Here is a 72,089-nt window from a genome sequence, read left to right on the forward strand (position 1 = left end):
ACCTCCCGCACCCTCGTTGACAATGGCGCATCGTCGACAGTGATGTACAGGCAGTTCTTCGACAAGCTCGATGATGAAGACAAGGAGCGCCTGGAGACGGTCTACGCTTCGATGGAAGGGTTTGACGGCAGCATGAACACTCCCTTGGGCATCCTATCTTTCCCCGTCACTCTCACCGATGGGAATTATTCACGCACGGAGGATGTGGATTTTGTTGTGATGAAAAAACCACATCATACGTATGACATCCTATTCGGGAGAGACGGGATGGCAAGATTCAACGCCGTGGTATCCTCAGTCCACGGCATGATGGGATGGCCAACAGCTGAAGGCGTAGCGATGATCACGGGCATTCCCCAGGTATGCATCGCATCTGTCTCCTCTAAACCCAAACCGAAGATGGCCAAACAAACCATCACTGAACCTGAACAGTGGGCATTCAATGGGAAATATCCCGATCAGGCCGTTACCATTGGCCCGACAATTGTTGATCCAACACGCACCTTACTCAAGCGCTTACTGCAGCGAAACGCAGACATCTTCGCGTGGACACCAGCCGACATGACTGGTGTACCCCGAGGAAAGGCAGAGCATAAGCTCAAATGCGATCCGGCCGTTACGCCGATCGTACAAAAGCGCAGAGTAATGGGGCCCGAGCAAACCAACGCGTGTAGAACCCAAGTCAAGGAACTCCTTGATGCGGGCATCGTGCGCGTTAGCAAATATCAAACATGGGTTGCAAATCCCGTAATGGTACCGAAGAATAACAAACAATGGCGCATGTGCATAGATTTCAAAGATTTGAATAAAGCATGCCCCAAAGATTGTTATCCGTTGCCAGAAATTGATCTTAAGGTGGACTCGGTGGCACCATTTCGCCTTAAATGCTTCTTGGATGCGTATAAGGGGTACCATCAAATCCACATGGCTGTGGATGACCAGGACAAAACCGCCTTTCGGACGCCCGATGGCACATTTTGTTATAAAATGATGCCGTTCGGACTTAAGAACGTGGGGTCCACGTACCAACGACTAATGGACAAAGAGTTTCACGCCCAAATTGGGAGAAACTTGGAAGTCTATATGGATGATTTGGTCATCAAAAGCCCCGAGCCAGAGACGATGTTGAAAGACATTGAGGAAACTTTCAACACGCTCAGAAAGATAAACATGAAGCTCAACCCGAGCAAGTGTTCATTTGGGGTGGAAGAAGGGAAGTTCTTAGGGGTCATTATTACTAAAGATGGCTTCAGAGCGAACCCTGAAAAGGTCGAAGCCATTGTCAAAATGGAATCACCTACCACCATAAAACAGGCTCAAACACTTAATGGACGACTAGTCGCGCTTAACCGCTTTTTGGCAAACCATGCGGATAGGTCGTTCCCTTTTGTGTCAACGCTAAGAAATTGTTTAAAGAAAACGCACTTCCGCTGGACACCAGAAGCGGAAGCAGCTTTTCAGGAGATTCGATCACGACTGATCGAACTCCCAACACTCACAGCACCACAAGCGGGAGAGGAGTTAATCCTATACCTCTCCGCAACCGATAGAGCAACCGGGGCAGTCCTGCTTGTAGAACGAAAAGGCATCCAGATGCCAATCTATTATGTTAGCCGCGTGCTGGCAGACGCGGAAACCCGATACTCTACCCTGGAAAAGCTGGTCTTGGCACTTATACACGCGTCACGCAGGTTGAGACGGTATTTCCAGGGTCACCCAATCACTATTCTCACCAACTTCAAACTCTCAAATGTTCTAGGCAAACCCGAGTTATCGGGACGTCTAGCCAAATGGGCAATTGAATTGGGAGAATATGCGATTCAATACAAGCCGAGACCAGCCATTAAAGGTCAGGTCCTGGCTGATTTTATTGCAGAAGTCCCCGCCTCACGGGAGAAAGAGTGCCAGGAGGAGGTTCAACCCTCCCCAGCACACGAAATCGATGAAGTCTGGCGACTCTATACTGATGGAGCAGCTAGTAACGAGGGTTCGGGCGCAGGGTTAAAATTAACAAATCCAGCAGGCCAGGAATATACTTATGCTATTCGGCTGGATTTTCCAAGTACGAATAACGAAGCTGAATATGAAGCATTCCTGGCCGGATTGAGGATTGCGCGAAAGATGGGTGTAAAAAATTTGGAAGCCCACGTTGATTCCATGCTAGTAGCAAACCAAATAAACGGGACGTACACGGCTGTGAACGACACAATGGCCCTGTACCTTGCCCAAGCCAAAGCCATCATGCGCGATTTTAATGATTGTAAAGTGATACACGTCAAGCGCAGCGAAAACAAATCTGCGGATGCGTTAAGCAAGCTTGCATCACTGGCCTTCACCCACTTGGGAAAGGACATCCGCGTGGAACTCCTCGAAACACCATCAGTCCCGCACAAGGAAATTTGTGTCATCCAAACCGGTACAGAAACATGGATGACCCCAATAATAAAATACCTTGAAGCAGGAACGTTACCAGAGTCGAAGTCACAGGCAAGAAAACTACGCTGTAAAGCATTAAATTATCAGCTGGTCAATGACACCCTTTACAGACGTAACTTTCTTGGCCCATTGTTAAGATGCGTGGACAACCAAGATGCTGACTACCTCCTAAGGGAGGTTCACGAAGGCATCTGTGGAGTACACGCAGGCCCCCGCGCTGTGGTAGCCAAGCTAAACAACGCGGGATACTTCTGGCCGGGGATGCATATGGACGCGTTGGCATACATCAGAAAATGCAGATCTTGCCAGCTTTACGCACCCAACACGCATCGCCCGAAAAATGAACTTGTTCCTGTCACTTCCTCGTGGCCATTTCAGAAGTGGGCCATCGACGTGACAGGCCCATTTCCAACAGCAGCTGGGAATGTTCAGTTCCTAGTGGTAGCCATTGACTACTTCACCAAATGGATAGAAGCGAAACCTTTAGCCCAAACAACCGCAAAGCATATCAAAAAATTTATTTGGGAATTTATTATTTGTCGTTTTGGACTTCCACAGAATTTGGTAAGCGACAATGGCACCAACTTTGCTGACAAGAAGCTACAGCAGTGGCTGAAAGAACTTCAAATCACCCACACCTTTACCTCAGTGGCACACCCGCAAGGTAACGGTGAGGTGGAAAGAGCAAATAAGAGCATCGTCGAAGGCATAAAGAAAAGACTCTTGGAACATAGATCCGGTTGGGTGGACGAGCTTCCACACGTCCTTTGGGCAAACAGAACGCTGAAGAAGACCAGTACGGGAGAAACCCCGTTCAGTCTCACTTGTGGCACTGAAGCCATGATCCCAGTCGAAATCGGTTTACCCTCACCAAGGGTCTTAATCCAACCAGAAGACAATGATGCGGAAAGACGGTTAGACCTTATGCTAACCGAAGAGCGCAGAGACTTAGCCGCCGTGCGTGAAGAAAACTACAAACGACAAATGCAAAAATACTACAACACGCGGGTAAAACTCTGCAACTTCAACGAAGGAGACTACATACTGCGTAACAACGAGGCTTCGAACCAACAACGCCCAGGAAAGTTGGCCCCGATTTGGGAAGGGCCATACATTATCAAAGAAGTTCTGGGAAAGGGCGCGTACCGGCTCGAAAGGCTCGATGGCACTCCCATCCCTAGAACATGGAATGGAGCTCAATTACGCAAATGTTATATGTAGATCAATTCCAACTTGTAAAGAAAAGGCCTAGAGCCACTTCTAATGGAAATGATTCTCCTTTCATGATGTATTGATAGCTTGTAACCTATGAACTTCCCTTACGGGAACAAGTAGTTGCGTGTGGAAGGCGGCAATACCCGCATAAACACAACGCCAAAATGTTAAAAAAGTTTCTAAGGAAAACCTACACGCAGGTCAGATGTAGGTAAAGTTTAGCCATCCTTGTAAGTGCAAGTGACGGTCTTACCCGCACAATCACGAACAAGGAAGCCAAACTTAACTTACCGTCTACCACGTTAAAAGGTTAACTTATGAACACTTAAAAAAAGGACAAGAAAAACCTACACGCAGGTCAGATATAGGTCTAAAGTTAAAGCCATCCTAGTAAGTGCAAGTGACGGTTACACCCGCACAATCACGAAGGAGGGAGCGAAAACTTTAGTCCATTATCAACCACGTTCAAAGGTTTAACTTAATGCCTTAGAAATTTTGAAAAACCTACACGCAGGTCAGATAAAGGGTAAAGATTAGCCATCCTACCAAGTGCAAGTGACGGTTTTACCCGCACAATCACGAAGGAGGAGGCGAAACTTTAACCCATCATCAACCACGTTCAAAGGTTCTTATTCTAAGCACTTGGGAAATTGCTAATTTAAACTAAGTATGCAAGTCATAAGTTTATAAAGCAAAGAACCCAAGGAAATAACAATCTTATACGCAAAGAGATTAATATTTCACAATCAATTACAAGAAGGGCTGAGTAACTACCCGCCTAAAAGAAATCTATACAAGGCTAAGTCTATCCTAGCAGTGTGAAGAGATCAGGCTTCAGGGCCACCTCCGCTTGGACCAGCACCGTCAGAACGCGGCTGCCCAAGGAAAGCCTTAAGGACGCTTAGCCCATCATCAGCAGCAGCAGCTTCATTCACCTTCTCCACCACTGGATGCGGGAAGGCAGCATACTGACTCACAGCTTGGTCATAAGCAGCTTCAGTATTAACATTGAATAAAGGGAAGTTGGAGGGCGGAAAGCCTCTCTCAGCAAACCCTAGACCAAGCAGGAAGCCAGTCTTCTGCCCATCCTCATGAGAAGCGTTGAGGGCTGCGCTCATTGCATCGTCGTAAGAGGTCTCTGAAAGGACCCGACGCACAACCTACAAAAGAAAATTACAAGTTAGAACATTTTCTAATTACGAGCAGAAAGCGTAAAGAAAAAGATAAAGATACCTCAGGCAACGCTTCTTGAAGCAGCCATTGGAGGGTAGCTTGACTTTCTTTGTAAGCACGTTCAGCTCCGCTTTTATCAAGGTTGGCAAGTTGAACTTCCTTGGCGGCAGCTTCTTCGACGCTTTTGAGTTTCCTTTCAGTACGGTCAAGCATCCCCCTCTGGTCAAGGATCTCCTGCAGCTTCTTGGCATCTTCCATTGCCAAGGCGTCATGAGCATGCTGAAGAGCCTTTAATTTGCATTTAAGCTGCTCATTTTCTTCGCGTAGTGGCTCAGCAACAGCTTCAGCCTTGGCAGCCCTCTCAGTTGAGTTTCGCGCAGTCTCCTTGGCCAGCCGAAGCTGTTCATTCACAGCTTGGGCAGCCTTGGAGCGGGCCTCGAGTCGCGCCTGGACTTCAACCTCGAGGGCCTTGAAGGCCTTCTCCTTCTCGGCTGCGGCAGCGGCCAACTGCCGGTTCTCCTCCCGAAGAGCCCGCGCTTCAGATACATCTTTGGCGCGAGCCGCTTTTAACTTGTCGTTTTCACGACAAAGCAGCTCGACGCGGGGCTGCGTTCGGGCCTGGAGAACCCGAAGCTCATTGGTTAGCCTACCCTCTTGGTAGCTAGCCATGGCTTCCCCCAACGCACCATGAGGAGCAGCGTGGCGAGCCCAGTCCACACACTCCACAGGGGTGCGAAGGGTTGTTCCTCGGCGTATGTTCCATCTTGGAACATACACTTCATTGGAATCCGACACTGCAAAAGAAACAAAGGCAGTTAGGAAGAGATGACAAAAATATACAAAGCAAGAAGAACCCTACGTACCTGTAGGGTCAATAACAGGCCGATAGCCGCCAAACCCATCACCTGAACCTAAAGGAAATCCATCCAACAGGTCAGGCAGACGGGAAGGTGGCGTAGATCGGCGGGAAGCCCAGCGCGTACCTGATGGTCCGGCCGTCGGTGCCGGTGGCGCAGGTATAGTGGCAGCCGCCGTGGCAGCCATGGTTGGCGCCGTCTCCTCAGCAACAGTAACCGCCGGCTCCGTGAAAGATGCTGTAAAAATTGCACTCACGGCCGGCGGAGACACCTTCTCAGCTGGAACAGCCTCAGGAAGGCTGGAACCAGCGGAAGCAAGCGTAGACGCCTGGGTCGACGCCTCGGGAAGGCTGACCGAGCCTACCGTCATTGGCGGGGGAATACTTACTCCAACTCCACCCTGGAATGCGTCAACATCCACACCTGCACAAGCAAAAGTGTTAGAAAATTTATTTGAAACAACAAAGCTAGACAAGAATTATGGGGGTACTTACGGGGTTTCTTGAGCTTGAACGCACGGACGAGCGGGGGCGAACCCGATGGAGCCGGCCTCTTGACACCGGTAACCGTCGTCGTCGCTGCCTCCCCGGAGGTAACACCTGCAGCCTCCGGAGCGGTGGTCTCCTCACCACCGGGCTTCCCCGCCACTTCTGCATTATCTGACTCCGAGTCAGATAGGACTACAGGGTCGGCCGTAGAGGCCACCTCCTTGCCTTTCCCGACGGCAGCCTTTTTCTTCCGCACCAGTGGAGGACCTTCTGCGGATTCCTCAGAAGAAGAAATGTCATGAACTCCAGCAGCAGGCACAGCATTGAGAGGTTCAGGGTAGAAGATAGGCTTACCTGGCCGTCGGTGGCTCAGGATCTCTTGGCCTGGCGGGTAAACCTCCACGAACCGACCCGCAGTCTGCTCTAGGATGGGCAACTCGTTCTCGTCCAGAGCACGAGTACCCATCCGCGCAGGACCATCTTCCTCCCGCGGATTCAGGAGCGACTGAAGATCGTTACCCTCTGAAATCAACAAGAAAGTTAGAAAAAATCGTAATCAGCAAAAAAGAAACAAGACATACCATAAGGGGTAGAGTTCGAACCATATTCAAGGACGATCGGAACCTTATCAGCATTCGCCGCCTTCCACACCCGGCTCATCCCCAGCATCACCATCGCCGACTCCGGAAAACGGAAAACCGGGGACTGGACCCGGGATATCTTCGAAAACCATTACGCCTCCTCGTAGTTGAGGGCGGGAAGGTTCGGAAGCGCCTGGCCATTCTTAAACTTCATGGCGATGGGGACGGCTGCGAGCGGATATGAAGAAGAACTCTCTTCTCCATGAGCGAAGACTCCGCTCGGTGGTACAAATCTTTAAACCCTTGATACGGGTTGTAAGAGTGTACCACCCCTGGATGCACCTCCAAGTGTAGAAGGTCATCAGACGGTCAACAAAGGGCTCAAGGCCCAATATCCGGCACACCCACTCGAAGTGCCGGACCTTGGCAATGGCCATGGGGTGCACCTCTGTCAGGTGCACACCGTGCCTCTCCAGGACACGGTACACAAACTTTGTCAACGGAAACCTAAGGTTTCCGTAGACAAAGAATGCAGCATAAACCCCGATCTTGCCACTAGGGGCATCGTACACAGTATGGTGGGGTTCAGGAAACTCAGGCTCGAGAGACTCGAGCATGAACTTCCTGACGATATACTGGTACAGATCGACAGGAAGAGAACACTGGCACTCGCCAGCAGTCTTCTGATCATCAGTATCATGAGAAGACATGGTGGAAAGAAGAAAGTGATTTCGGGAAAATGCTTGCCTGAAAAGGGGAGTATTTGCCGGAAATCACTAAGAAGAAGAAGAAAGGTGAAAGTGTGAATTACAAATAACTCTCTCCCCCTTTATATAGTAATCGCAATTAATGCGGTGAATTTAATGCGGAGGAGAGAGAAATCAAAGGTGCAATGAAACTATGACACGTGGCAAAAAGCAGGCTGGCAACAGCTGTTGAAAGGACGTGTGCCAGTAATTTCGCGGCCACGCGCCCGAAAAATCACGCCCACGCGCCTGAAAAAGCGACTGGAATGACCATGTTCTGTCACGTCACCATAACTTCCTGCACGTCCTGACACAGTCAGAAGAAACTGTCGCACGACGTTTCAGAGGTTTGGACTGTTCTTATCTTTTCACCAACTCTTCGAATTTCAAAATTCAAAATTCGAAAATATTAAAAAGTAAGCGGGAAAATACCCCTTACCCCTTGGCAAACAAGTAACCGTAAGACGGCTGCGGGTACAGTGTTAAGGCAAAACCCTTCACATACCTAGCACCCGCAGGGAATTGAAGCCAAGAAAACCTTGGTAAACAAGTAACCGTAAGACGGCTGCGGGTACAGTGTTAAGGCAGAACCCTTCACATACCTAGCACCCGCAGGGAATTGAAGCCAAGTACCTCGGCAACCAAGTAACTATAAGACGGGTGCGGGTACAGTGTAAAGGCAAAACCCTTCACATACCAAGCACCCGCAGGGAATTGACGCCAGGAATACCTTGGAAGTAAAGTAACCGTAAGACGAGCGCAGGTACAGTGTTAAGGCAAAACCCTTCACATACCTAGCGCTCCGCTGGGAATTGAAACCAAGAAGGATCTTCTGGGCAATGCTTGCGGAAACGGAAATAACATCCCCGCATAGCGGGAACGTCGAGAACTACGTTGTTTGAAGCTCCAAGATGGAATTGGTGGTCTTAACATAATTGATCACTATGTTCAAAACTACCAAAACCTCATGGAAAATACATACAACTGGGACTCAATGCTCCTGACTTGCGAGGAGGTTACAGACCTACCCGCATCATACCCAGAGACCAAGCAGGAAACTCGGGCATTTCTGCAAGTGACAAGGACTTCCCATGGAAAACCTTACAAAACCCTTTTCAAAACCCTTTGCTTAAGTCCAAAAGTTCACCTCACTTTATTAAACACGCATGAGAAGAACATTGGACTGGGGGGACTTGAAGAGGTAGGTCCCAGCAGAGACCAGTTGGTCCCGCAAGACTCACCTTGAACATGGACGTCTGCGCAAAGGCCATCTGCTCCCGCAGGACCCACCATGCTCATAGAATCTTACGCGCAGTACGCAAGCTGTACACGCAGGGAAAGCCTCCCAATGGTGAAGTACCCCGCCTGTTCCCGCAGCTGCGGATACAAGCCATCAGGGAAGGCTACCCGCAGACAGCAGGGCTACACGCACAAGACACTAGCTACTTCAGCAGTCACGTGAAGGCATGAGCAAGGCGGGAACAATCCCGCCCAAAAGAGCCAGTCTGATTCTGAAAGATCTTCTGTACCATACCTGCCAAGGTATGGATAGGACAGACGATCTGACCAGAACAGCCCATGAGCCAATCACAGGGTGACAGCTCACCGACAACAGTGCGAGGAGGGGCACCCTCTAGTACTGTTTGTCACTATTAGCCGCTGCCTACTCACCAACCCTCATTGTGGAGCAGGCGCAGCCTACAGTTGGTGGAATAGTATTACTGTTGGCCGTAACCTATTCACCAACCAGCATGGCCTGCGTACAATCCACAGTCAGTGGGACGTGCATAGTCTACAGTTGGTGGAATAGTGCAGCCGACTTTATTACTATTGGCTGTAACCTACCCACCAACCAGTATGGCCTGTGCGTAATCCACTGTTGGTTGAACAGGAATACTATTCAGCCGGCGGTACCTTCTAGAAAACCTACCTTCGGCTATAAATACTCCAATATCTTGGAATGGTAAGATGAATCTACTATCTCGTATAACTTACTTGATAATTGCTCTAATAGTATTCATATACTTTTATATTCAAAGAGCAATATAGACTGATTCTCACGCCGGAGGGTGGTCACAAGGAGGAACCCCCCCCTTCTCAGTGACGAGCTTACGGTGTCTGTTTTGCAGGTTCCCTAAAGTACAACTTACTCTGCTGGACCTAACCTTCGTGGGAAACATTACCTAGCCCCCAGATTATCCATAATCTGCCCGGGGTCACTTAGTGTTTCTTCAATAATGTATGCAAATAGTAAATAAACAAGTAATTATAAAGATACAATTAAAATTTTCTTTTTATCATGTTTTATGGTATGCAACATTTTTCCACATTTTAAAATATATATTACCATCAACTAAAAGCAAAGAAAATTATTCAGGGTTTATGTCTTTATGGTATGCTTTAACAATGCAATTTGTAAATACTTTCACTGTCTCATTTTAAATGTCATGAGATCTAAAACACAAAAATTAATAAATGTTTAATCATTTTATTTTATGAGCTGTAAAATGACAATAATGTCATTTAAGTTATTATGGCTAAAAACCATAATAATATCTAGTATATGTAATAGTAAGAGCACAATTGAAAATTGAATTTATATGTACAGAAATGACATTTAAATTGGGACAACCAAAAATAAAAAAATAGACATTTAAAATGGGACGAAAGGAGTAAAAGATCATCTGACATGTTATAATTACCATAATTGTTTATTAAATAATGCATAGTACTAATTTAAATAAACAAAATATGGTTATAACTTATATGAAAGGAAATAAACTGAGAATGTTATTATTTGTCAAATTTATGAGGAAACAATGGATGCATGTACGAATGTACGATAATGGCGTGTTGAGTCTATTGACATTCAGCAGTAAAACTTACGTCTTTGATAATCAAGCTCAGTCATGGACGCAATCCGACGTGTCTCCTGAATTTGGGTATTGGTGGCAACTGGACCCACAAAACACGTTGCTCAGGTACATTTATTGACAAAATGCCATCCAAACCCGTGATTACAGATAGCGCTGATGATCTAGCCTGTCACAAAATGTAAGGGACACTAACCCACTGCTTGAAAGCCCCTTTGTAGTAAATTTTTTATCTCGCACATGACATTTTGTCACGAACAAAACTCAAACTAATGGCCTCCCTTAAAGAAGGTTACCGGGGAATAAAATGTGGATCGTTATCAGCAAATTCGTTAGTCAAGATCGGTAGCGACCAAACGATGGTTGTTGGCATTAATAAATACCAATACTCTTTTTTTATTACTCCCTCCTGTCCTATTTTAAATGTCAATTTTTCCATTTTTGGTTGTCCCAATTTAAATATTATTTCTATACATATAAATTCAATTTTCAATTGTGCTCTTACTATTACATATAAAGTAATGGATTTTTTAGCCAATGAATAAAATGGTTTTTAGCCTTAATAACTTAAAGAACATTATTGTCATTTTACAGCTCATAAAATAAAATAATCAAACATATCTTAATTTGTGTGTTTTGGGTCCCATGACATTTAAAATGGGACTGAGGGAGTAATACAAAATGGATCATTTCATTTCGCCTACCAAACACTATATGATCCTTACCCAAACTCTCACCTTATAAGACTTAATTTGTTTTTTTAACATATTTCGGAACTAACCCAATAACTGAGTGAGTCTTTCTAAGACGAGATGTTAACCATGCATCCATACTGATTTTTATGTTCCAAGTCTGACTCACCCAAAAACACCATAAAAAACAGTGATTTTGTATCATTCAAATCTTGGCTAATTGATCAAAGTGGGTAGTTACAGTAGACACATTAATAGGAAAACTCATCACCGTAGGAAAACCTATTGAGTCATGTTTCAAACTCAAGATTATAAGATCTCAAGCACTAATTGTTACAATATGATAAGCGCATTTTCCCCAAGACCGTTCTTTGTGAGCGTCAAAGAGGAGGGCAAATGGGTGGCAAGGGTTGAGGCGGTGTGGCTAGGGCGACATATGTTATTTGTGGTGGGGCCCTTTCAAATTTCCCCCTCTCTCTCACACACACACATATTGGGATGATAAAGGGACTTAAACTACAATAGAATGTTATAAAGAATAACTTCGAAGCTCCGTTCCTACGTGACGACTACAATAACATGGGGATCTACGAAGCCCCTCCAAAAAAAATAAAATCTAGAGTTAAGTGCCATTTTCGTACATGTGGTTTTATCAACTACGCAACTCCAGTACATTTTTTGAATTTTTCGCAACTGGCTACTTCATGTTTCAAAAACTGGTCATTTTAGTACTTCTTCGTAACCCCGTCTATTTTACACCGTTAAGTCAGGGGTAAACTGATAATTTCTTTTTTTATTTATTTTCCTTTTTTTCTTTAATCCCCTAACCCCTTTGTATCTTCATACAATAAATCTAAACATCACCAGTCACCACCACCCCTCCCCACATCCCTAAACCGGCCGTCAATGAACGGATTTAGATCCACCGAAACTCCACCCAAATCAATGGCTTTGGAACGAAAGCATATGCACCTTCATCAACATTATAAAGCCCTAATTTCGTTGAATTTGAGTTACCATGATGAAGAACTGCAGTTGGGTTTTTCCAAATATGTATAGAGGAGCAATAGGAAGAGAATGGGAGGGATGTCGTGGTGGCCGAGATTGGTTGTGTCGGATTTGAGATGGGAGGGGTGTGGTGGTGTCGGGCCTGCCGGCGGTTGTCGCGGTGGCATAGTTTTGTGGTGGCGGCGGTTGTGGTGGTTATTGCAGCGTGGGGCAGTGGTGGTTAACTGGTGGTAGTTCACCGGAGGTGATAGAGGGTGGTTCACCGGAGGAGATACAAAGGAGATGGATCTTGGGGTGTTGATGTATAGGTGTATAGAGAGAGAAAGAGAATACAGAAAGATAGAAGAAAGATAAATTGATTAAAAGAAAATAAAAAAATAAGAAAAATAACGAAGTTACCAGTTTACTCTTCACTAAACGGACAAATTAAACGAGGTTACGAAAAAGTACTAAAATAGCCGGTTTTTGAAACATGGAGTAGCCAGTTGCAAAAAATTCAAAGAAAATACTAAAATTGCGTAATTGATAAAACCACATGTAATGAAATGACATTTAACTCAAAAATCTAAATAAAAGAAAAGGCTTTGGTGAGGGGTTTGTTTTGGGGTGGGTTGTAGCGTTGTACCATAGTCTATCAATGAATCATTATACCTCACTTCTTTCAACTTATATTATGTCCCCACCTCTCCCATCTCTCTCTCGTCTATACACACACGCATCGCATATATACATATCCATCTCTCCCGTTCCAAGAAACCTTTAAAAACCCAACTCAAACTACTATTTAAATTCACAAGTGCATGTAAAAACAAAACATAACCACACATGCATTCATGAATATAACAACTTGCACCAACTATCTTATTATCCGGGGTGGTTGTGGTGAATGGGTTGCATCATCTCTCATCTTGCTAACAAGTTCGCATTCTTCCCACCATCTCCACCAACCTACCAGATCACCACACGTCGCCGTGCCTCTTGATGACGGACTTGATGTGTTATTGCTAGACACTAAAAGTGGTAACAAGATTGTAGCTTTTTATTTAAAGAACCCTTATGCAAGGCTCATCTTGTTGTATCCTCATGGCAATGCTGCTGACTTGTGTCAACTGTTTGACTTGTTTGTGCAACTCAAAGCTAATCTTAGAGTTAATATTATGGGGTTAGTTTTCTTGTTCTTCAAATTTATGATTTTATAGCAGTTTTTTTAGTGAGTTTTAATTTTTATGTGCATTTTCTTCTCTGGTTTTTTAATCTTTAGGGGAAACTCTATAAATAACATTAAGAATTAAAGTTTATTTTTCAGTCTTAGGGCAAATTATGAAATATAATATTATTATTCTCTCTTTAAATTAAAAAAAAAAGTTTTAGTTAACATGAACTTGCACATGTGTAAGTTGTCACCTACACATTAGGTATACAATAATAAAAAAAAGAAGCTAAAACCATATAAATATATTAGTTTAATAGTGTTTATGTGAACCAATGAACCATTAATAATTTTTTTTAATGATTTAGATTTTCTTTTAAACATTCATAACAGGGGAAAGGGCATTCATGGGTATAACCCATACACCGGTCAATAATGTACCGTCACCTCATTTCTACACTTAATTACCCACAAACCACAAAGTTAATGACAACACTTACCTGGCCACAAGTACTCTATAACTTTATTAATTCATTTTAATTCTTGAATGGTTAACAATAAATCAATTTTGTGTGACAAACCTTTGCCATGAAATGAAACCATGCACCTTACACACATGGTGTGAGATGGTGTTGCCATGTGGTTTGAAACCCATACACCCTACCCATATGGGTGCCCTAACTTAGTATGTTGGTAATCTTAATCTTCATGAATTTTCTTCGAATGCTATTATCTTATGGAGAAGTAGATAAGGTGAATCGAATAAAGATAAAGATTAGATAATATATTAAATGATTAATTTTATTGTTAGAAGAATAATTATTAAAGTTAGAAATAAAGTATAATGTTTATTATGCGTTCAAGTTTTATTAAGAATTAGAGTTGGAGTAGAAAACGAGTTTAGATTAGTATAAATATGGATATGAATTTGATCTTAATAATATTAAAAGAGTCTTGTCCCGAAGTTGGGTCAAAAAACCCTATTTTATTGTTCTTTTGTGTGCTCGATCCAACTAAGTCCAACATTTTTTTTGTGTATGTTGTGCAAATTCTTAATTGTTACCTGTGTTTTTGTGTGTATGTTTAAGCACTAAAAAGTATATATTTTGAATGATCTTGATTTTGTATATATTTTTCTTTGGACTTGCATCGATACGGATGCATTAAATAGTTGTAAGCGTGAATTGTCCTTCTCGCGTGAGAGTTGGTGAATTGCACACACTTCCCCCTTTTCTGCCAAAGTTATTACCTTTCTTTTCTCTCTAGGTTACGTGCACCTTTTTGTGTTAAAAAGTTACAAGATTTAAAGGTTTTTTGTTGCCATAGTCTAAAAATTGTTGTCACAATATTTACTTAGCATTTTCTATGTTTAATTCTTTGTGAACATAATCATGTATCCATAGAAAATTATTGATTTTATTGTCATATTTCAAACTTTATGTGTCCATTATGTTTAATGTTAGTGGCCTATTTTCTTTTTTTCATTTTCAAGTTTTGTTGCTTGTTTAAATAGTGTATTCCCATGATTAAAAGAAAAACAATTGACATTATAATAATATATATGATGATGGTGCCAGTAACCGACATTTGCCATAAATTTCCATGGCTTTGGTATTTTAAACAAGTTAATATCTACTTATTTATCTACCTATACTAATAAAAGAAAATAATTATAAACACATGACATGTGAAGGTTAATTATTACTATCAAATTCCCGTCAAAATCACGTCTATTCTATTGGTGTAAAAAATCTTGGTTCTAATATAGTATTGATTATAAATTCAGCATATTGTATTAATTGGTCAATATAAATGTATTGAATTATTAATGCCATAAATTATATTCTAAACATACTTAAAAAAATATTAATATAATAATTACGTGTCATAAATATATTTTCTTTAAAATTAATATGTATCTATATAAAAGGGTTTATGTTTAAAGTGTACATTAACATTTAATTTTTTGAAACATCTTCATATTGAAGAAAACTATAATATTTTTTTAAAAATTTTTTTACAAGTATTTGGTGTTAAAAATCATAGACAAATTTTCAAATTTTTATATTTATTATAAGACTATTATAATAGTTGAACAATAGTGTGTATATAAGAACAACATGAAAACTGTTTAAAAAAGAAAATCTGGTGTCTTTTTTATCTATGGCCGGGTACGAAATATATAACATTTTTGTGAAAGACTCTAGCTACATCTTTCACATTGAAAGACCTCATTGTTTGATTCCAGTGACATTGATTCATTATTGTATATCGATGGTAGAACAACCAATTCTAGATTTATAACTCAAATATATTTGATGCTATGAATTGACTATATTTGTAATATATTTTTTTACAAAATAAAAAGAGATTTAATTATCTTTATTATATTTGTATGAAATTATTCATTGTAATTTATGCATTAATTTATCTCGTGTAATACACGAGTTTCTAAAGCTAGTTTTCTAATAAAGTAAAATAACTTGGACACATGTTACTAGGAGATTCATTCTTAGACAAAATTTTCCGCTCAAACTATTTTCTATTTTTAATAAAAACATATTTATGTTAGTGTAATCAAAACATATCAATCCATATTTAATCAAATAACTAATTACCTAAATCATAAAGATAAAAAATATGCGGGTATTAATGTCAATATAATAAAAATACTTGTATATTTAATGAAATCATATTTATCCATTTTTATTAAATCAAATTTATAAACACTTTTTAGTGTAGGAGATGAATATGGTAAATTAATGAATGATTTTTATAGGTCTAAGAATACAAAAACAAGAACTTAAGATTGAATAACAATTTTATTCTCACGTATTCATTCAACCTAACATATTCATTCAACCTATATGGATCGAAGGAGTTCTTATCCATCTTTTTCAAATCTGTAATCCAAAAGCGTGTTTTAGTCATGCTAATTTTATATACGATGTTCTCTTTTTTATGTCATTTATAATGATACATCGTATTATCTTTTGTTAAAATTCGTTATTCCATTAAAAAAAATATAATTGCAACTTATAAAATCACCATGTGCATTTTTTTCGTGATTACGAAAAAATTGTGTGAGAATACACCACGTATTCGTATGAATAATTCATTAAAAAATATAATTTAAACTCATAAAACTATTTAATTTGATAAAATTTAGTTTTTAATTGAAATAATTTAATTTCTGTATTTCTTTTAAGTTTCTCATGCATAACACAAGTTTTAAAACTAGTATTTTTAATATACATATTTGAGATTTTTATTTTGTAAAATAAAAGTGAAGTTTAATAAGGGTAGAAACAAAAGTAAAGTTAAAAAGGGAAATCTCTTAAACTTGCTTTTTTCAAGTTTTCACTTTTATTTATTTTTGCCTATAAAGTCATTAGTTTTACTGACCACTGGCTAGTTACCCGAATAAAGGAGCAAAAAACCACGAATTTGCTTATGTATTTTGATATAAACAGTCGTCTTTCCGTAGGGTGCTATCCTGCCAAATGGGCAATGTGGCCATAAAATTTCCAAACATTCTTTTTTATCCTTCAATTTTTATTTATTTCTTTTTACATGTTATAACTTTGGTACCAGAAAAAAGATTAAAGGTTTGAGCTTTTATCAAATATCTTAAAATTTTGCATTATATGTTCAATAATTAGGTAATGTTTGGACATTTATATAAGGCTATGTGTTATGTGTCAATCTTAATAATTTATCATGTCAGTGTCACTTTAGTTTTCTCCGCATCACTCAACTCATGTTAAATCACATTTTCATTTATTTATATTATTAAAATACAAAGAACAGATACATGTTTATACCTACACATCATATTAAGTGAGAGAGAGAGACTCAAATGAGCCGCATGACCATGCTCATTTTTACAATTAACAAATAATCAGTTTGGTTGTTTGGATAAACTAATTATGATTCTGCTTTTGTCATTGCTCTAGAGTCTAGACAAAGTAATATGATTTGTTTTTAATTATTTATATTGGCTTTTGAAACAGATTAGACAGGTGACACTAAGAAAATATATTATTGAGATACTTGTCTTAAACTGCATTCAAAACTGTCTTTATTTGCTTGCAACATTTTCTTGTAATGTAGATTTTACTTTATTCTCTAGTCTTTTCATAAACAGTAGTAATGCACTCCCTAAAAATTTGGCTTTTTTAAAAGTTTTAGGCTAATTTTGATTATTGCTAATTAATTATGTTTCAACTTGATAATCAAAAGTTAGCTAGTGACGGTCAATTTGTGAGTGTGAGAGTTAAATATGGCTTCTCCTTTTGCCCATTCAAAGGTGTCATACAATGATTGATGTTTGTATATGTTTTGTTTTTTTTAAACAGATATTATTACTCCAGATACGGGGCGTCTACCAGCAAGGTATTAAAATTGGAATTTTGCTTTCGGGTTTCAATTAATTTAAGAACGAGTGGAATAAAACAAATCATTCGATTTTTCAATGCCAAAAACTTTTAAATAAAAGAATATGATTGAAATGCAATGTTATCTTTCACAAAATTCAATTTTTTTATATATATGAACAAGATATTTACATAACCTACATATGTATAAGGGGGTGTTTGTTTTTTCTTCAAACATCTTCAAGGGAGCTTATGTCTGCAGGCGCGCAGACGTCACCCTTGAAGACTGTTTGTTTTTTTTTTTTTTAAACAGATCTGAACACATCTTATTTCCTCTTCAAAAATAAGACATGATCTCATTCTTATAACATCTTCACAAAACCCTACTCCCTCATATACGCACACAACATCAGACGGCGCTCCTCCTCCTCCTCCTCCGATCATTTTTCCGGTGACCTCCCTCTTCTCCTCCGACCAGGTACCTCCCTCTTCTCCTCCGACCAGCCCCTCCCATGGTGTTGATTGAAAAACAAAACCCTAAACTGAGAGATAATCAGGGCTATGTATATGTATAGTGTGGTTTTGTGGCGCACAATTGAAAAACCCTAAACACACATGCAACACCATCAAAATCAAACAAGGGGGGGTCGGGTTTAGGTTCAAATACGAAACTAGCATCTGTTGATTCATATTTGTTTGTTGGATTTTTATTTATTCGATTGCTTTTGTTCAGGCAAGTTTGTTATGTTGTTTTTTGAGCTATTTTGTGCTGTTTATTAGAGCAGTTTTGCTGCATGTTTTGTGCAGTTTTTTGAGCTGTTTTGTGTTGTTTATTAGAGCAGTTTGTCTTGTATGTTATGTGTGATTTAATTCTAGATGGAACTAATGATGGTCGACAACAATGGACGGATGAGGCTGTTAAATGCTTATTAGAAACATGTCTTGAAGAAATAGGGAGGATAGGTAGAAATGGACAAAGCTTGTGCAGGGAGTCTTGGGTTATAGTAGGGAAGAAACTCAAGGAACAATTTCACATGGATTTGACTTAAAAGCAAATTAGAAATGCTTTTGATACTATGAAATCAAAATATGTAGGATGGTGCTATTTGAGAAACAAGACTGGAAATCTATACAACCCAGAAACAAATATGTTCACTTTAACGCCTCAGGAATGGGAAGATTTTAAGAAGGTGTGCATTTGTTTAGGTTTCCAGTATTATGTCATATGTTAAAGTGAAAAGTATTTATTATAGTTCCTATTAATTTGGCGCAGGGTCACCCGAGGGCAATGTCATTAAAAACGCGCCCGTTGCCTCATCTTGACCTTCACATAGCTGTGTTTGAAGGGCTTAGTGCTACAGGTGGTAATCAATGGACATCTACTCAAACATCTGGAGTTTCATCATCCCCACATGTCCAAACACTTCAGATACAAGATGGTAGCTTTCATAATCTAGAAAATGATGATGGAGACTCTCATGAACAAAGTTTTCAAAATGGTGATGAAGTTCCTACCAATAATAAGGCTCAAACATCTAATGATAATGAAGCTAGGCCCAACAAAAAGGCTAAAACCTCTAAGACCACCATTACCCTAGATGATTTGGCTAAAGATATGCAACAAGCACTCAAGCATATGGTGAAAAGCATGGAAGGACCATCAATTGACGAATGTTATGAGAAGTTGAAATTAGTTGGCTTAGAGCCTATAGATCCCTTGTTTTTGGCAGCATTTAACATTTTTGGTCAATCTTTACAAATGAGACAGGCATGGATGACATTGCCATCAGACCCTGAGGTGTTGAAAGGGTGGATTAAGATGACCGGGACGACATTAAGGATGTTCAAGTAGGGAGGGATGTCGGTATTTGTTTTTTTGGTGTGATTCATGTTATGTGATTCGTATTATGTGAACCGTTATTTGCTTTGTATTTTGAACAATTATGTAAGTTGACACCGTTATGTGTATTGTATTGGTAGTTTGGCAGTAGTTTGGCAAACTGAAGCTGTTTTTTATATGTTTGGTGCAGTTTTTGGGCTGTTTTAGAGCTGTTTTGCTGCTGTTTGTGTGTAGTTTTTGAGCTGTTTTTTACAGCAAATTGCTGCAGGTTTTGAGCAGTTTTTTGTGCAGTTTTTTGACAGTTATTTTGGCTTGTTTTCGACAGGTTTATCATGGATTATAATCAAAAGTTATTTCTCCTCATTGTGATGTTCTTATATCTTCGATACTTTTGGCCGAGAAATCCCAAAAGAAAAAGAGATAACACTTCGGTTATGTCCGGACACCATTTTACTTTAGAGTTGTTGCAAGGGAATGATAGACAATGCATTGAACTCCTACGTATGTCACGTGATTCATTTGTTCGACTTTGCACACATTTTAGAGTAAAAGGTTGGTTAAAAGATAGCAAACACATCTCCCTTGAAGAAAAAATGGCTATGTTTTTGATGATGATTGGTCACAATCAACGTTTTTCGGTTATTAAGCGTAGATTTCAACACTCGAAACAAACAATTCATAAGTATTTTCATGAAGTATTGGCAACAATGATGGAGTTTGCTAAAGAGGTTATAGTACCAACATCTTTTAATCCTAATCCAGATATTCCAGGGCGTAATAAGAGATTACGACGAGTTTTTAAGGTACATTATACAAGTTCTATTGTGATTTCTTTCCATGTATATTATTAACAATTAAATTATATATAGGGAGCGATTGGTGCACTTGATGGAACTTTGATACATGCTATTGTCCCTGTTCAGAAACAACATTTGTATAGAGGAAGAGGAAAAGGCGAGTGTTATCAAAATGTTTTGGCCATATGTGACTTCAACATGGTATTTACTTTTCTCGTGGCCGGATGGGAAGGAGTAGCACATGATTCTAGAATATTGTCTGAATCTTTAACAAATGCTAATGCACCATTTCCATTTCCTCCTCCGGGTATATATTTACGATCTCAACTTTATTATTTATATTACATACATAGTTTTAAGATGATGCGTGTATTGTCTATTTTAGATAAATATTATCTATGTGATGCTGCGTATGCACACATTCGTGGATTTATGGCACCATATCGAAATGTGAGGTATTGGCTTGGAGATTTTCGCCGAAATCGTGCATTGACCGACAAAGAAAAATTCAACCACGCACATGCAAAACTTAGAAATGTTATTGAACGTTCTTATGGGGTATTAAAGGCACGTTTTCCAATATTAAAAAAAATGGCCCCATTCTCATTGCTTACACAACGAAATGTTACGATTGCATGTTTTGCGCTTCACAATTTTATACGGAAAGAGGGCTTAAGTGATGAACTTTTTGATGAATATGATCACCCAAATGTACGCCTTCAAGATGGAGATGAACATGCACAAGATGGTGGTGAAGAAGAAGTAGATCGACATGGAAGTGCAGCGGACCGTGAATTCATGAGTCAACTTCGAGATCAGATAGTACAAGAATTAATGCAAAATAATGTACTTTGAGTTTATTTCACTATTTGTGTTTTTAAACTTGGTTTTATTATTATATTTTCTATGTAACTTGAATAAATGACTTCTATCTTGTGAGATAAGTTTGACAGTTACATATTTTCAGTTTATGCAGACAGTATCAGCTTATAAAAACAAACAGTCTTATATTTTCAGCTTGCAGATCTTCAGACCACATCTTCAGTTGCAGACATGAAAACAGATGAAATCAGCTTGCAGACAGTTTATGTCTGCAAAAACAAACAGCACCTAAGTCATGTATAGATCTACATATGTGCAGATAAACGATTAAAAATTATAAAAACACTTAAACAAATTAGTTTGATAGTTTTTTATGCCCATGACGTACACATTTTTTTCATTCGGTTCTCGCAATAATTTAGTAATTTTAATGAAGTTCACCTACACACACACTTTATATATTATTTATAAAATATATGTAATTAAAACTCCAGACAAATCTCAATCGGTCTCGGATATGAGAGATGTTGGGAGCTCATAAAGAATTTCCGACCTTAGACATCATCAACACGCTTGACACATTTACAATTAAGATTGCTTGGGTAAAAGTGTCGGGGTAATCCAAGGATGGGTGACCTAGAGGTCTCCACCTTGGTAGCCAAAAACAAACTGGCAAAACGGACTATATTAATGGTTAGTATATAACTATATATGAAGGCCCAAAAGTTGCACATCATATCTATATGAGCTTTGTATGGTTGAATGATCTAGTAGTGTACGTAGCTAGTTGAAAACAAAACATATGTTTACTCATTTTATTAAACTATTTTCTGCATAAAAGTTGAAAATAGCTTGCATTGTTTTTGTTTTATAGCCAAGTGAGAGTAATACATATGCAGACATAGAGGCAGTATACGAGTGTCTTCAAACAGACTATGGAGTAAGCCAGGAAGACTTAATATTGTATGGACAGTCTGTCGGAAGTGGGCCCACGCTGCAATTGGCGGCTAAGCTGCCGAGGTTAAGAGGAGTGGTTCTTCATAGCGCCATTCTTTCTGGCCTTCGTGTCGTTTGTCATGTCAAGTGCACACTTTGCTTTGATATATACAAGGTGAGAGATTACTCAACCCCTTTACTTTTGTTAGCATTTTAGTTTGCAAAAAGCGGATTTAGTGTTGAAATGTTGGTAGCATACGTTTTCAAGTCACTTTTAATAATGGCATATATATTTGTTGGTGGAATATTTTGCAGAATGTTAACAAGATTCGGAAGGTGAAATGTCCCACGCTTGTAATACATGTAAGCTTGTTTCCTATATATCAATAAATCTTGAAAAATGTCGTTCTAGTATGGGCGACTGAGTGGTAAAGTCTTTTGCCTTTTGTGGGAAAAACAAGGGTTCGAATCCTGACACGGGATAAATTATTTATTGGTGTAGTTTAAAAGTAGAGAATAAATGGGTCCGTGAGTCGACATTCTTAAAAAAAAAAGAATATTCTAAAAAAAAGAATATTGGGAAGTATACTTATTAGGCTATTCACTAAGGAGGGGCTTTACCTCCATGTCATCGCCACGTAATAAATGAGACATCGAAGCCCGTCTCTACGTCTCTATAATGTTCCGCTGTGGTTTAAAGCCCCTTTAACGCCTCGTTATATATATACATATATATATGTATGTGTGTGTATGAGAGAGAGAGAGAGACATGGCCCCACCACTACTTTCCCTTAGGCGCCGGTCTTCATGACCCCCCCCCCCCCTAGACGCCCCCTTTCTTAGCGCCCACGACGGTGTTCTAGCCCAAAGGCGCCCCCTTGGACGCCCATAGCAACCTGTCTTAGTAGAGCTTTTGTTGTTACATTGATTCCTATAGCGATATTTTATCTTATATGGATTACTATGCTTTACATGTAAAGAAAAAGGTTATGTAGCCGGGTCTCGATGGAAACAATCTCTTTATCCCTTGGGACACACGTACTTAGGGGTGTTGAGTCGGATTTGGGCTTAGACCGAACCAAAAACCGAAATTTAGTTTTTAAATTTGAAAAGCGTTTCAGTTTGGTTTCGTTTTTTAGGGGTTTACATTTGGTCTAAAACCTTATAAGCCGAAAAAACAATTGGACCAAAATAATTAATTTGGGCGTCACTATTTTTCTTAATTAATGACTAATTGATTATTATACATTTCGGCTAAAATATTTGGTTACACTTATTAAATTTCTATTAGTTACTTAGTATTCAAAATTATAATTGAAGTCCATAATTTAGGTTTAGTTCGTTTTTTTCGGCATTAATTACATGCAAAAATGAAACCAAACCGAAAACTTGATTTATTCGAAAACATAAAACCACGCCGTTGATTTTTGTTTGGGTTACGTTATTCTTGGCTTGGTTTTTCTGTTATGGATTGTTTTTTTCAGTTTTTCCAAGACATTACCAATAGCTATAATATGAGTGGAGTTTACTAGATACGCCTGCTTGTTTGTTTTAAAGCAAAGCAGAGTGGTTTCTTGCTTGATTTGTTATCTCACATTGTTTCTCGATGAAAACAAATGACAGGGAACCGAAGACGACGTAGTGAACTGTCGACATGGTAACGAACTATGGAAAATGGCTAAGGACCCATACGAACCATTGTGGATCAAAGGAGGTGGCCACTGCAACCTAGAACTATACCCTGAGTACATCCGCCACCTTTCTCGGTTCATCCATGAAATGGAAACCATCACCACAAAGACCCGACTCTCAAAGATCAAGCCCACTCTACGCTTACCAATGAAATCAACCCGCAACACTCACTCTTGTTGTATAAAACCCAAGCTGCCCGAGTGTTTACAATGTGCAGGACCTCGCTGCCCGAAATGCTCAAGCTGTTTCAAAGCAAACTGTTGTATACTTAACTGGAAATGCTCAGAAGTGAAGTTACCAAAATGCCTTGCTTGTTTGAGATTTGGATGCTTCAAGTGTTCATGCAACTGTTTAAAGTGTTCATGTTGGTGATATAGAGGACATTGGATAAAATGTAGCTTAAGTGTTTGTATAGATTTGTTGTCTCTTCAAAAACTTGGGGGTCATCTTGATATTTAATTTCGAGGAAAAATGTTGTTTCGGTTTTTTGGTCTTGGTTATTTGTTTATGGTTCCGTTTTTAATTTTACATTTGAGCTTAAAATGTGTGGGTCTGAAAAAATAAACCAAAGCAGTAATATAATCTTTAATTACTTTATAATTTTATTAACTAAAAGCTACACATTTTTTTTTGTCATTTCAAGTGTTAACTTAAAATGAAAACTTCAGATTATTAAATAAAAATAATAATATTAAAAAGTACAAATAAGAAAATCACATAAAAATGTTGATGAAATAAGTAAAATGACTGTTTAGAGTTTCACACAGAATGGGATCAGGCCTCGAGTTTGTATTGGGTGCATGGATGGGCTTGACGCTTTGGCCTAAGATCACGTGTAGTCAAAACGTCTCACTTTTTGGCATTTTGCGCCATGTGACATCCCCGTCATCAATAGAGAGTTTTGTAAAAAGTGGCGCAGTGGGCAAAACGTCACAACTCTCCTACAATAATTACATATATTCCCCCTCTCTCCCCTCCCCACACACAATTTCCATAAACAAAACGCCTCACCATTGGGTATTTTGCGTCATGAGACATCCCCGTCATCAATGGAGAGTTTTGTTAAAAGTGACGCAGTGGGCAAAATGTCACAACTCTCCTACAATAATTACATATATTCCCCCTCTCTCCCCTCCCCTCCCCACACACAATTTCCATAAAAATTCGAGTCGAACCTGCATTGTGTTTTACATGAAACGCTCCCTCAAAAATGGCAAGCCAAAACACTGTGGGTGGGTGGGGGGAGGGGGTGCCTCCGGCGTTTTGGATTGAAAACACCACAACGTTAAATGAGCACGCATGGTCTTATGCAGCTAGCTGTACTTGTGTCTTGTGGACCGTGTTGAATCAATTATTTTTTTTGGGAGTTTGTTTAGTATATATATATATAACTAGGTTAGATCCCGTGTAGTACATGCGTTGAATAAATTAAAACCCATGTTTCAAATGATAAGAGCTATTAAGTTAAAGAGCGTCTATACACAATAAATTAGCTGTTGAGAGTAGAGGTGCACAAACTGGTTTAAAATTCAAAACCGATTTGGGTTGAAACCGGTTCGGTTTGTTCAACAAAAGTAAAAACCGGTTTAAGATCGGTTTCGGTTCGGGTTGAAACCGGTTTCTTGACTAGGCTACAATCGGTTTCGGTTCGGTTTTTGCCGGTTTCTGTTCGGTTAACCGGTTTTGGTGGAGAAAATTACAAACCGGTTCCGAACCTACGGTTTCAAACGGTTCCAAACCGATTCGGTTTCAGTTCGATTTTCGAGTCGGTTCGGTTAACCGGTTTATTTGCCCGCCTCTAGTTGAGAGTGCACAAATTTGGAAACACAAATAATGACTATCCGTGATACAAAAACTCGAATACAAATCCTTACATTTGCTATTACAAATTGCAATGTCATTAATGCAATTAGGACATACCAGGGAAACATGTATCAATACCTCATTGAGTGGAACCATGAAGTTACCAAACCGGTTAATTCCTTTCCTATCACCAACTGCACTCGGCAAAGCCTAGTGAGTAGTGACCACATGGGCAAGCAAAAGAATACCATATAGAATGTGTTGGCATGTTGCTAATAGTTTACGTGGTTTCTATAATGTGTTGTATTTTCGTGGTTTTTATAACATGTTGTATAACTAAAAAAAAGTTGATTGGTCAATAGTAGTTTTCATGGTTTTTAATTAAAGGTAGTTTTCAAATGATTGGGTGTTACAATATGATATGGTTTTGTCTATATTTCGATAAATTCTTTTAACAACTAAGTTGCATATATTAAAATGTGTTGTATTTGACATGCCTCAATTTATTATCATACTAACAAAATTATTTCTAATAGGAAAAAAAAAGTACTAACAAAATTAAATGATCACATGGACGGGTTGTCCTGCAATATCAAAACTAGGTTGTAATCAAACCAAATGTTTAGCAAACAATTTATGAACTATTCAGTGGGAAGTTTGTTTATGTTTGCTTATTATTAAACGAATGAATAGAACGAGATTTTATGTTCTTTTAGTTAAATAAATGAATACAATTAAACAAGCTTCTCTATCTTTAATTCATGTTCGTGTGAACGCTTGGTACGTAGTTCGTTTAGTAATGTTGTAATCTAGGAACCACATAATAGAAACACAATACAGTATTACATACCCAATTAAAAGAAATACATGTCTCAATTCTCATTTAACTTCTCACATTGCAAGTATCAATTAAACTAGTTCAAAAATAGACATGAATAAATACCAGCCTAACACACGCTACCATCTACCAGTCTACCATCAAGTCTTGCGGCCTGCGGTTACCACACAAACAACCAAACACCTACCCAGCCACCAAAAGTTTGAAACCAACCTATTAAGGATAAAGAATCATTCAACATTCAATATAATTCAAATTGAAAATTCGATTGACAACCATCACCATAAATTCAACTAGCTTTGTTGAGATGCGTCTAAGATCAATCAATATGTATAATCAAAATATTATATAGTATTGTATATTTTTAATTCTAACTTAGTTAAAGTTTGGAATGGCTAATATGTCTAGTAGAGTAGTAGTAGATGAGCTTGGAATGACTAATGGGCTTAGACGTTGGGCTTAAAGAGCTTATGTGGCTGACCCGTTCTATATCCATATCTTCAAAAAATAAACTATATGATATATGTTTAGAGTTGTTGCACTTTGAATGATTGCCTTCTCGTTCGAATAATCTTCTCGCTCGTCTTGCTTGGCTTTGATCTTCATATGCTTTCTCCCATCTCTTGGATTAGTATCTTTGTTTGCTTAGTGTTTCATCTTTGTTTAGTTTTGTTGAAACCTTCTGCCGATTATTTTCTTTTAGTCTATATTGTTCTTGTCTGTATTGATCATGACGTTATTTGATTAATACATCGGTGAATGGCTACTGTCCCCAAAAATGGCTAAAAGGACATAGTTTAATAAATCTAATCTAATAGTACAATAAAATATTAAAAACCACCACTTTTATTGCAAACCAAGTTTTGTCTATTTAGTATTTAATGCTCTCTTAATCTTTCATACAATTGACATCAATGAACCACCACCATCATTCGAATAATCACATCAGTTTTTTATTTTTATTTTTAAACGAGATAATAATAATAATAATAATAATAATAATATTCAAATAAGAATGAAAAAAATCCAATTACAATAAAGAGCCAAATAAATTCCACATGCATTAGTTAAAGTTTAAAAGTTAAAATTAATGAAGGATTAAGATTGTACGTTTGCTTGGTTCTCGTACCGAAAGCAAACTATTCGACGATTTGATTGATGATTATTATAGAGGAGAGCGACGCTGAGTTACTATCTAGTAATGGTTTTATTTGCTAAAATTCCACATGAAAATTAATATCCATGGATCTATAGGCTTTCCGTTATTAATTAAAAAGTATTTTTTTAGAAAGATAATTTGGATCACTGACGAACCACTGGCTCACACGATCATCTCTATTTTTTGAGTACGGAACCGTGGAGTGCTAGGCTGTCACACCCCTAAAGGAAAGCTCATACATTAGTCCTTCATTTGAAACAAATATAAATACAAAAGATATAATACGAAAGTAACTTAATATATGAATTGCAATCGAAATAAAGAAAACGCGAAGAAGTGGTAGAAACTCGAAATAAAGAAAACGCGAAGAAGTGGTAGAAACTGATTTGCTGAGATTACACGTGTCTCTCAACAATCAATATAGCTATCCTTCTTACACAACAATCACTATAAAGAAAACGCGAAGAAGTGGTAGAAACTTGAAATAAAGACCCGTAGACAATGTATCAAGAAAGCCTTAATGAAATGACAATGATAGGTATTGAGAACGATATATTAGATGGCACCGGTTGTGAAGAATTGATCAACAACTTTGCCTCAAAAAATGCTAGAAGAGCCCCTCAATTCATTTAGGGTGTGTTTGGCATCGCTTATTTAAGTGAAAAGGGTCTTTTTGTTAAAAGTACTTATTAACTTGCTATTTTTTTAAAATAAGTTTTTGAAAAAATGTTTGGATTAACTTATGTGTTGAGGAAAACGAAAATGACTAAAAATGACACTCTTTTTTAAAAGAATTGTTATGGGTTTTGAGAGTTAGAGGGGTGTAATAAGTACATCAAACTCATTAAGTTAATAAGTTAGAGATTCCTAACTTTTCAAAACCCCTTTATTTTGCCTTCTCCATAAGTTAAAACCCATAAGACCTTATGGTTTGCCAACACTTTATTCACCATATTAAATTCTTAAAAAGTTTATAAGTTATAAGTTGATGAAAATAAGGAATCCAAACACCCCCCTTAACTTTGTTTTGTATATTGTTTTAACTTTTTTTTTATTAGGTTATCGATCGCTACAATAACTTTGTAGTTGTTTGTCGTCGATCTTTGATTGTTTATCGTCGATCTTTGATAAAAAAAATATATATACATAAGGACCTTTGTGTTAGTACTCGTTTGGGCAAATGGAACAATCTCGGAAACAACCCTGTATATACTAAACATTAATAATAATATAAACAGGTGAAGAAAATGAATATTATGTAAATTTAAACTATAATATTTGTGTAGGATACTTTTAATTATTTTGTGTATGTTGGTATAGCTATTAATGAACAAACATATGTTCATAATGAACGGACACAAACAAGAAAATTCGTTCGTTAAAGTGTTCATATTTGTTCCCTTTGAACGAACGAATACAAAGTCGCGTTCATATTCATTTACAATCGTATGACACATTTTTACGGTATTAATAATGGTCACATGTACTTCTAAATACAAAGGCCATACACATTCAATTGCATTATCCAAAATTCTAGGGAAATGAACCAAGATTAGAAATGAATAAATAAAGATTTGCAGAAATTCAGTACATAATTTATATAAACCCATTTCAAGCAGATGAAAATTATGCAATTACCTTAAAATTTATGGCACCTTGATGCGTATATTTCAAAACAGACTATGAGTATGCATGCATAAAGGAAGCCTATAATCTTTGGTTTATCAACTATAAATACAAAACCATTATTAAAAGGAAAATTGGATTTTATAAATCTCACATTTTTATGTTGGCTGATAATAATCCATTTTCTTAAAATTGTTACCACTGGTCCTACAAATCACACTATTTGTTTTTATTGGACCACCGCTAAAAAAAATTTAACTTTGTTAACTTTTTTCCGAATTTCAAACTGATGTTTTAGGCATTTTGATCGGAAGGAGGATACGAGACGATTGATGTAAACTTACCTCAAAATGTGCTCCAAACGACGAAACGGTGCTTCAATTTGGGTGTCTAAACTTCCAATAAACAAAAATCAAGCCGTTTGGAGCATCGATTCGAGATAAATTTTACATCAGCCGTATCCTTCTTTTGATGTAAACCCAAAAACATTAGTTTGAAATTCAGAAAAAATTTAACGGAGTTAACTTGTTTTCAACGGGGTCTAGTTAAAATAAATAGTGTGACAGGTGGGACCGGTGACAACAATCTTTTGAGGTAGGATTATTATCGGCAAACCTCAAAAAAGTGGGATTAATAAAATACAATTTTCCTTATTATAAATACTTTACATGTATCAACCATACATACAAATACTTCACAAGAATCAAGTGTTTTGATTGTGTGCATCTTTTTACCTACAGAAAGATGTGGAGATTGAAAATAGCAGAAGGTGGCAATAATCCATACCTGTTTAGCACAAACAACTTTGTTGGAAGACAAATATGGGAGTTCGATCCAAATTATGGAAGCTCAGAAGAACGTGCCGAGGTGGAACAAGCGTGTGATCATTTCTGGAAACATAAAGATGTAGTTAAGCCTTGCAGTGATGTTCTTTGGCGGATGCAGGTCCGGCTTCATTTCATACAAGTCACTATTTATTGGTAATGGTTATAAATATACCAAGTATGATATGTTATATGCTATATATTAATATGCAGTTTTTAAGAGAGAAACAATTTGAACAAACAATACCGCAAGTGAACATTGGCGAAGCTTGGGCTTAGTCACGGGGGTGACCGAAGTCACGGACTCAAAAATTTTCGGGTCGACAATTCGTTCGTGTCGGTGATTCGAGTCGGATCAAACAATATGGCATCTATATATCTTATTTTTCTTCATTTATTCAAACGATTATTATTACAATAAAAAAACAAAATAATTTATTAACCAACAAAGACCTAAAATATTAATTATAATGCGAGAGAATGGTGAGTAGGGATAAACAAATTCGGTATTGGTACCGGTACCGGTACCGAAATCGATACCGATTTGGTACCGAATGGTACCAAAGTTTTGAGTTTCGGTTTCGGTATTTCCCAAATTTTACTTTCAATACCGGTAACGAACCAAATATATTGGTATCGATACAGGTACCAAAAATTTGTAATTTTCGGGATAAGGATTTCGGTACCTGTACCGTTGCGTTACCTATCTCATCCCAAAGGGTGAGTACCTAGAAGAAGAATTGCAAAGACCAATATATATAAAAACCAATCTTTTATTATTCAACTACTATTTTGTAACTTTTTTTTATAAATACTGCGAGATTTTATAAAAAAATCAGAAGATGGGGTATTATATTTAAAAATAATAATCAGTGGTGACCGATAGCATTTTGGAAAAGTACATCGGGGGTGACCGCGCTTAATACCTATAAGAAAAATCACGAAATTTAATCTACTAACGGAGAAAACGGCAGTGGCTGGGGCCACCCCGGGTCCCCAAAGAGCTACGCCCCTGCAAGTGAATATAGAGGAAAGTGAAGAAATATCATACGAAAAGGCTACAACCACATTGAAGAGATCGGTTAACTTCTTTGCAGCCTTACAGTATTTTATGCAGCCTTTGGTAAGCTTTCATGGCTCATTAGACTATTAGAGGTCCAACTCACAAGATTGATTTCTTCAATCATTGCTGAGAGCTTAGGTGATTATTGCCACCAACGGTTCACCATTTTCATCCACCATATTTTCGCACGCTCACGCTTACGCTTCTTGAATTTGTTCGCACGATGACCATTCTCATTACAATTGTAACAAACACCTTGGAAGTGTGAAGATTGAGGTTTCTTTTTCACAACCTCCTTCTTCGGTCTAAGGTTCACCTTTCCCTTTCCCTTATCCATTTTACCCTTACCCTTATGCCCCCCCCCCCCTTAGAAGATTGTCCAAGTTCAACCATGTTGGCCTTAGCCTTTGGCTCCACACGAGCTGATTTTTTAGCCGTTTTATTGTCTTCCTCAATTCAAAGACGAACAATTAATTCATCAGTAGTCATCTCCTTTCGTTTGTGCTTAAGATAATTCTTAAACTCAACCCAACTAGGAGGCAACTTTTCAATTATGGCTGCAACTTGGAACGTTTCACTAAGTGTCATACCCTCGGCATGAATTTCATGAAGTATAACTTGTAGTTCTTGGACTTGGGTGATCACAGTCTTGGAGTCAACCATTTTAAAGTCCAAAAAACGGGCCACAACAAATTTCTTTATTCCTGCATCTTCGGTTTTATACTTCTTGTCTAAAGACTCCCATAGTTCTTTGGCAGTCTTTATCCCACAATAGACGTTATACAATGGATCCGCCAAACCATTGAGCACGTAATTGCGACATAAAAATTCAGAATGTATCCAAGCGTCCAAAGCACTCACACTTTGGGCATCATCTTGGGCAGTGGGTATGGGGGCTGTTTTCTCCAAGAACTGTGCTAAGTTCAAGGTTGTCAAGTAGAAAAACATTTTCTGCTGCCACCTCTTAAAGTGGACACCCGTGAACTTTTCGGGTTTTTCAGCATGGTTAGCCATTGTGGTCGCTCCCACATTGGCTGGGGTCAAACGGAAAGCAGGGGTAGCATTAGAAGTGTTTGGGGTTGGTCCTGTCATTCTTAAACACAGAAAACAGACCAAGTTAGTAACTTAGAAAAAAAATCAGAAAATTCTGAAATTTGCGAGATAAATTTATCCCGTGCGAGATAGCTTTATCTCGTGCGAGATAGCCAAAAACAGCCCAAAAAAGGAGCCTTTTCTGATTTCAGAATGCTTAAACCAAGAACGAATCTGTCTAAGTCCAACTTTGAAGATCCAATTCTTGATTCTGAGACCAAAACAGAAAAGAAAAAACTGTTTTTAAAACATATACTATTTTGAAACAAAACTGGTTTGGATCAAAATAGAATAGTTTCTGAAAATTTAAACAAAGTTTTCATGATAAGCTATCTCGTGCTAGATAGCCAAAAACAGCCCAAAAAGGAGCCTTTTCTGATTTCAGAATGCTAAACCAAGAACGAATCTGTCTAAGTCCAACTTTAAGATCCAATTCTTGATTCTGAGACCAAAACAGAAAAGAAAAAACTGTTTTTAAAACATATACTATTTTGAAACAAAACTAGTTTGGATCAAAATAGAATACTTTCTGAAAATTTAAACAAAGTTTTTACGATAACGGTTTTAAAAATATTGTTTTAAGATTGTAGGAACTGAATTCGTGAATTGAGTAAATAAACAGAAAATTAACAAACAGTTTTATTACTCATACAATACAATACAAGAATCTGAAATACAATACATAATCAAAGAAATAAACCAAATACGATACAAAAAAAAATATAAACGATTTGGCTGAGGATCGTGTTGAACACGGGGCCCTTAAAACAATATTTCGAGTCTCCCAAGAGAACTCGTTGTTTCCCAGGGTACAACAGCCGGAGCAGTAGTACTGCCGGAGTTAACCGTAAACCTGAAAAAGGTTCGAATAAAAGAAACCAGAAATGTAGAAGAAGAAGAAGTTGGAAAAACCTTGCAACAATGCTTGTGGTGTGTGTTGCAACTTAGTTTACCTCTCTATTTATAAAGGAAAAACAAGGCACAAGTTCTCCATCCCACCGATGTGGGATACACCACTATAGTATTTTCTTTCAAATACACATAATCACACATCGATATCTCATTCATCAATGTCTATTAGTGTGCATTTGTTGTGTCATAACAACCTACTAATACACACGTAACAAATTTTCCAACAAAACATAATTTGCTTAAATTTAAATATTTATTTTGTTACAAATTGCAGGTGATGTGCGTGTATATCACGGGACACCTTAATAGTGTTTTCCCAAAAGAATATCAAAAGGAAATTCTACGGTATATGTATTGTCATCAGGTACATAGTATTATTATTAAAATACGTTTTTAAAGATTTAAACTGGCGTTTGTGAAGCCGTTAACAAACGGTTGTGTGAAATGAACAGAATGAAGATGGAGGGTGGGGATTTCACATAGAGGGTCATAGCACAATGTTCTGCACCGCGCTCAGTTACATTTGTATGCGTTTATTAGGAGAAGGTGCCGTGCCGAGAATAGTGCATGCGCCAAAGCCCGAAAATGGATTCTTGATCATGGAAGTGTTACATGCATTCCATCATGGGGCAAAACATGGCTTTCTGTAAGACATTTTTGTAATCTTATTCGTTAACTATTTATAAAATTAAAACAATTAGCATCGACAGGTATTTAGGGGTGTAATCTTAAACGAGTAGAGTTGTTCGTGAGCTACTCGAGACTGGTTAGTCAAAAGCTCAAATTTGAGCCAAGCATGAATGAGCTCGAGCCCCATTTCAAGGCGTCACACCTGTACTGGAGCTCATTTAGTAGAACGCACTAGCTTAGCCAATGAACCTAAAATTTATAAATTTTTTATTTAATATATCAGATATGTATTTATGTAATAATTATTATTATCTATAAAACTATGATAAAAATAACTAAAGCATATATATTATGGTATTTAAAAAATTATAGTTATATAAAAATAACTATATATGAATATAAATTAAAATACATAATAAATGAGCTGAGCTCAAGTTCACTGGCCTAGAATCAAACAAAAGAAAAATCGCAGATTTGATCAAAACTTGATTGACCCTTTTTATTAACTTGAACAACCCGAAGAATTGACTATTGCCCCAACTATAAAACATCTACCCATTGATTCTCTTAGTTGAACTCTAATCCTAAACTATAGAGGTGCACAAAAAACCCGTACTCGGAATCAGACCCGAAAAAAATACCCGGAACCGGTTTTTTTATACCCGGGTATTCTATACCCGAAACCGGAACCGACCCTACCAGTAGGGTATGAATAGGGTATGCTTTTTGAGCTCAATACCCGTACCCGGAACCGTACCCGATTTATACCCGTAAATACCCGGAACCGGTCATACCCTATACCCATACCCGGTTATACCCGATATTTGATACCAATTTTCTAAAACCCGAAATAATACATGAGTTTTTATAGTATGTTTTTATGTTTACTTCATAGCTTTTATGTTTAAGTTTTTTTTAAATGTATATTATTAAGTAAATATTTTGTGCTTGAGTGGATTTATGGTTTTTGTAATATATTTAATTATTTTTATAAATTACAAAGCAATTTTAAATTTTAAACAAATTTAAAATGAACAAAAAAATTACAAATTCAAAATTGCGTATTAATACCTGGTCGTACCCGGACACATACCCCGTTCCAATACCCGGTAATACCCTAACCCGATCATACCACCCGGGTGCATAGGGTTGAGTTTTTCTCCTCAATACCCTACCCGAACCCTACCCGATTTCTCTCAATACCCGATTTTTTAATACCTGATCATACCTAAAACCGGTTCCATATCCGAACTCGGGTATTAGAAAAAAACCGATTTATGCACCTCTACTAAACTAAACAGCCCATAATTATCTTGACCCATTTAAATAAAGATAAACCAAATAAATAAATTCTAACTATATAACCCTAAGTGAATAATTAAATAAACTATTTAAAAGACAAAAATGCCCCTAAACTCTTCAACTAATAGTTAGTTCCACAGCCCCTTGCACACCAAGTCTTGAATATTCTTTTCACATGTGAACTAAACATTAAGTGTGGAAAAACTTTTCGCGAGTCAGGCTCAAGCTCTAGACATAGGGCTCGAAACAAGCCCAACTTAGGCGAGCTCGAGATCGGCTCGGCTAGTTTGCACCCCTATACGGGATTAACAAACCACCAACTCGTTTGGGCCAAACCCATTTTACCACCAGTAAGGCATTTGTACTTCACTTATTTGCTACTTTTTATAAACCAAACATGGTTCTTTTTCTAGATACTTGGTTTATGTGAATGGGCTGGAAGCAACCCAATGCCCCCTGAGTTTTGGATCCTTCCTTCTTTCTTACCAATGCATCCAGGTTACTTCTATAGTACCAAATGTGTATTAATATAACATATAGTATTATTATCTATTATCTATATAGACTAATAGTGAAATGTCGGTGCCAAAAGTTTTTTTTTAGAATATTATATTAGTTTGGTTATGATATTTATTCAAATAATTTTGTTTGTTAACAAACTAGGGTTGGTGGCCTGATGGCTTTTGCTTTCCATTGTTGGTCTTTGGCTAAGAGTACGCTGCAGGTTCGAGACCTATAGTACGTAGCAACTAGCAACTTTTTTTCCTCATTTACTTTTGTCATTTGATTTATTGTGTATTTGTTTGTTTATGTATTTATTTATTATTCTATTTGTTTTAAATATTTTAATTTAGAAAAACTTATTATTTGGATTTATTTCCGAAACCATAATAAATAAATCCGATATCGGCCGAATTCACATTGACTCACCATCTCAATGCCCAGATTTTAACGATCAAGTAAACATCATTTTAAATATGTTAATTGTATCATAAGCTACATCGTAACCAAGTTCGTGTCATTTGATCATAAGTTGTACGTGTGCCGATACAATTTTAACGATTTTTTTTTCTAGATTTACTGTCGGTGTGGTAACAAACTTAACTGATACAATTTTGAACGATTTTAAATGATTTGTTTTAAATATTTTAACTTGGAAGAACTTATTATTTGGATTTATTTCCAAAACCATAATAAATAAATCTGATATCGGCCGAATTCACATCGACTCACCATCTCAGTGCCCGTTTTTAACGATCAAGTAAACATCATTTTAAATCATCTCAGTGCCCGTTTTTAACGATCAAGTAAACATCATTTTAAATATGTTAATTGTATCATAAGCTACATCATAACCAAGTTCATGTCATTTGATCGTAAGTTTTACGTGTGCCGATACAATTTTGAAAGATTTTTTTTTTCTGATTTATTTTCGGTGTCGTAACAAACTTAACTGATACCAACCGAATTCGAGTTTTTGCGCCGCCGCAACGCAGCGCGTTGTTTACCTAGTTATTATTATTATGCACTGTTTTTTTTTAATTTAAATCTTCATTTAAATGCAGCAAAAATGTGGTGCTATTGTCGGATGGTATACATGCCAATGTCTTACCTATATGGTAAACGATTTGTCGGTCCCATTACTCCATTGATTTTGGAACTTAGAGAAGAACTTTATGCACAGCCCTATGATGAAATCAACTGGAGAAGCATGAAGACAATAAGATTCAAGTCTAAACCTTTATTGTAGTGATTGATAAGTTGTTGTTGTGATTACTTGATTACAAATAACCCCTATTTATAACCATACAATTACTTGTTAGACAAGATATGAGAAAAACTAACTCAATAACCCCCTAGGTTTGTAAGTACGACAACTAGGTCCCCGCACTTACGCAAGATTACACTAACAATCACCCCCTAATCTTGTGACACCGATGAAGCTTCGCATCTCGTTAAACTTCAACCGTGGCAACGCTTTTGTAAGGATGTCTGCTCTTTGTAAATCTCCACTGACATGCTCCACCTTGATTTGTTCTCTCTCGATGCACTCCCGAATGAAATGGTACCGTGTGTTGATGTGTTTGCTTCTCCCGTGAAAAACCGGGTTCTTCATCAAGGCAATAGCTGATGGTTATTTTCCCATATTTCTCGCCACTGTTGCGAACACCTCTTCGAAATCGATCCAATATTTCTGAACATACCCCTTAGCTACGAGTCGGGCCTTGTCCTTGGTTATTTTCCCGGCTTCATCTCTTTTGATTTTATAGACCCACTTTAAACCTATCGGTTTTACTTTGGGTGGTGCTTCGACTAACCGCCATGTCTTGTTTCTTTCAATCGACTCGATCTCCACTTCCATTGCTTTTCTCCAATGTTTTTCATTATTCGCTTCTCGAAAATTAACCGGCTCATCATCGAATAATAATAGGAGATTTACCTCGTCGGTTGTCGGGTCTTGCTCGGCGGTTGTCGGTATACCTTCAACCAGAAAGTCGCTAAATTTCTTGGGTAAAACGGTCTTTCGAGTTGTTCGACGCGGTTGGATAACTTGTAAGGGTTCTTCGTTTAGGCCAGTGTTCGGCCTAGTCGGGCTTACAGGTGGGCTGCCACCTTCTGAATTTGACGACTCACTTCCGTTTCTGATACGAACCAACTCACCGGTATCATGTCGGTCTATGAACCCGGTGTCAAACCAGGATGTCACTTGCTCCGGTTCGGGTTCAATGTCGCACCTGACAATAAACTCGGTCCATTCCGGACCCTTTTCGCCCTCTTGTTTTTCAAGATCAACCCACGCGTACCTTTTACACTCGTCAAACTTGACATCCCGTGTAACGTGTACTCACCTTTTGATCGGATCAAACATACGGTAGGCTTTTGTTCCAGGTTGAGTACCTAAGTGAATCATCACAACACTTCGGTCGTCCAATTTCTTTTGACCGGTACCAAGGACTTTTACATACCCCGTGCATCCGAACACTTTAACGTGTGAAATGTTCGGTTTTCTTCCTTTAAAACGCTCGTACGGAGTCGAATACTCCAACGATTTCGTTGGTGACCATTTAGTAAATAAACCGAGTGATGAACCGCTTCTCTCCATAGATCTTGTGGTAGTGACATCGCCTTTAACAAACTTCGAGTCGTACCAAGTATGGTTTGGTGTCTTCTTTCAACCACTCCGTTTTGATGTGGGGTGTACGGGGCCGTAAACTGATGTGCCACACCTATACTTGAAAAGTAATCTTCCAACACATGGGATGTAAACTCACCCCCATTGTCGGTTAGTATGGTTTTGAGTTTCTTGCCCGTTTCGTTTTCCACCCTTTGTCACACCTCAACCTACGGCGGAAATGCCGGGGTGCGAACTGATTGTCACAGCTCACAAGGTTACTATCATGCAACATTATAAGTTTCAATATCTAATTAATTTATTTATTATCAAACAACATTCATATACAACAAAAATAAAGAAAATTACAAATACAAAACCAACTATACTTGTATATGTTTTATCCTAAAGTCATCTCTATGTGAGCTTCAGTTCGATAAGCAATCCAAATCTATAACCTGCAAATGCGTACAAAATATATGTTTGTCAACAACACATGTTGAGTGAGTAGATCACCAGTTCTGACACAAACAAAAATGGTAATAATATATAATGATATAAGTGAATAAAAATAGACAAAACTGTTATCTGTGAGTATAAACAATTAAACCATAGCACATATATAAACAATCAACCATAAATAAAAGGTTAAACCATTGCCATGCGAATGGGCATTGGTTACCAAAAATGAGGTGTCGGTGAAACCATTGCCAATGCGATCGAGCTCCGGCCACTACGACGGTCGTATGATCATACTATAATGAGATTATGTTGGACCTCTCCGAATGCGATTCAAGTAAGCAAGTAAGCAAATAGCAAGTAACATGCAATCATTCAATTGATACACAACACAAAGATCACAGTTTGCGTTTGAGAAATAATAAGATAAATAATATGATAAATGGTACGCAAGTGTCCCCAAAACATTTGAAAACAAGTAAAATAGAGAAGTGATTACTTACTTGATCGGATTAACGAAATAAGTGATGATGAGAGATAGATGAACCCTTCGGGATGTACCGTCAAGGATTCCTAATTAAATAATAGTAATATGAATTAATTATAAAAGGAATACACGATTTAATAAATTAAGACTTCGATGTGATTTGAGTTATGTTTTGGATTGAGATGTTATTGATCGATCGATCGATTGAACTCTAAGGTTACTGTTATGGTGAAACCATTATTATTAGTTTAAATAAATGAGTTGAATAACTATAAGATTATAACGCAATTATAAATGTGTACATATATAAATATAACTTGTAATATATTTATTAATTTAAGACAAACTTTAAATCATACAATATGTATATATATCTTGGACTATTAACGAAGATCAAATTTTATATTATAATTATAATTAATACGTTTAAAATACAATTGTTACAATTTTTAAAGGATGATATTTATATATATATATATATATATATATATATATATATAATCCTTTTATTTATAAAATTGATATAAGCAAAATTATAAAGAGGTTCAATGACAAGGAACTCCAATAATGGTGTCGGGCTTTTTAACTAAAATTACGATCATTTAAAAATATACTTATAATGTATACATATATATAAATATATTTACGAAAATCTATACGCGAGATTGATTTACGAGAAACATTGATTTTAAAGGTGTCGGTTTTATAAAATAAAGTTTACTTGATGTTTAACATAAATTAAAACCATTATAGATCATTAATATAACAAAACTAAAAAAAATAAAGAAGCAAAGGAGGCTGGCCAGGCTCGAACCTGAGCAGCTGGCCGGCTCACCAAACACGCAGACCCATCTAACTAACTAAGCTGTGTGATCAATTGAACATAAACTGAAAATAAAACCTTAAATAAATTACTGACTAAAACCCCCAAATATTTATAAACCCTAGATCTTAAATCTGCAAACCCGTTTAAAGATTGTCTAATTAGCGTTAGGGTTAACAAAATAATCATCAAAACGAATCATAAGCATACATAGATTACCAATTTACTTTGCGAATTGATGAAGAACAGCGCCCAAACGATAACTGCCCAAGACGGACACTAACTGACATCGACAGACGATTATAAGAAAATTAAGTTTAGGGATATAGTTAGCGATTACCTGATGAAGGTGTACCAAGGTTTAATTGGAATATTACGATGTGTATATTGTGATTCAAGGACACGGTATGACGGTTTGTAAATAATTCAATATCTGTATCAATTTGATCTTGTTTACTAAATTAGTAGTGTCGGTGATGCGCGTTTAGGTAATATAAACGATTTCTATTGACAATTCCATGATTAGAACGAAGATTAAGGTGCAAGATACGTAAACGAGTCATCAGGTACGGGCAAACGGGTCAAATACGGGTTTGGATAAAGGTTTGTGCTTTGGATTATAATAATAATAATAATATTTACTCGAATGACGTGATATTTCTTGGTAAAATTTTACCGAATATAAAAGTGGGTCGGGTAACGGATATAAACTATTAGTTTGAAAACCCGAGTTGTTACACCCTTTTCACGAAATCAATGAGTAAGCCCGCAACTTGGTCTTTCGTCTTTATCGTGAAAACCCACATATAGCGGGTGTAGTTGTCAACAACAAGCCTTTTCCAAGGTCTTTCTAACCGGTGGTGCGAGGGGCCGGGGTGTTACACCCTTGTTCTTTTGACTTGATTCGGTTCCCATCTTGTCTTTTCCATGACGCCTTTCTTGATTGCTTTTATCTTTCCATTCTTCATATGTATATAGGAGTTGTTCTTGCTTACCGGACACGGGTTTGTCTTCATCTCCAGATCGTTCCTCAAACGCTTTTAGACGTCCAACGGCTTCATGGAACGTCATGGTCTTTATATCAGCAAACTGTTCAATAGTAGCAGCAATCGCTATATACCTCTTTCTCGGAACGGACTTCAAAAGCTTTCTCACAAGGGTCTTTTCTTCAAACGGTTCTCCAAGATTACTTGCTTTGGAAGCTATTTGGCTTATCTTGGTCAAGAAGTCATCAATCGTGTCCGTTTCTTTCATCTTGAGTACATCGAACTCATGTTGAAGAGACTCAATACGTGCTTCTCAAACCCTATCAACCCCAACGAAACGAGTCTTAAGTGCATCCCATATCTCTTTAGCGGTGGAAAGGTGAGCCACTTGCATCACCAAAGCCTCCGGCATGCCTTGATAAAGATACACAATCGCCAACTCGTCTATCTTCGAGTCAACCACCGTTCCCGTTCTTGGTTCGATAGCTTCCAACAACCCTTGAACCTTGAAGATGGCCTTGATTTTTACCGTCCAAATCGTGTAATTAGTGGACGTAAGAATCGGAAACTGAATCGATAGAGAACTTGGTTCTTTAGAAAACCCGACTTGATTACTTGGCCCTCCGACTTGATTATTTGATTGATCATCCATCTTTTCTTATTCGTTGGTGCTTCAAACCAAACCTTGATTCAACTTCTTGAACAAAATTTTTGATCTCTCTTGCTATGAAAGAAAACGTTAATTATCTCAAAATAATAATATCTTTGAATACCTTTTCTTTTCTGTCCCTTTCGTAGCCTATGCCCACATAACAACAAAGATGCTTTGACTTTTGTGACTCCTCACAAACCCAAACAAATTCACAAATTTGAAGTTGCTACTGTTAACGATAAACCAACCGACTCGTAACAATAATAATATTGAACTCGTAAGATGCTTTAATCTTCCGTCAGATTCTTGCTCGTCAAACTTCTTTTAAGTCCGTCACGAGAATCTTGCAATCTTGATCGATTGCCTTTACTCGCCGGACTTGACTTTGCCGTCGAAACCTTACAAACAGGTCGAAGGAAAATTTTAGATGGGCCACCGGAATTCAACGAACACCAAATCTTTCTTTTGCGGGTGCCGCTCTTGATCTCCGATCTGTCTTCAGAACCCGTCGCGGAGGTCTTGCCTTCCTCGTCGGACTCGGTCTTCGATCAGAGATGCCTTGCGCCGCCGGTGGTGTTGTTAGGTATTTAGGCTCTGATGGAAGACAATAAGATTCAAGTCTAAAAGAACAGGAAGAAAACTAACTCAATAACCCCTAGGTTGGTTTGTAAGTACGACAACTAGGTCCCCGCACTTACGCAATATTACACTAACAAAGCATACGGCATTTGTGCGCAAAGGTGACATTTTTACTATTAATAACAGCTTTAATTTCTAAGACTAATATGACTGTATGATTTCAGGAAGAATTGTACTATCCCCATCCTTTACTACAAGATTTAATGTGGGACAGTCTATATATTTTAACCGAGCCTTTGTTGAATCGTTGACCATTTAACAAATTGCGCGACAAAGCACTCGAAACAACAATGAGGCATATCCATTATGAAGATGAAAACAGCAGATATATCACAATTGGTTGTGTAGAAAAGGTAGATGATTTAGTTAAAATATAATTAAATTATTATGAACTTACTCATGGTGTTGGCGTTCGAAGTACAGTCATTGTGTATGCTTGCATGCTGGGTCGAGGATCCGAATGGTGTTTGTTTCAAAAGGCACCTTGCTCGAATCCCTGATTATCTCTGGGTTGCTGAAGATGGAATGAAAATGCAGGTTGTAGAGCATTCAAAAATACTATATATAAAAATAAAAAAACATTATTTTTATAGAAAGACAAATGTATTTTGATTGTTAATTAATCTACAGAGTTTTGGCAGTCAAGAGTGGGATGCCGGTTTCGCAATTCAAGCTCTATTGGCTAGTGGATTTACCGAAGAACTTAGCTCTACTTTGAAGAAAGGACATGAATTCATTAAGGCTTCACAGGTCCTTAACACTTAAAGGGCGAATTGGTGCACTAGGCTCACGCGTTTGCTCAGGTCCTGTGAGGGGCCGGATCGCTATACGATCTGTCATACGCAGCCTTACCCTAAACGTTTTTTGTGCAAGAGGCTGTTTCCACGGCTTGAACCCATGACCTCCGGTCAAAGGATGAATTGATATAGTCATATAACTCATCAAATTGTAAACGCATACAAAATTAATATTGAAGAACTCTCAATAGAGGAAACATAACTCAAAAACCCCGATTACACATAACTCGTATATCTGTTGACGAAACCTAACTCGGTTGCATATTTTGTGTTCTATAATGTCTAACTATGACTTGGTTTATATAGACTAACCTGACTTAACCAAGACATTACCAATTATAATTACAAAATAATTAGTAAACATATTGTAATAGGAAACATAACCAACTATATGACCGACTTGTCATCATTGGTCCCTCAAGTTCACCGACTTGTGACTTGGAGTCTGAAATTACATCCAACATCCATTTGCTTAAGGCCCGCCTTCAATTCATAACTTAAGATATTTGGATTATATTAACACTAAATATCTATTAAATACTCTTGTGTAGGTTAAAGATAATCCTTCAGGAGACTTTAAAAGCATGCACAGACATATATCTAAAGGATCATGGACCTTTTCAGATCAAGATCATGGATGGCAAGTTTCAGACTGTACTGCTGAAGCATTAAAGGTATCTTTATACTACTACTATAAAATATTTAAAATATCCTTACAATTTACTTAATGTATATCTGTATTCTGTTTTTCTATCCCCAGTGTTGCCTCCAATTTTCAACCATGCCACCAGAAATCGCTGGCGAGCAAATGAAACCCGAGCAACTGTATGATGCGGTCAACATAATACTTTCCTTACAGGTCAATCAGTGTACACTGAAAATTTAAAATGTTTCAAATTTGTAATATAATCCTTAATAAGTTTTATTCAACTGCGATGATAATGTAGAGCAAAAATGGTGGATTAGTTGCGTGGGAACCAGCAGGAGCATCAGACTGGCTGGAGGTATATATCAAACTAAAAAAGAAAATATTATTAATTAAGATGCACAAATTTGATGTATATACTAATGTTTTGTTTTCATTATAGATTCTCAATCCAACAGAATTCTTTGCTGCCATTGTCATTGAGCATGAGTAATTAAGACTTCAATATAACTTACCATTAATAAATAGGACATAATATTATATACCGGTTAAATTTCTCACATAAAATTGTTTTTTAGGTATGTTGAGTGCACAGCATCAGCAATCCAAGCTCTTGTTTTGTTTAAGAAGTTACACCCCACGCATAGACGAAAAGAGATAGAAAATTTTCTTATAGGTGCAAGCGGATACCTTGAGAAAATACAAATGCAAGATGGTTCATGGTTTGTTTCTGTTTCTTACACTTATTGCCTACAAATTAGTACTGTCATACACGATTTCAAAGTTTATATTGTTTCAAAAATATTCTAGCCTCTTTGATCAGGTACGGTAATTGGGGCATGTGTTTCACATATGGCACCTGGTTTGCACTTGGAGGACTCGCAGCAGCTGGCAAAGCATATGCAAATTGTCCAGCAGTTGAAAAAGGTGTCAAATTTCTGTTAAATATACAGATGGAAGATGGCGGGCGGGGTGAAAGTTACAAATCCTGCCCTGAAAAGGTAACAAAACATAAAAACTGTTTAAAGAAACAACAATAAATAGATAAATAAATATATAACATCATGTTAACCAAATATATTAATGGTTACTCAAAAGAACAGAAGTATATACCACTGGAAAACAGATCCAATCTAGTGCACACCGCATGGGCAATGTTGGGACTGATTCATTCTAGACAGGTTAGTTTTAACTTTTATAGTTTAAGCTAATTTATAAATTGTTATATTTTAGTTATAAATTATAATTTTGAATTTAACTGCATGAGCAACCGGTGTTCAAGCCGTGAAAACAGCCTCTTGCTCCAAAAAGTGTAGGGTAAGGCTGTGCACATCAGATCCTAGACCATGCGCAAACACGAGAGCCTAGTGCACCGGGTATGCCCTTATAATGTTTTAATTAATCTGTTGAAATGAACAGATGAAGCGAGATGCAACACCTCTACACAACGCAGCCAAGTTGTTGATCAACTCTCAGTTGGAAAATGGTGATTTTCCACAACAGGTAATTATTTAAGCAAATTTAAATGAATAAAAAACATATACTAAATTACTAGTGAATTATATGATGATAAAATACTTAATGCAGGAAATAACGGGAGTATTCATGAAGAACTGCATGCTACACTATGCACTATACAGGAATATATACCCGATGTGGGCCCTAGCGGAGTATCGCAAGCATGTGCTGCAAGGGATCTAAAAGCATCATGCCAATGATTCGTAACACGAAATAAATAATTAGTAGTTTCAAGTGATGATCATATGCTGTGGTTATGTGTGTTGTGAATCGGTGTTTGTTTGTAGGAAGAGGGTGTATTTCTGGTGATCTTATGAGTTATGACCTTTTATCACACTTTAAAGGAAGATAAATTTGCAAAATTGGGTGGAATGTGTGACGTTGCTCGTGTAATGGTGGAAATCGGAAACACGTCGCTTTTCCTTTGATTTATCGTATATTGCAGCTAGCGTTGGTTTTACCGGTTGCAACCGCAACCGTTGAAAGATGTTTTTTTTTTTCTAAAATGAATCTTATCAAGACGGATTTGCGTAACCGAATGGGTGATGAATATTTGAACAATGTTTTAATTTGTCTGGTAGAAAGAGAAACATTTGATAAAGTAAAAAAAAATGATGTATTGGCTCGATTTCAAGCTTTCAAAAACCGGAGGGGAGAAATATGCAGCTCATGTGTTTAAATTTATCTATCATCGTGTTTCTGTATTTGTTTAGTTTACATTGTATGAAATACATTAATTTTTTGTTTTTAACGTTACCCATGACATTTGGTTCTAAATCCGCCAATGGCTTACATCCCACCATTCCTAGACTCCACCAATACTTTTACTATTGGTCGGGAGTTTTATTGGATAAGATTGATTGATTGTAACATATAACATAAAAATGCTATATATTTACACATCTTTTTTTCATTTATCATCTATGTTCAGTTTAAGTTTAGTCTAGGTTGGTGGTCAAGTGAAAAAGTACAAAATCGATGTATAAGTTAAAGGATATGAGTTCAAGTCATCAGAAGCAAAAAAGAAAAAAAATTGTCGTTCGAAAATCTATGTTCAATTTAGATATTAAACGTACTATTTGTTTATCATATACTAGCTTTAAACTCGTGTGATACACGAGATGCTTAAAAGAAACTCAATTAAGCTACAGAAATTAAATGATTAAATTAAAAAAATATATCAAATCAAATGGTTTTATAATTTCAAATTATATTTTCTAAGGGAATATTCATACGAATATGTGGTGTCTTACGCAATTTTCTATGTTATTCTTGGATGCCTAGTTAGCTTGCTCTTTTTCTTGTCATTTTTAATATATACCGCCTTTCTAGGGGTGCACACGGACCGAACCGGACTGGACGAGAGCATGTCCGTCTGCTAAGTTTTTGAAGGACAAACGTCGCTTCACGAACACTCTACCGAACGGAAATTTATGTCCGCGTCCGTCCATTAAGAAATTGAGTTTGTCCGTGTTCGTTCGTTAATATTGTAAATGGACGTTAACGGACAATAATGGACAAATGGACACTAATGGACATTAATGGAAAAACGAACATGTGAACATTAATGGACAACAGACTAATGGACACTAATGGACAAACATAAACGGTTACATATTTGTTCCAAACATAAATCCAAACGACTTCACGAGCAAATTTGAAATTACAACATATAATATTCAAATGTACTTAACACTTAATATATTGACAAAAAGTGGATCATTTTAAGAGACATCAGACATATGTAATAATACAAAGTGTGATTAATAACACTAGAAATTTCACAATTAAATTATAATACTTGATAGATTCAAATACTTACAATACCGGACGGACGTTACCGGACATTATTGGACGAACGTTACCGGACGTTCACGAACACTATCGAACGGACTTGGCCCTTGTCCGTGTTCGTCCGTTAAGCTTACCGAGCGAAATTTTTTTGTCCATGTCCCGTTCATTTATTAAACGGACGAACATAAACGAATTTTTTGTCGAACGGACGTCCGGTTCACTTACAGCCCTAGGCCTTTCAAATAAGGGGGGGGGGGGGGAAATAGAAATAGGCATTACGATAAAGTAACTGGAAATTTGTTTGGGTTTAAATTTGTTTGTTACAAATATATTAATCAATTCAAATGAAATTGTAATCACGGTAAAATAACTGGAAATATGTATGTCATTACATTATTACTGAAGGAACATTGAATGGAGTTAGATAGAAACAACATAAATGTCGTTATAGAGATTTTAGGCGCAATAGAAAGGAATGCTGTAACCGGGGTGGGTGAACCCTCATAGATATCAGGTGCCCACATATATAGAGTCAAAAGAGATATGGAATCCGAAGGGGAGGGGGGTTTTCTTCGGGGCTCGAGAGATAGAATAGATAGGGCCCCACAAGTTTTAAACAAAAAGATAGAAACAACATGAATGAACAAATTATTAAAGTGTGTTAAAGGGGGGCGGGTTTTGATTGATTACTAAATGTAACCGAAGACTTTATTGATTACCGGATAACGTTTCTATAAATTCATCGTTTTATTAATTGAAAAAAAGATATATGTCGTGGCACAACGATAATCCAAAACTCCAAATTGGTGCCACTTGACACAACTATCTTTTTGTTTATTATTTTAAGAATTTACAAATAATAAACCAACTATTCTAAAAATGAAAGAAAAATCCAAACATTTTCGAAAACTTATGAATAATGTTTTTTTTCTATAAATGCAAAAAAAAGACATTGAAATGAAACTTTGTGAGTGCTCTAAGAAATTAATAATCATTTTTTATGTTTTATTATTTAAAATTTAGCTTATCTTTTATATATTTTTTAATTAACGATGTTTTATATAAATATGAATGCGTCGTTACATATATGGCATTTGTGTGGTTTTGCGCCGAATGTCGAGTTGTATTTGATTGGAATCGTAGATGTATGTTTATTGCCCTTTGCTACCATGTAAGTACATGAATTTTCAGGCTTAATGTCACACCCCAATCTACGACGGAAATGCCGGGGCGTGAACTGATTATCACAGCTCTCAAGGTTACTATCATGCATTATTAAAAGTGTCAATATCTATTAAATTAATTTTCAAATAACAATTATCCATACAAAATTCAAACACACAAGTATATATATCAATCAATAACAATATATCTCATTAAGTATTCTTCTAGCATAAATCCTTAAATGATCTTGTACTTCACATCAAACGAATACCTGCATATGCGTTGAAAATAATATAGTTTTGTCAACACAAGGTTGAGTGAGCAACACACCAGTTCAAAGTATAAATAAAAATATGTATTTGCAACAAGTCATATGAGAATAACAAAATAACCAAATGAGCAAGTATAACTGAGATATCGAGAAGCACAAAGCTATAACGACTGGCGTATGATCATACTAGACTGAGATTATGTTGGACCTCTCCGAATGCGAAAGCATACAAAGCAAATAAGCACATAAACAAGTAAGGTATAAGTTGTTAACACATAAGACAAAGTTGCAGTTTTAAGTATAAGTATATAATGAGAAATATATTTACGTATATGTCCCCAAAACGTTGGAAAAAGAAGTAAAATAAGGGAATGTGGTACTCACCTCAAAGACGAACAACATATGATTAAGATAATGAGAGTGAGGAAAAGAATCACACGCGAACGTTAAAGCCTATGAGAAAACGAGAGCAAACGGACTCGCTAAGTATAATATTTAAATAGTTAATCAATAACAAAAAGATATTATAATTTTATTATAATATTATAATTAAGTAAGGATTTATTATATAAACTATTATTTTAATTTATGAAAACATAACTTAAATATTATTTGTAGTTTTATAAAATCGGTTTACTTGATTTATATATTTATTAAAACATTAGTTTTTAAATAAAGTAAAATACATCTTCAAAAATATTATTCGTTTGTATATTTATAAGTAAAGTTTACTTGTTATATATTAAATAATAAATATTAGTTATCGTGTTATTATATATACACACATATACATATATGCAACACATATACGTACATACACGGACGGGAGATACGAAAACACAAGTATTATATCAGGTTTTTAGTAAGATAATTTATTTAATAGTTATTATTATCATTATATTTAATTAAGAGCCCTTTAAAAGAAAATACCAAAAATTTCCTAAAAAAACGGGGTGGCAGGGGTCAAGCCCGTGACCTCTGCCCCCACGCTCACATATGCTAACCAACTGAGCTATAAGCAATATGCAACAAACAATAATTCAGTTTAATTAAAAACAGAAGCAGATCGAAGCAGAACTGATTAAGAACCCTATAAATCCAATTGATCAATCCGTGTAAAGTTAATCAAAACAACGTTAAGGCTTTTGATCAGTGCTCATTCGCGATTAAAACCATATGCTTAATTACCTCAATGGATCATCGAAAGAGGGGTAATGGCGCATACAGGGGCCGGCGGCTAACAGCTCATGGACGGGTAATCAAACGATGTTTATAATGAAATTATATATGGGTCTTAGGACAGTTAGGGTTAGGGAAACATATCTTGTTAATTAATTGAAATAATATTGAGTATTTCGTGTTCTACAAGATCCACGAGTGTCGGTTTAAATAAAAATGAAAAATCGGATCAGTTTGATATTATTTGCTTGAATAAAACGTTGGTGAGGCCGCGTTTAAGGTAAGTAAACGATTCTCAAATCAAAACTGTTATTACAAACAGATTTGCTAGCTTAATTGGGTGATTAGTGAATTCGGGTACAAGAAATTGAAATAGATATGGGTTTGGGTATTTGGATATCCAGGTTGATGATCTGGGTTATAAAAATATTTACATATTGGACCCTGAGGTTTAAGTATGGACACAAATGAGAATAACTATATAGTATAGGCTAAAAGTGTGAAAAAGTCAAAGATATATTTATAAAATAATTAAATATTAGTAAAATAGTCAAATCTAACCCGAACATTGAATCGAGTCGGGTATTTAATAAAAGTATAAATTTAAAAACCCAAGTTGTTACAGTCTCCCATACTTTAGGAAATTTCGTCCCGAAATTAAGGAATACCATAGCAACATCATTAAATAAAAATACATAATACAGAACCTTAGATAGTTGAAGTAACGCTCCAAATAAAAATCCGATAAAGACACTTATATATAGGATGTACCAGCGGCGTATCCACCATGTCCTTATTATCTTTGCATTCGTATCGTTATCTCAACTAATTACAGTTCTATATTATGACACACAACTATTCGGATCTTGATTCCCATGCGAGGACTTGGTAATTACGTATGCATCCATAATTACTTAGATCGTCAGATGGTCCACATAACTCGTCCCCATTGTGTGGGTTATAAAATGCTTAAGTAAACCATGATTGTGAGGAAATAAAATTTTTAAGGAGTTTTAAATCAATGTATAAAATAATTCCAGAAGTTTCAGTGGAATCTTATTAAGACATCCCAAAAATATAAGTATTTGAGGAAGACATCACTTATGAAGGTAAATAAATAAGATAAAAGTAAACTTTAATAAATGATATATTAAACCAAAAAGGAACTTTATTCATAAGATATATTATAAAAGATAAATAGTTCAAATGAGTAATAATCCAAGGCCATAAAGAGGCGTTACAATAATTAAGAAAAAGACAAAATATTCAAGATATATAAAGAGAACGGCAAAATTCTTCACGGTCGTTGAGTTGCTTAATTGGCTTGAATTGAAGCACCATGAGGAGTTGCATGGGTAGGAGCAGTTGAGGTAGACTGGCTTGGAACAACTTGAATAGGTTGGACTTGCATAGCAGGGGCTTGAGCAAAGTAGGCTTGGTACTCTTGAGCTTGGGGGTGCGGAGCTTTATAGAGTTGGGTTAAGTAAGGTTGACTTGAATTGATAGGAGGAGCTTGCAGGACATGAGGTGGTTGAGTTTGAACTTGGTGAATATGGGTCAAGTATTCGGGTGTAGTCATGGTTTAGGCTTGATGGGCAAGAATGAGTTGAGTGCACGCATTACGAAGGTGGTTTGGGTCTCCACAATGATAGCAAACACGAGTATTAGGAGCACCGGGTTGAGCATGCGGGACACAGCAAGTGTTAGCAAGGTGGCCATAAAGGTTACATTGGGTACAAAGTCGGCAAGGGGTTTGGGGAGAGTGATGGGGACCAAGGTAAGTCTTCTTGTTTGGCACATAGGGGATGGGGACCAAGGTAAGTCTTCTTGTTTGGGGCAACTTGGTTTTGGTTAGGAGGAGGTTGGTTATTAGGTTGGTTAACGGCATAAGCCTTACGCTTGTTGTTGTGGTTGTTGTTGCGGTGATTGTTGTTGTAGGAAGCAGGTTTGGTTTCGGCTTTAGCATCAGATGTTGAGTCGGTTTCAGTCTTTTCGGGAGTAGGCTTGGAATCCTTGCGAGACAAGGTTCCATCCCTAACATGACTATCGGTGAGGGAAGCAGCTAGGTCCATGGCCTCACCGATGGTTAAGGGATCACGACTCATCACAGCATCACGGAAAATGATTGGTAAACCGCGAATATATTTCTGAATGCCGCGGTTGTCGGGGGTTAAAAGGTGAGGTACGATTCGGCTAAGTTCACGAAAACGGTTTGAGTAGGTAGAGTTATCCCCACCAACCTGTTTGAGTTCCCAAAACTCAGTCTCAAGTCTTTGGAGTTCGTGTTTCGGACAGAACTCCTTCTTCATTGCCTCCTTAAGTTCTTCCCAAGGCACTGATACGACCAAGTCAGACCCTTGGTCATTCCTCAGGGCATTCCACCATATGACAGCTCGACCCTCGAACTTGCTCGAGGCGAACTTAATCCGTTTGGCGTCCGGACATTCACAGTGGATGAAAATATTTTCCATCTCTTCAAACCATTGCAGCAATTTGGTGGCGTTTTCCTCACCAAGAAAGGATGGGGGTTTAGTGCTCAGGAAGTTGCGGAAATCAGAATTGTTTGATGCGGCCGAAGTAGCAGATCCATTGGAGTTGAGGCTTTGGATTTGAGTGATGATTGTGGGCATTGCAGCAGCAAATTCCTTTGTGATCCTAGCAGCCAAGCGGCTATCATGAGAACTAGAGGAACGTTGATGACGACGATGATTTCTTAGTGACGACATTCTATAAGGATCAAAAAATGAGGATTTGTAAGATGAAGGATAAATTGAGAAAATCATAAGAATAGTAAAATGTTTAATTATGTAAAAATAATAATGTTGTCGTAAGAAGTTATGGGATTTGCACCACAAAGATTAAATGTAAAATATTATAAGATGAGGGGGGTACATTGCGTAAATAGTTGTTAAATGATGTAGTCAATAAGTTTAATGTGTGAAGACTACATAAGGAGTTAAGTCAGTTTAAAATTAATTTGTTTAAGTTAAATTTAGATTAAACTAACGAAATATAAATTGTGTGTTGGCCTCCTATGAGCTTTCCATAGCAATTTGAATGACCCAACGAAACTAACGATTAAAAGCAACCGAGTTGGACATCCCATGAGTGTTACGTGACAATTTGATTGTCCCAACTAATTAACGAATTAACAATGCAATGAGTTTGTCGGCCCAATGAGCGTTACATGGCGTTTTAACTGACCAAACTAAATAACGAACTATCAAAATACAATTTGAGTAGTCGAAGTATCTTGTGAACCACCACGTTTGATTACTCCAACAAAAATACGAAAACAAGTTAAGAAATGGATAGTCGGGATTCCCGACTAACCACTTAAAATAACGTAAAACAATAATCGGAAGGTTACCGAATTTAAGCCACGAACCACCGTGAATTCGGTTTAAAAATATTATAAGGAATGCAACCACTAATGTGGTCACGGTTGACAGCTTAGGGTGTTGGTCATATGGCATTCATGGGTCTCGCTCGGGTCCATAGGGTTGAGTACTGTGGTCAGGTTATCACCCAGGTAAGGATTAGCGTCTTACCGTTGGTTCTTGGAACCGTTTTGCCAGTGCCCAACTCACAGTTTCTCACCCCTTTTCATATGATAGGGACATGCCATATAAACTAGCCCTAAGGAGAACGAGCAAAAACAACAGGTGGGAATTCTTAAGGAATTTCCCGAAAATAAAAGCAATCTAATTTTCGAAAAGTTTTCCTTGAATGATGAGGCATGGCCTCGGAGTTTGTGTGTGTGTGCATAACAATAACTAATAAATAATCATTAAATAATTATCTAAGAAAGCTATAAACAATTTAATTTAAACACATAAAGGTAAACAGATAGGCACGTATATGGTTCCTAAACATGTGTCTAGGCAATTTCTAACGACCTATCTTAAACCTTCGGCTCTGATACCAATCTGTAACACCCCGGCCTCTCGTACCACCAATATTGTCCACTCTGCCCACGAAGAGCTCACGGATTTGTTTTTGGTTGCCCAAAATGCGTTGGTGATGTTAAGAGGCAGGATATTACTTATGAACCAAGGATCTCTCTTGTCCACGGCTGATATGGGATAGCCTAAGAGTGGGACGATGTTGTGTTTGCTAAGGGTGTTACACTTAAAACTAAGAACCCAGATGTGATCTCTTGTGATAAAAAAGTGGAATATCAAGGACAAAAAAAAACATTTGACATTGATGGGATGTGGCGGGAAACAATTACATTGCCTTTTACTAAAAACTTGATGAAGATGTGGCTGAAAACGCCTCTTAAGAAGCACTCTAAAGAAATCATGACCAGTTGGGTTAATTGCAAATGGGCACATCAGAAAAAACATGCAAGTTCTCATCTTCAAATTATTTATAACAAAAGTAAACTTGAGTTTAGAGTTTTTTCTTTGGTTCTCTAATTACAAAAGGTTTTTTTTTTTAGATAAAACTTCCATGTAATTAAAGGTCCTATTCTGGGGTTTTTAATGAGCGTACCACACGTTACACATTCTACTGGTATGTAATGCGGACATATATATGGATGGTAGGTTTTGGATTCCGTAATTACCTAGATAGCTTTCTAAATCACATAGAGTTCTTTTCAAATTAAGGTATTTCATTGTCAAATGAAATCAATAATCAGATAAGATTGAAAAGTATATTTTCTAGAACGAGACGTTTGTTTGCGTGAACACATAGTATGGAACTTATGGGGTGCTAGAACAGACCAAATGATTTTCTTTATACTGGAGGTTCCCCATAGCACTTCAATTGTTGTTGACAATTGGCGGTTATAAGACCATATGTAGTGGGGCGCCTCCCACCCCCATGCGTCGAGATCAGTGGATCACATGTCGCACAACGCCCAACAAAGGGGCTCCGTCCACTACATATGGTCTAATTACAGAATATTTTTCCATTGTGGGGCGCTGAAGCACAAGGTACCAAGAATTGATGAACAAGATGAAAGATTAAAGATCAAGAATCAAACTAGGAATTGTTATTAGAACTATGAACTGATTACAAAAGATGGAAGAACGAAAAAAATCACAGATATTAACCAATATGATCTACTCTTATACTAACCCTAGATGGCTTAACGGATTCTAACTAACAAATAAAGTTATAACATTGTCCCCTTAAGCTTGGTATTAATCAAGAAACACCCAATATTCATGTACAAGCTTATACGAAATAAAAGTTTACAGATAGAAGCAGGTTCTCTCACTTGTTTACAAATTGCTTAACTTACAAAGCCTCCTGGTTTTGACTGATTTTAGACAAAAGAAATTGATTTTTGTGTACATTTTATATTATATATATTTGCAAATATTGTTAGATTTAAGAGCATTCACAACCTAGCCATCAAATTTTGTATGACTGTGATTTTAAGTCAGAGAGTGGTTTAGGAGAGAGAAAATACAATATATTTGAAAAGATCTATAGCACCATATAATTTTTAATATTTTTAAAAGTGGTTGTAAGTAGATGAAAGAAAAAAATATTATGATAAATATATCAAAAGTATTATTTAATTTAAATGAAAGAAAAGATAGTGCTTTTAGTTTTGGAGATAGAGAAAGGGTTGTGAATGCTCTAAGAAAAAAATTATATTTGGTATAGCTAAATTTTCATAACTATGAATATGAAAATCCGAATCTGCTAAGAGGTGTAAATTTTAACCCAAAAAGACTTAAAAAGATTGTGAGGCCAATGTTAGCGATGCAATCATAAAGAGTATCTACATGCTTATTACTTGTTGCAACATTTTTCAATACCTACTAGTTAATATGATAAGTAAAACACGACTTGCGTTAGACATGTGGCCTTCAACATGATGCACGGGGGAAGCTTCCTTATGGCCTGGGGTAGCCCTCGGCCCCTGTTTTTTTTCATAAGTAGTGTAAATATACGTGTTTTCAATACCTACTGGCCAATCGGATAAGTAAAACACGACTTGCGTTGGACATGTGGCCTTCAACATGATGCAAGTGGGAAGCTTCCTTATGGCCTGGGGTAGCCCTTGGCCCCTGTTTTTTTTTCATAAGTAGTGTAAATATACGCGTTTCCATCCGAAATTTTTTATATGTGTTGAGTCCCCCCCCTTCTCGTTTTTGGAAATTTGTATACGTATTAAGTGGGGCCCATCTTCCGTTTTCGTCTAAGCTTCGCCACTGACATGATGTACATATAAACTTATGGCACCTGCTATGTATATTTTCAAAACGACGATGCTCATATAAAAGAAGCAAGAAAAAATCTTTTTAATGTAATAAAGATGCAAGAATTTGACATCTGCTAAAGTCCAAATCAGAAAAATGTAAGGCCTAAAACAGTTGCATTATCAACTATAAAAAGTAATAATCATGCAAACTTCACATGCATCCAGTATTCTGTAGTGTGCGTAGTACCCGTATCGCACAAACAACTTTGCTGTTGTTCGGAGTTAAGACTAGCAGGAGTTAAGACTAGCAGTGATGTTATTACTTGTTATTAACATACGTTCATACAAGTTGTTATTTATTGGTTATGAATGTACTTGGGGCCAGCCTAACCCTTTTGGATGCCTAAAACAAAACGAGAATTCGAGGTCTTTTTCGAATTTTATTGTTACAAATATTCAAAGCACATAACCACGAATATGTATGTCTTTTTTAAATAACTTAAGGTTATTTTCATCATTTGTTATGTTTTTTTGTTTAACGTACTTTTGTTTAAACCGGAAGCCCATCTAAGTGGGAGCTTAAAGCCCTATATTTAGTTTACCCTCCCTAGAGCTGTCCCTGAATGTAATGATATTCAAACTTTAATACTTTTCTATGCTATTTTTAGTCACTTTTTTGTATGCTTGTTTAGCTATCAAACAAACAAACAAGCAAACATATTTTCATAATGAACGAACACAAACAAGAAAACATGTTTGTTTTAAGTGTTCGTATATGTTCCGCATTAAGGAATGAAAACCCAATAAAAAAATTTACAGTGGTGGTCCTATACATATATGCAATAAGAAGGAATATTAATACACATTCTAGGGAAATGAGGCCAAGATTAACAGTGAAACGAAATCATAGAATTTGCATATAGATCCAAAATGATTTGTGGAAATTTAGTAATTTATAGCATAATTTATGTAAACCCATTTCAAACAGATATAAATTATGCATTTACATTAAAATGTATGGCACCTTGCTGGCTGCTGCATGTATTTAAAAGCTATAAAGAAGCAAGAAAAAACCTTTTTTTTTCAACCACTTGTAGTAAAGATGAAAGATTTGACATCTACGCTAAAGTCTGGCATTATTATATTCTCATAAAAACATGAGACCTAAAAATCTAAAATCTATGGTTTATCAACCATAAATATAAATGCCGCACATTAAGTGTCGTGTTAAGTGCATCCACTTACAGAAAGATGTGGAGATTGAAAATAGCAGAAGGTAGCATAAACAACTTGGTTGGAAGACGAATATGGGAGTTTGATCCAAATTATGGAAGTTCAGAGAACGTGCTCATGAGGTGGAACAAGCGCGCGATCATTTCTGGAAACATAAAGATGTAGTTAAGCCTTGCAGTGATGTTCTTTGGCGGATGCAGGCTTGATTTCACAAAAGTTGTTATTTAGTAACCAGAATCGATGAACACAAAAACGAATTTAGATCATAAGCTCGATCTCTATAATTTTCATTAACTCGAAAATTATAATTCACAATTCTTAATTATATAACCCACAAGCTCGGGTATATATACTAATTTAGATTTGAAAACCCAAATAGACAAGAATACAAAAACCATAGCATATTCAAATACTAATTAGTAAAAACAAATCTAAATAATAATTAACAAATAAATTCCTTGTCCAAGTTATTGGCTCGACTTGATCACCATGTAATTTATTCCATGTAAACCAAGTTACGGGCTCAACTTGATAAACAAGACACCAACCCATCATAAGTCGCCCAACCCGCCTCGTTGACTACGACTAAAAACCCTTTATTTATAATTAAAAGGGTAATTAATTGTTTTTTTGTTATTGTTTTAATGTTAAGGGTATATCTGTAAATCTGTAATTTATAATAAAACCAATAGAAAAGTTAACGTCATTTAGTGAAAAGACCAGTCAAGTGAACAATGGGGACCTTCTGTGTCTCCTGATATTTTGGAACACAAGCAATATAGCCATCTAGGTAAATCCATTTGGACTATCTGTGCATTTAACTCTGTATTATATTACAAAATATCATATTTTATTTTTAAACATATATTCTGTTTTATTATAAATATTTTTAAATTACAAATGCTTAAGTACACACCAAAATGCTTAATATGCAATATTTATATATTTGAACTTAAATATTTTTGTAGGTAATTTTTAATCATTTTTCTTATATGTTAGCTATTGAATGAATAAACATATTTTCATAACGAACACACACAAACAAAAAAACTCGTTCTTTGTGTTCATTCTAAGTGAGTGAATACAAAGCTCTGTAGGTATTGATGTTCGTTTACAGCCCTACCACAAATTTTACAGCGTTGGTCCTTCTATGTATGCTATATGGTCGCATGTACTCCTAAATAGTAAACACAAAGGCCAAAATTCAGCGGAAATTTACTGCCTAAAACCACCCATTTCCTAAAACCACCCATTTCCAAAGAAGTTCATGTTTTCAATATAGATGTTGAAAGATTTTGACATCTATAAATATGGCATTATTAGGGTGTCGATAGAAATGTGAGGCATGAATACATCATAAATCAAGAGTTTTGCAGTGTGTATCTACTTACAGAAAAATGTGGAGATTGAAAATAGCAGCAGGAGGCAATAACCCGTACCTGAATAGCACAAACAACTTTGTTGGGAGGCAAATATGGGAGTTTGATCCAAATTATGGGAGTTCAGAAGAGCGTGCTGAGGTGGAACAAGTGCGTGCTGATTTCTGGAAACATAAAGATGTAGTTAAGACTTGCAGTGATGTTCTTTGGCGGATGCAGGTCCTGTTTCATTTGATAAAAGTTATTATTCATTGATTAATGGTTATAAATATACTAATGTATGATATGTCGTATATTAATACGCAGTTTTTAAGAGAGAAGAAATTTGAACAAACGATACCGCAAGTGAAAATAGAGGACGGTGAAGAAATATCATATGAAAAGGCTACAGCCACATTGAGGAGATCGGTTAGTTTCTTTGCAGCCTTGCAGGCCGAAGATGGCCATTGGCCAGCTGAAAATGCTGGTCCCTTGTATTTTATGCAGCCCTTGGTAAGCATTCATGGCTCCTTATGTTATTTTTTAATCCCAGACAAGGCCAGAAACGGACAGTGAGCTGGTTCGGTACTTTTACGCTGGCGGATAAACCAGTGACACAGTTTTGGCATTTAAAACTTGGTTGTGGTAAACATGTAACTGAAAATATATACATATAGTATAGAGCTAATACACGGACGGTCCTTGTGGTTTACTTATATTGCAAGTGTAGTCCCTAACTTTGAAAAATTACATGAATGGTTCTTAATGTTCACTCAAACGTGGCATGGTCTTTAAAGTAGATGGACGTTAAAAAACTGTTAACTTTTGAGAAATTTCACATAAAACTAACACAAAAAAAAATAAACATTGTTTAGTGTAAAGGACCAACCATCTTACTGGTGAGTGACCACTGGGAACCATCTATGTAATTTATGATATTTCGGAACCAAACATGCAATATAGGTAAACCATATGTATATAACATAATCCTAATCAACAGTATTCTCACATTTGACAAATATAACAAATTGCAGGTGATGTGCTTGCATATTACAGGGCACCTTAACAGTGTTTTTCCAGCAGAATATCGAAAAGAAATTCTACGGTATTTATTTTGTCATCAGGTACGTACTATTATAATCAATATATGTATTTAAAACCAACCTTTGTGAAGACATTAACAAACAGTCATGTGGAATGAACAGAACAAAGACGGTGGGTGGGGATTTCACATAGAGGGTCATAGCACAATGTTTGGCACCGCTCTCAGTTACATTTGTATGCGCCTTTTAGGAGAAGGGCCTGATGGTGGGATGAATGGTGCGTGCACCAAAGCCCGGAAATGGATTCTTGATCATGGCAGTGTTACATACATTCCATCATGGGGCAAAACATGGCTTTCGGTAAGACATTTTTATAATCTTATTTATTACATAGTTATTATAAAACTAAATTAAGCAAAAAAAAAGTATTGACGGGCATTTAGGGGTGTAAATGAGTCGAGCTGTTTGTGAACTACTCGAGACCGTTTAATCAAAAGGTCAAACTGAGCCAAGCATAAATGAACTTGAGCCCAAAGTCAAGCCTATATTGGAGCTCATGTAATAAACGAGCCTATAAATTCTATAACTTTTATTTAATATATTTTTACAAAATAACTATTACCACATATATAAAATTTTGATAAAAACAACTAAATAATTCATAATATAGTTTTTTATATAATCTATAAATATATAAACATAAATATGTATATAAATAAAAAAATTTGATAGTTATTAATTAGTAAAAGAGCCAAGCCTGACCAACCTCGAGTTTGAAAAGCTACTCAAGGGTCAGGCTCAAGGTTTGGATGTATATAGAGCTCTAAACAAGCTGAGCTTGAGCTCGTAACTTGTTTACACCTTTATAATGGACCGAACCAACAACACATTTGGGCTCAAATCCATCTTTCCACAGTAAAATGTTTGTACTTTGTTACTTTTATAAACCAAGCATACCGTACCTATACATGGCTCTTTTTTAGATACTTGGTGTGTATGAGTGGGCTGGAACCAACCCAATGCCCCCTGAGTTTTGGATCCTTCCTTCTTTCCTACCTGTGCATCCAGGTTAGTTCTTTAGTACCAAATGTATCCTAAAATAATAAAAATGTACTTTTTAATTTTTTAAATTTGAAACTAAATGCAGCAAAAATGTGGTGCTATTGTCGGTTAACATACATGCCAATGTCATACCTATATGGTAAAAGATCTGTGGGTCCTATTACTCCATTGACTCTGCAACTTAGAAATGAACTTTATGCACAGCCCTACAAGGAAATCAAATGGAGAAGCACAAGACATTTGTGTGCAAAGGTGAACCTTTTACTATTTTGACCAAAAGTGTTACGATTCAGTGAACGATCAGGACTGTATGTGTAATTTCTAAAAACTTGAGACCAAAACCGTAATATGACCTTATTACATAAATCATAAGCGTTTAAAACTCTTTTTAACATTTGATTTGGACAATAACTTGCCTACCCAACTTATGACTTCAGGAAGATTTATATTATCCACATCCTTTATTACAAGATCTAATGTGGGACGGTCTCTATTTTTTGACTGAATCTCTGTTGAATCGCTGGCCATTTAACAAATTGCGCGAGAAGGCACTCGAAACAACAATGAAGCACATCCATTATGAAGACGAGAACAGCCGATATATCACCATTGGTTCAGTAGAAAAGGTACATAACTTAACTAAATTATAATTAAATTATCTTAAAATCACTCACAGTTTTGACATTTGATGATCAGGCATTGTGTATGCTTGCATGCTGGGTCGAGGATCCGAATGGTGTTTGTTTCAAAAAGCACCTTGCTCGAGTGCCAGATTATCTCTGGGTAGCTGAAGATGGAATGAAAATGCAGGTCACTGATCATACAAATATACTATAAAAACATGTATTTTTATATATGAATTTAAATGTATTTCAATAAGTGTTTTGATTGTTAATAAATGTACAGAGTTTTGGCAGTCAAGCGTGGGATACTGCTTTTGCAATTCAGGCTCTATTGGCTAGTGATTTTACTGAAGATATTGGCTCTACTTTAATGAAAGGGCATGAATTCATTAAAGCTTCACAGGTCTCTAAAACGCATAAATACGCAAAGACAAGATGTTACGTCAGAGATATGTACCGTTTTACTGGATTAATCCTGACTAGTAATTAAATTTGCTTGTGTAGGTTAAAGACAATCCTTCAGGAGACTTTAAAAGCATGCACAGACATATTTCTAAAGGATCATGGACCTTTTCAGATCAAGATCATGGATGGCAAATTTCAGACTGTACTGCTGAGGCACTAAAGGCATAATTATACAGCTTATTTAAAACTCAAAAAAGGAATCTCCTTATGATCTACTTACTGTCTATTTATATTCTTTATTTATATCCCCAGTGTTGCCTCCTATTTTCAACTATGCCACCAGAAATCGTAAGTGAGAAAATGAAACCTGAGCAACTGTATGATGCTGTCAACATAATACTTTCCTTACAGGTCAGTGTACATTGAAATTTTATAATAAATAAATTTATAATATGCGAATGACACCGTGTTTGATAAAAAAATCATATTGTTTTAAAAACACATTCTGATAGGGTTTGATAGATTATGATTGTGGTTAATTGAGATTCGAGAATAGAATAAGGCAAACAAGAGACCGAACAATTGTATTACGAAAACGTAAAGAAATATTACAATAGATTCCCGGGCCTAGCCCTCTCTCATCGCACATGCAGGAGCCATGGCAATGCCATCTTATGCCATCTTAAACATAAGCATACTCTCTATCTCCCTATTAGCTATTAATACCTATTATAGAAATATAAGTTGCACTTGACCCCCTCCTAAAATAGACAAATGACATTTAGAGTAGAAACTAGATACGATTCCTATCACATTCTGTATCATCATCAATGTTTTATTCCACTGCGATGATAATGTAGAGCAAAAATGGTGGATTACCCGCGTGGGAACCAGCTAAAGCATCAGACTGGCTGGAGGTATATATCTAAGTCGTATTAAAATATTGTTATTTAAGATGCATAAACTTTGATGTATATATTCTAAAGTTTTTTTTCATCATAGATTCTCAATCCTACAGAATCCTTTGTTGACATTGTCATTGAGCATGAGTAAGACTTCAACATAATTTAGCATTTCCATATTGGATCATCATCATCATCATCATCATCGTACTCAGTATATCCCACCAATAGCAAAGCTATAGTAGGGTCTGAGGAGGGTAAGATGTAGACAGCCTTACCTCTACCCCATAAGGATAGAGAGGCTGCTTCCGGTGAGACCCCCGGCTCGATAGTAGTTTTGCATCAAGCCTTGGACATAAGGCACATAGCACTCAATCATCGGGACACCGGCTGATCGGTGCATGTACCCTTGTCTTTCGGCTATCAACGCCACTACATGATGCCTGATTAACCGTCCGTCACTTTTAACGTTATTTTCACGAGATTAGTAAAATAACGTCAAAATTAGTGCAATTTCACTTTTGCCCACCCGAGGGTTCACACATATATACATCATATGTGCGCACCGCAAGCAGGGCTACATTTCCATATTGGATATGATATATAATATAGGTTAAACTCCTGACAAAAACTTGTTGACTAGGTATGTTGAGTGCACTTCAACAGCAATGCAGGCCCTAGTATTGTTTAAGAAATTTTACCCCACGCATAGGAAACAAGAGATAGAAAAATTTCATACAAGTGCAAGTGCATACCTAGAGAAAATACAGATGCAAGATGGCTCATGGTTTGTTTCTGTTTTCTAACTTAAAATAGAGCTCTGAACCAACTGAAAAGTGGGAACCAGTTTTTCTTGTTACTTTATTAAGATAAGAATCTGCGGTAATTAGGTATGGAAAGTGGGGCGTGTGTTTTGTATATGGTACCTGGTTTGCCCTCGGAGGAAGCAGCAGTTGGAAAGAAGTATGAAAACTGTCCAACAGTTAAAAAAGGTGTCAAATTTCTGTTGAGAACACAGCTGGAAGATGGTGGCCGGGGAGAAAGCTACAAATCCTGCACAGAAAAGGTAACACCACAACATAATACTTTTTTAAGTGTTTAAGAAGAATAATAAACAAATCACATAATGTAACCAATTTTTTCAAAAAAAAAAACAGAAATATATACCCTTGGAAGGTCGGTCCAATCTGGTGCACACCGCATGGGCAATGATGGGACTGATTCATTCTCAACAGGTTAGTTTTATAGTTTAAGGTAACTTATAAATTATAATATTACATTTAATCTGTTAAAATGAACAGATGGAGAGAGATGCAACACCTCTACACAAAGCAGCCAAGTTGTTGATCAACTCTCAGCTGGAAATTGGTGATTTTCCACAACAGGTAACTAGATAATAAAAGAAATTTAAATAAATGACAAACATATACTAGTAAGTTATATGATGAAAAAACACCTAATGCAGGAAATGGCTGGAGTATTCAAGGAGAACTGCTTGCTACACTATGCGCTCTACAGAAATATATTCCCAATGTGGGCCCTAGCTGATTATCGCAAGCATGTGCTGCCACAACTTAAAGGGATCTAGAAGTATCACGCTATTGATCAATTTTTATTTTAACTATGTAATGGTCCATACCCCAAAATAAATAAATAAATAAATAAATAAATGAATAAGTTGTTCCAAATAATATGGTGTTGCTGTGTGCTAGTAACGAAACACAGCATGTAACTAGTGACAATAACTGTAGAATAACAGATTCAAAAGAACAATATAAAATATAATATTCCAGTTAAGTTGCGAACAAACATAGTCAAGATGACAAGATGACACAAAAACCTTAAACATACTAAGAATGTTTTGAACCGTTGTAAACTGAAATTTCTAAATAACATACACATGCTATGAAAATTAATATAAACGTGGTTTCCCAGTGGCTGCAGAGATAAATATAAACGAGTCAAACAAGAAGCATCAAATTCAAAACAACTAAACTGTAGATAAGGAAGAAACTTATAATCCTTAGAAAACAAACAACTGCTGAATCATTCACATACCGCATAGCGTGCATGCAATGGAATCTCGATGTTAAGCTCCCAACCGTTCTTGTTTCTAGACAATGAGTCAGAGCTTAAATCCACATGAACCTCAACAACAGATCGATTTGCGCGCACAGTAGGCAACTCTAAATCCTTGTCCCCAAACGCAGAAGCACCACTAAACACTGCAAAGAGTCAATGAAAACAACATAACTCAAAATATATAAATTAACCATGCTAGTAAAACTGCTTCAAGGACATGCCCATTTACTTACAACCACGTTATGTAAGATGTTGTAGCTCAAACGGGTCAGCGAACACTCCAGATGGCAGTCTCTCAATAACTAAAGCCTCACAGGAGAATGTGTGAAACTTAGATATAACTTCTGGCTGGAATCCAATTTCAACAGACGAAGTTAACCGCCGGTGAGAACCTTCACCAACTAACCGTCGCTGCATAACCGACAGTTTCGGCATAAAACTCTCTTTGTCACAGAAGGCATGCGAAAGCTCGCTCGATATAAAATCTTGGAAAACGCGGTCGATTAAAGTATCATGTTTTTCTGAAAGTATGCATCTGTGATATATGTATGGCTCCCAAACTGAAAGCATAAATATAAATCTTATAAGTTACAATAATTATATATGATCATGTATAACAAAAAAGAAACAGACTTTATAGTTTATAGTTTATACCAGCTCGGAAAACAACGATGCAGGCGCGTGTTTGCAATAGGTAATACCAGCAAGAACAGACAATATGATACCCAGTCTCAGGTGAAGCAGGAGTTGATATTCCATGAAACAACTGGAAAATTATGTAGTGTTAGTGATATACAGTGAATTTGATGGTGATTAGTGAAGAGGCATTTAGTCGAACATCTGGTGTGCATAACTCGCTACAAAGGAAGTTAATTTGATTTTAAAAAGGGAGATTAATAATGAATCAATCAATCAAGCAAGCATCAGAAGATTATGTGTTGGTGTTGTGAGGGAGATGAAGATCATTTATGCTCAAACCCTGTTCGTCGTTGAATTAATTAAACGCTCTGTTATATAGAATCAATTGATTAAACGCTCAATTATATATATATATTGATCATTCAATCAAACGCTTATATAGAATCAATTAAACTCTTAACCAACTAATTAAACTCTTTGTGAGGGGGCTAATGGGGCGAATTGTGACAAGTGCGCAGTGAAAAATTGTTTTTGGGTGTAATGAGTATCTTTTTTTATTATTTTTTTTATAATTAAACTAAAAAAATAAAAACCAATTTATTTAAATAATTAAATAAAAATGCAATAAAATTAAAAAGAAATACAAAAAAAACATAACTAAAAAAAGATAGGGGTGTCAGTCGTGTCGGGTTGGCGGGTTATCGGGTTAATAGGTTTCGGGTTGGCGGGTTGGCGTGTTGAGATTCTTCAACCCTAACCCAACCCATATATTTATTCGTGTCGTGTCGACCCATTTAAATTTGTGTCGTGTTCAGGTTGTGTTTCAGGTCAACCCATTTTACGTTCATTTACAAATATGATTAATGTCTAGTGGCTTATTAATAACCTATACAATCAATTACTCTTATTCATATAAAACATTTTAATAATTTTGTGATATATCTAATTGTTTTTGTGTATTTATCTCTTATTTCCAATTAACAAACTTAGGTTCACATATTTTGCTTAAGATAAAAATATACGAATGGAAATAATAAAAGAATAAACGGTTATGACTAATAGAATATAAATTTTGGAAATTAAGAGTGGATAAAAATATTTAAAAATTAATTAGTTTAATTTTAAAAAGTTAATAGAGATATGAAAAAATATACATCATATTATTTAACTTTAAAATTTAACACTTTTTATCTCTAAAATAAAAAATATTATCTTTTATAAAAGTTTTAAACGGGTTAACAGCTCAACCCACTTTTTGACGGGTCGGGTTCGGGTTGACCAATTTAAGAAAACGGGTCGTGTCAGCCGACCCAAAACCTATATTTTTTCGTGTCGGGTTCGTGTTGGGTTTCGAGTCGTGTCAGGAATTGACAGCCCTAAAAAAAGACATAACTAAAAATATAAAAAAACATAACTAAATTAAAAAAAAACACATAACTAAAAAACAAACTAATATCCGTAATATTCGCACATTTTTTCACGTCGTCGTTGAAACAATAATGCGGCTTCCTCGTGAAACCTCTCCGCTTTGAGGGATTCGTAGTCGTCTTTCATTTGACGTAATTCCAACGTCTGGTTCATCTTTTCTTGTTGTTTGTTGGATGCTCGAATGTCGTTTCCTATTACCGTGACATTTGTTTCCATACGACCGACCAACTCGTTTATTTCATCAGGCGCCGTATTGAATCGTGTTGACGACGAACCTTCCCTCTTATTTTTTCTCGATCTCCCGCGTGGTCGAGGCAACTCCTTTACCTCTTCGTCGTCGGGTATATTAAAATCGTCGGCTAAATTAACCGTGTCGTCCAGGAAGAAGCTACGAGCATCGGAGGGTGTGATTGGTGTGCTCGGATTTGTCGACGATGATGTATTCGACCTTTTTGAAGGCCGGGATGAGCCGGCTCGTCGGGCGGCCTGAACGGTTGGTGCCCCGTTCCATTTCGAGCAACCGCGTAGCTTTTCCCAACAACTCAAATACTTGAACGGTTTCCCGGGCCTCTCAAAAGTGTGACCCTGAGCTCAAAAGTCGCTTAAGGCTTGACTTATAATGTCGACGTCGTTATGCCCGCTACGCCAGCCGGACCCCTGCAACCGGTTAATTATCCCGGCAAATTTTTGACAATCGGCGTTAAGCCTCTTTCAGTGGGCTTGAACCGCTTCTTTTCCTCGGTAGTCGTCAGGTTTATTGGTTATCGTGAGCCAAGCTTCAAAAACTTTCTTCCAAAACACCCCAGTGGCTTGAAAGTTAGCTACAAATTAAAATTATTTGTCACAATTAGTATACATTTTAATAAACACTAAATACATTTTTAATAAATACTTAATATTAAAAAACTTACCGACGTTGAGATCCTCCAAAATGACGATCCAAGCCCTTGTGAGGGCCACCTTCTCCTCCTCACTCCAATACTTGTATGGATCACGTTGCGCCATCGACTCCCCCGGTTGTTTCTTTTTGTGTTTACGGGTCGCCTTTTTGCTCGAACCGGAGGCCCATGCCGCTTGCGTCTCCGGCACCGTCACCGGCTCCGACTCCGGTGGTGTAGACCTGAACGCCGGCATTGTGTTTTGGAGGCTGAGACAGTTAGCGTACATGTTTAGGTTCGGGTCGGAAAATTGAAACGGATAGCTCGGTTGGTTTAGGTTCATCGGGTTCCATTGTAAGTTCGGTTGGTTCGGTTGGCTCTATTGCGAACCATACGTTTGACCGAAACCAGGGAATTGGTAGTTCGGTTGGTTCAGGTTGTTTCTAGGATTCATTTTGCTAATTTTTTTGTAATAATTTGGGTATGATTTGTGTATAAAATGGAGAAGAAGGGTGTATGTTTATATATATATATATATATATATATATATTGTTTAAATTAAATATTTTTTTTTAAATTTGACCGTTGTCAACGGTAATATATATAATATGATTATTATTTAAACCTCGTCGGCGACAAATAAACCCCGCCCGAAATCGCCCACATATCGGCGTGGAGGGGGGGGGGCGGTGTTTGCGCCCTTCCTCGCCCCAATTCGCCCCCAACCCACGCCAACTACACTCGGCCTTATAGAACCAACTAATTTTGGATTTTGAGATATGGATAAAGGTGAATGCTTTGTCTGTCTTTAGGGCGTTTGTGTTTGGCCTAGCTTTTTTAACAAAGCTTGCTCTTTTATTTTTTTTATAAAATAAGCTTAATTTAGTGTTTGTTTATATTGAACATGTTTGGCTCATTAACACCATAGTTATTACAATTCATCGGTGTGCTCTTATTTTCTAGAATTGTTGCCTTTATCAGCGCACGCTCAAGTCCTTGACATGACTTTATTTTTTCCATTATCTATGTATTAACTTGGACCCCAAAAGCATTTTGTAATTTGTCTTTTGCATATGACAAGTGTAACTATTCAGCTTTTTCTTTTTTGAATTTGGGCCATGACGACTTTTAGTTCTTGTACTGTAGCAAAACGCAATCAATACATCCCGACTCACGTTAACTTGTCGCCTCAATGTCTGGGTTTTACTGATCGAATAAATGTCATTTTAAATATATATATATATATTGTATAATACGTCATACGAGTGTTCTGGTGTTTAATAATTTATTTTTTGGTTTGGTGCTACTACCCTAACATAGTTAACTTATATGACCGATCTTTTCTCGCTTTCATCAAAAGTTGCGTGTGTGATAAAGTTGCACGTATTGGGCGTTCACAGAATTATTATTAAATTTAGTGTCGTTGTTTTGAAGTCACTGATACAGGCCGAATTCACGACATTGTGATGTCGCCGCAACGCGACGGGGTTCTGAGTAGGATAAGTTATTGAAGAGGTAGGTCCCCGCAAAGCCCAGTTGGACCCGCAAGACACACCTTGAAGAGGTACGTCTGCGCAAAGACCAGCTGGTTCCGCAGGACCCACCATGCTCAGAGAGAAGACCTTACACGCAGTAAGCCAGCTGTTCCCGCAGGAAAGCCTCCCTTGGTGCAGTACCCTGCATGTTCCCGCAGCTATGGGTACAAGCCAAGAAGGAAGGCTACCCGCACTAACAGTAAGGCTACACGCATAAGGCACTATTATACTTCAGTAATGTCACCTGAAGAAGGAATGAGCAGGGCGGGAATATTCCCACCCAAAAGAGCCAGTCCGTACGCTTCTGGAAGATCTTTTGTACTATACCTGCCAAGGTATGGACAAAATAGACAAGATCTGACCAAAGCAGCCCATGAATCAATCACAGGGTGACAGCTCACTGACAATAGTACGAGGAGGAGCACGCTCCAGTACAAAATGTCACTATCAGCCGCTGCCTACCCACCAACTCCCATCGTGGCACATACATAGCCCGTAGTTGGTGGAAAAGGAATATTATACAGCTGGCCATACCTGCTTGGAAACCTACATTCGGCTATAAATACTCCAACACCTTGGAACGGTATCATCATCTCATATTATCTTATCTTCTCTAGCTATTTCTCTCAATATACACTTATATTCAGAGCAATCTAGTCTGATTCTCACGCCGGAGGGTGGTCACAAGGAGGAACCCCCCCCCCCCCTTCTCAGTGATGAGCTTACGGTGTCTGTTTTGCAGGTCGAGAAGAATAACCATCTTTGCCGGACCTAACCCTCGTGGGAGACATCTACCTGACCTAAAGATTATCCTTAATCTGTCGGGGTCGTTTAGTGTTTCTTCATTGGCGCCATCCGTGCATTAAGCTAGAACTAATTCTTTCTTAGTTTTTTCAAACTTCTGGAAAGATGGTTAAGGTTACTCCGATGCCAAGGCCACCGAGTGACCAAGAAACCCCGGTACCCACAACCCCAGCTACTGGGGGGAATACCGGTGAATACACGGTTTTTACGAACACTACCCCAGCTACCCAAGCCGGGGCAAGTGCAGTAAACAATCCTCCCCTGGGATTCATTGATACCAAGGTGGAGAAGCAACAAACGAGGCTTCCCCGCCAAACACTAGATCAAGTTAAAGCTTGGGTGGAAGCACGTCAGAAAGAATTCCAAGCTGAGTTGGATGAACGTTTACGTTCACTCCAACAGGCCAACGACGAATTCGGAAGCACTCGACAACAGCTCAACATGAGCAATGATTACGAGTATTCGGATGACGATTGGGAAGAATCTGACAGTGACGCAAACCCTCGTCATAAGGCGAAAGGGAAGCGTAAAGAAGCAGACTTCCACTCGAGAAGAAATTTCGAGGGAACCTTCAAACCAAAGAACACGGGGGGAAACCCACGTGACTTTTCCAAAACTTTCAGACCAACTGTTGCGAATGCGGGAACGTCCAAATTTGCAAGGGACATTGCGGAAACAATCGCTCCAAAGAGTGCCAAACAGATGTCCAACATAGGCACTTACGATGGCATATCTGACCCGGACGATCACCTGAACAGATTTATAGCGGGGGCAACGTCAGTAATTGGACGGAACCCACATGGTGTTACATGTTCCAGATGACGCTTGTGGGGGCAGCCAGAGCGTGGTTTGATCGTCTACCGTTCCACCACATCTATGATTGGGCAGACTTCCAGCACAAGTTCAGCCAGCACTTCAGTCAACAAAGAAAATATACTGAAGAGCAATGGACGATCCTCAACTGCATCCGAGAGGAAGACGAATCTTTGCTAGACTTCATCACTCGCTTCAACTCAAAGAAGCTAAGTCTGGGAACTATTAGCGAAGATCTTGTTCGCGCCGCTTTCATCCAGGGCGCTGAGTACCCAGAGCTCATCCGCACGTTGACGGGTAAAGATGGCATGCCATCCACGTGGGATGCCATCATGACGGCAGCTAAACGCTTTGCCGAGACGGAGAAGCAACTGGGTAGAAATCTTCCCTAGAGCACAAACCTCTACACGCAAAGAACAAGAGAAAATAACGTCTGTACCGCCCGACAAAATAAAAAGAGGAAGCTTGGTATTTGGCATTCAAGGATAAACTTTGACACCTCATCCAGCTCTCGCCCTCTCTTAGGCGGAAGGGACAACACGCACTCGTCGAACCGGAATCCCAGGTGGACGCCACTCACCAAAAGCGTCACCGAGATATTTGCCACCGAGAAACTCCCATGACCAAAGGCTCCAATAATCCGACAGCGTCATAACGCTGATCAGAGCAAATCCTGTGACTTCCACGGGACAAAAGGCCACACCACGGAGGAATGCACATCTTTGAAGGATATCGTCGAAACATTCGTCAAAGATGGGAAACTCACACACCTCGCGGCGTCAATCAAGAACGGAGGGAGGAATGACAATCGGTACAAGGGCAATGGACGAAAGCCCGTCGACATCAGCATTCACATGGTTCATGGCAACGTCAGAGGAAGAAAACGACGAACAACAGAGCCAAGTGCGTGGAAGGAAGCTGAAGTGCACTTCCCGCGTGTGCCAGGAGGGCCCTACAAAGAAGGCCTCATAGTCATCAAAAGCCAGCTGGGGCACTACATCACCTCCCGCACTCTTGCTGATAATGGCGCTTCGTCAACGGTCATGTATAGGCAGTTCTTCGACAAGCTAGACGACGAAGACAAAGAACGCCTAGAAACGGTTTACGCCTCGATGAAAGGGTTTGACGGCAGCACAAACACCCCCTTGGGTATCCTATCTTTCCCCGTCACTCTCACGGACGGGAAGTACTCCCGCACAGAAGACGTGGACTTCGTTGTAATGAGGAAGCCACACCACACATACGACATTCTCTTCAGGAGAGATGGGATGGCAAGATTTAATGCCGTGGTGTCTTTGGTCCATGGTATGATGGGATGGCCAACAGCTGAGGGCGTCGCGATGATCACGGGTATTCCCCAGGTATGCATCGCATCTGTCTCATCTAAACCCAAACCAAAGATGGCTAAATCAACAACCTCTGAGCCAGAAGAATGGGCCTTCAATGGCAAATACCCTGACCAGGCTGTTACCATTGGCCCAACGATCACTAATCCCACACGCACCTTACTCAAACGATTGTTGCAAAAAAACGCCGACATCTTCGCGTGGACACCAGCTGACATGACTGGTGTACCTCGAAGTAAGGCTGAGCATAAGCTCAAGTGTGACCCGGCGTTTACGCCGGTCATACAAAAGCGTCGCGTAATGGGTGCTGAGCA

The 72,089-nt window shown here is 37.5% G+C and overlaps 1 protein-coding gene and 4 pseudogenes across 5 annotated transcripts; 4 read left to right on the forward strand and 1 right to left on the reverse strand.

Annotated features, from left to right (window-relative positions):
* The first annotated feature begins 12,693 nt into the window (after nucleotides 1–12,693).
* On the forward strand, nucleotides 12,694–24,196 carry LOC143575066 (uncharacterized; annotated as a pseudogene). Its single transcript, XR_013142709.1, has 5 exons — nucleotides 12,694–13,231; nucleotides 17,578–17,614; nucleotides 21,929–22,165; nucleotides 22,306–22,353; nucleotides 23,614–24,196. The product of XR_013142709.1 is annotated as an uncharacterized LOC143575066 (transcript).
* LOC143575046 (uncharacterized) lies at nucleotides 20,029–21,087 on the forward strand. The gene is made up of 3 exons (XM_077059508.1): nucleotides 20,029–20,238; nucleotides 20,305–20,539; nucleotides 20,618–21,087. Exons 1-3 carry the CDS (start codon nucleotides 20,029–20,031, stop codon nucleotides 21,085–21,087), a joined length of 915 nt encoding a protein of 304 aa, XP_076915623.1.
* Nucleotides 24,197–29,838: 5,642 nt separating the features above from the next.
* Nucleotides 29,839–45,315, forward strand: LOC143575053 (beta-amyrin synthase 2-like; annotated as a pseudogene). The gene is made up of 20 exons (XR_013142705.1): nucleotides 29,839–30,053; nucleotides 30,146–30,194; nucleotides 30,961–31,055; nucleotides 33,274–33,363; nucleotides 33,452–33,645; nucleotides 35,345–35,429; nucleotides 36,497–36,662; nucleotides 42,169–42,190; nucleotides 42,254–42,442; nucleotides 42,513–42,626; nucleotides 42,720–42,839; nucleotides 43,438–43,560; nucleotides 43,647–43,745; nucleotides 43,834–43,890; nucleotides 43,975–44,021; nucleotides 44,111–44,254; nucleotides 44,356–44,533; nucleotides 44,636–44,713; nucleotides 44,952–45,035; nucleotides 45,120–45,315. The product of XR_013142705.1 is annotated as a beta-amyrin synthase 2-like (transcript).
* A 12,860-nt stretch (nucleotides 45,316–58,175) lies between these two features.
* On the forward strand, nucleotides 58,176–63,899 carry LOC143575052 (beta-amyrin synthase 1-like; annotated as a pseudogene). Its single transcript, XR_013142704.1, has 18 exons — nucleotides 58,176–58,455; nucleotides 58,543–58,728; nucleotides 59,250–59,339; nucleotides 59,421–59,618; nucleotides 60,242–60,326; nucleotides 60,406–60,572; nucleotides 60,758–60,946; nucleotides 61,017–61,130; nucleotides 61,227–61,346; nucleotides 61,448–61,570; nucleotides 61,661–61,759; nucleotides 62,209–62,265; nucleotides 62,351–62,397; nucleotides 62,894–63,037; nucleotides 63,141–63,316; nucleotides 63,408–63,485; nucleotides 63,552–63,635; nucleotides 63,716–63,899. The product of XR_013142704.1 is annotated as a beta-amyrin synthase 1-like (transcript).
* An 83-nt stretch (nucleotides 63,900–63,982) lies between these two features.
* LOC143575061 (uncharacterized) lies at nucleotides 63,983–65,201 on the reverse strand (annotated as a pseudogene). Its single transcript, XR_013142707.1, has 5 exons — nucleotides 64,987–65,201; nucleotides 64,566–64,892; nucleotides 64,309–64,475; nucleotides 64,091–64,188; nucleotides 63,983–63,995 (listed from the first exon to the last, which is right to left on the reverse strand). The product of XR_013142707.1 is annotated as an uncharacterized LOC143575061 (transcript).
* Between the last annotated feature and the right edge of the window lie 6,888 nt (nucleotides 65,202–72,089).

This window comes from Bidens hawaiensis, unplaced genomic scaffold (assembly GCF_021521415.1).
Source record: "Bidens hawaiensis isolate Kalapana, Puna unplaced genomic scaffold, B.hawaiensis_p1.1 tig00027291_1, whole genome shotgun sequence".
Taxonomy (NCBI): domain Eukaryota; kingdom Viridiplantae; phylum Streptophyta; class Magnoliopsida; order Asterales; family Asteraceae; genus Bidens; species Bidens hawaiensis.

What these genes read in the sequence shown, in the direction of transcription:
- LOC143575046 (XM_077059508.1), top strand. Translation starts at nt 20,029, where the DNA reads ATGGCTATGTTTTTGATGATGATTGGTCACAATCAACGTTTTTCGGTT. An exon ending in GATTACGACGAGTTTTTAAG is followed by an intron (nt 20,239 to 20,304) that starts GTACATTATACA and finishes AATTATATATAG; the next exon opens with GGAGCGATTGGTGCACTTGA. An exon ending in ATTTCCATTTCCTCCTCCGG is followed by an intron (nt 20,540 to 20,617) that starts GTATATATTTAC and finishes TGTCTATTTTAG; the next exon opens with ATAAATATTATCTATGTGAT.